Here is a 72,089-nt window from a genome sequence, read left to right as displayed (position 1 = left end):
TTAATTACCACATCATAATGATGATTTCAGAGAGTGACAACTATGTCCCTTTTCACATGCTCAGCTGTTCACCCCTTGCTGCACCTGCACGTGCACTGGGCGCCACAAACAAAGTGAGCAGCAAAGGCTGGAGCAAAGGAGTGAGAGACAGCAGATCTTTGACTGAGCATCCTCAAAGCTTCAGCCAATGCAGCTGAGGGGGAGCAGACAGTAAGCTGACCCAGAAGAATAGGTGGTGGCAACCTTGTTCCTGCCCCAGGAGCAAAAGGGACCAGGAACTGAATTGTGACTTTCATTGGCAATTTGATCTTTGCTATGCTCCCAAGGCAGTGAGCCCATGCCCTGCCCCTCACCTTAGTGTGGATTGCAAAGTCAGTGCTAAAGGAGATAACCAGCTGTAGGTCTTTCAGAGAGCCTGAATTTAATCCCCCCAGTGAGAGCATTCGGTTATGTATTTAGAAAGGAAAAAGGTTTCTACACGGTATAAATCCTTGCTTGATAATCCCCAAGCTAATGGGGAAGGCATTCAGTAGTAAACTACAGTCCTTGGACAAAGACATCTGTAACCAGACCGGAGCTCTATGATTAAACTCAAATTCACAGATTGGTTACATGCAGCTAATTTTATTCATTGAGAATACATGACCCCCCTAAGCGGATGTTTAAATTAAGTAAGAATATTGATGACAAATGTTCAAAATGTAAGACAGATGCCTGCAACTTTTGGCATGAAATTTGGAACTGCCAAGAGGTTTGGGAATACTACTCTGGGGTCATTAGGAATTTGGATATCCAAAATGCTCCCCAGCTGCTGATCTCTTTAGAGGCTGCTATACTTGGTCCTGGAAAATGAGAAAATCAGTACAGTAAGTGATGCCATATACATTGCTGGATTGGTAGAACGCATAAACAATTGGAGAAACTTTCCCCTTTTCCTAGGAAAAATGCATTGAAGAAAGGGCTGCTAATTTGAGTCTGGGTTTAAACAGACAATGTAAAAAAATATTCCCTGTTTCTTTAAAAAAATTGATGTTTGAATTGTCTGGATCTGGCTTTCACACTGTTTGTGAGCCCAGGCGTGACCACTGGAGTTCAGCTGCGTGTTGTGTTGTTGTTTCCCACGAGTACACACAGATCTGTGCTACAGACAAGGCACCACTGCACCCCTGCCCCCGGTGCTCTGCTGGTACCTATGGAAAAGGTTATTTCTCAGGTAAATAAACAGAATTAAATCATTCAGAAAAGAGGATGAAGGCTTGTTGTGTACCCCACAACAAACATGAGGTAAAAATCCCCAGAGTATCTATGGGGGTTGGATCTGACACCCAGGAAGTTGAGGGAAAGAATCTCATGTTATTTTAATTAGCTCCACACTATATTTCCATAATTGCAATGCTATAAACAGAGACACTTTGCATGGATCAGATGTCAGACCAAAATGGGGAATAGAATCTTTGTTTCCTGACTGCACTCTGAACCTCCAGACAATCCTTTTTTTCTGGTACTGAGTCTCATAGCTCCTTCACCTAAGGACTTGATGGGAGCTCCAGATTTTTCTTAACCATGCCAAGCTGCCATAGGTGGGGCCTTCAATCACAACCCAACATACACCACTGCTTGCCTAACTGACCTGGGAAAATCTTGCTTCAATTTACAGAGTTATGTGATCCGGCTACACTAGAACTAGGAATTCTAGAAGAACATTGAGGTGTTTGATGTCTCATTTTCCTGCCAACACCAAGAACAATTTATCCACTCATAGTTGTTTCATAGCTATGCTGATAACTGGGGAAAAAAAAGGTGTGTGTTACTAATACTGTGTTTTTCCTAAGGTTGTATAAATGTAGGCCAGAATTGCAAAAAAAAATATTTCAACTTAACTTTGAAAAAAAAAATTAAAAAGGGAAAAATGCCTCTTTTTTAAACTACTATGAAGTTTAGTTTTCCACAATGTCTACTGGCATCTTTCTCAGTAATTCATTTTAATAGTACACACTTTCTGGCAGTAAAAAGGGAGATAGCAACTAATATAATTAAGACTGCAAAACAACCTCTAAACTGAGATGTGTCTCTCAGCAGAACAAGCATAGAATTGTTCATTATAGTGCTCTCCAGGAATAACAAAAACAATTCCCAAAAATGCATTATTAATGGGCATTCCCAGAATTAATGATAAAACAAACCAGATGTTCTCTTACATTTCCCTCATAAATGCAAAGTCAATATGCCAAACCAAAAACCCATCTTTGGAAAGCTGTAGGCTATTTATGAAGGTACTTTAACTGTATTTCTCATTATTATAAGAGACAGAATTCCTTATCTATTGTCTAAAATGACCTAGCTGTGATTCTATATCTATTAATGAAGAAAGGAGTCATGCCCAAGAGAAAAGTAGGTGAAATGTACAATTTTACATAGCCTGCATTTACTATAGAGCTGTCCATTTCAAATTAGACACATTTTTTATAAAAGAGAAAACCACAATATTCTTACACAAAGAATACTCCACAATCAGAGTCACAACGTTCTCCTATTTTCAAATAGGCTTAAGACTATTTGAAATAGACAAATATTTTCAAAATATGGCTTAAGACTAAAAAATCCTTCACCAAAAAAGTTTTGTCTATATTTCTAGGTAGCAGTTCAATATTTATCCATCACAGAACATGTTTACTCACATGGAATATATTTCATCCCCCTGAATAAAGGTTGCAAAAGTCAACTGAAGCTGATAGAAAGAAAATACTACTGATAAGGAAAAGTACAAAGAAAATTATACATATGCTAATACCTTAATGTAATAATATCAAACATGGTGGGCCATCTGGTGTCAATCATCTGCTGAAGTCAATGGACCTGGAAAAATTTGCATCAGATTAAGTTCTTGGACTGGTGTACAATATTTCTGTGCACAATGTTTCTTAAGAGAATTTATATAGAAAAATATTATTTAAAAAATTGCTTTTGAAAAGTTACTAGGAGTAACTTTTACAACTTTTATATCAGGAGTAAAGAGTGAACAGTAATCAAGTGCAAGGGCTGATAGCAGAAATTTGGTATCTTTAGTCTGTAAATAAAATTAGAAGAACATATAAGATTTTCAAGCCAACATTAGGTTCCTATTTTACATAAATACTTGAGTGTAACCACTGTTATTTTAAATTATTGAACAGTGTGTAGGTTTTGGTTTTAGTAGCACTTTCAGTAGCCAAGCAACATACAGTAAGAAATGACAGCATTTTTGCTAAAGGATGCTAAAAGGACAGGCTCTCCTGCAATACTCTGTGCCAGGAGATATGGAGCTGAAGCCATTGAGGAAAAGACAGAGGTAATTTTTTACTTTGTGAACTTCATTAACATGCCCTGGGTTGTTGGGATTATTTTCAGCATTGTCAATCTAGTCTCTGTCATGATCACAAGATACAGCAGGGTCTCATCCAAAGACTTTTAAAATCCTTTGGATCTCTTGCAAAGCTGCCCTGCAGTGAAGTGTCACTGCCCTGCTGCTCCACCTGGCTGAGGAACAGTGTCCCCCCTGTGCTAATTCCCAGATCAGTCTCACTCACTCTGCACACTGACTCTCCTATTAACACTCCTCCACTTTCAGGGTCGTGGAATGAGGCACCAGCTAAAGCCTTTCATCACTCCTGGATTGCTCTATTGCATCTCAGCAGAGGAACAGTCTTCAGACCTGGCAGTACCATAAATGACCATCTTCATTATCTCTGCTTTGCAGGCCTTGGAGACCTAAACAGTTCTGTGCTACAGGGCAGCTCAAACAACATGGTTTTCACTGGGGGCTGCTCACCACACAGCCCACTTTGTGGGTCTCATTGCAACAGGGTCCAGATAGACCATATCTTCTTTCCAGGCCACAGTCTTCTGGCAGAGTTGGTGCAGGAGAGGCAGAGGTAGGTGCTTGGGTCTTACCCTGACAAGGGGCTGACCTGCTGCCAGATTCCGTGCCTGCACTGGGTCATGCAGCTTTCCCATGGTCTGTTGCTCCTCAGACACCCAGTCTCTTCACTGCAGGATGAGATTGGCTGCAGGGCACCTGGTGACTTCAGGAACAGCAGAACCTGCTGAGTGGCTCTCAGCTGGAGAGGCCAAGGTCAGCTGGTTGTGGATTGCTGCTGGAGAGGAGCAACGTGCTCTGCTTCTGCTCTGCTGCTATTGGCCACGAGGCCACACCAAGCACTGAGCCTGCCCAAGTATTGGCAAAGTGAGGCTGAGAAACATCTGGGAGTCCCTGAATCCTTTGCAACTCCACTTTTCAAGATAAAACCACTGCAACACTAATGTTTAGCTGTGCAGATGATGAGGTCCTCTTGAATGCTGTTTTTTTCTAAGCCTTCTTAAGCCATGGACCCTCCAACTCCCCTGTGAATCACAAGCAGCATCATTCTTAACAAACAGGTCATTTTCAGCCTTCCTCTCCTGAATGCTACAGAGTACTGTAGATACTCATAACAAATACACACATAGCCTTTATTCTTATGAGTGGGAACATGGATGGGAAGATATTAGTCCCTATGTCTCCAACAGGAGATCAGTGGTTGAAATGAGAAGCATGGGAAAAGCTGCTAAACAGCAGAGCAATTAAAAGTATGTCCTGCTGTCCTGCCTTGGTTTGTATACTTTGCATCAGTCAAGAAAAACAGGAAAAAAGGGTGGATGCGTTTCTCAGAAGTTATGTATAGAGACTTTAAATGAAAATACTGAATATTAAACAAAACCTCTTTATCTAAAAGAAATAAGTAATAAAATCCTGTTTCTCCATTTCACAGCTACTGATTACTGCTCAGCCCTAACAAAGTTTGGAAGGACCTATGACAGTCACATTGTCCAAACTCTTGCTCAGAGCAGGGCTTATACACTGGGGGACATGAGTTGAAGGTCAGTCTCTTCTCCAAGGTAATACTTGACAGGAAAAGAGGAAACGGCCTCAAGTTGCACCAGAGGAGGTTTACATTGGATATTAGGAAACATTTCTCCACTGGAAGAGTGGTCAATCTCTGAAACAGTCTGACCAAGGAAGTAGTGGAATCCATCTCTGGAAGTGTTCAAAGAGTGTGGAGATGTGGTGCTAGGGACATGGTTTAGTGGTGGACCTGTCTGTGTTAGGTTAACGTTGGACTCAATGATTTTGTAGGTGTTTCCCAACCTTAATGACTCTATGATTCTCTGTTGATGTATTTTGCATGCTGTAATGGCTTTATTCTCATTCTCCCAGCTGCATGATCAGTTCTGTCACAGGTGACATTATTCTGGTGCTTTACTTGAATCCTCCAGGCCTAGAGATAATTAATAACAAATTATTTGGCAGAAGCCAACCTTTGTGATTAAAAATTATAATGTCTCAATTTTTCTGTATTGAAAAATATGCAGTCAAAACACTTTTGAACAAAAATATGTATCATTCTCCTCAAAAATCTTTGTGAAGTATTTATGTTAATGTCCAGAGGCACATTGGAGCCTTCCACTAAATCTTCAATAAGGAAGAAGGTTTCCTCCTGAGACGGAACGGGGCAGCAAAAAAACTTCATAGGAGGAGAAAATCCACCATAGCTATTATGGTGGCCACCACAGAAACCTGGTCTGATCCACAATCTATCCAACTCCTCAACCTTGGTGAGAACGTGCAGCATCCAATCTAACGCGCAGGGGGACTGAGCTTCCACGCGCCACTGCTGCGCCCCACAGAGCCACCCAGCCTCTCTTCAGATGAAGACCAAGCAATGAATGCAATACTTGTTTTTTCTTGTCTTGCTGCTGTCTGTAATTTGCAGGCATAGGGAACTGCAGGTGTAGCGAGGTATTATTTGTGCTGCAGTGATTCCCAGCACTGGACAGACCTGCTCTGCCACCCACCCAGGATCCGCCACAATCCTGGCCTGCAGCTGGAGCTCCAGCCATAATTCCCAACACTGGACAGACCCGCTCTGCCACTTCCCCAAGATCCGTCACGATCCCAGCCTGCAGCTGGAGTCCCAGCCACGGCCTTGCCTTAGGAGACGGGGTAGAGCTGCCTGAGCACTGTGCACCTCCACTGTGCTTGCTGTTCTCCAGGACACAGCGAGCCCTTTGCAGAGCAGCTGGGATGGGAAGGGGCCTCAGCCAGGCCCTGAGCTGTCCCTGCTCCAGCACAGCCGCCTGCAGCTGGCTGCGAGCAATGCTAGCTGGGCATCCTGGCAGCACAGCCAAGTGAGGGTATAAGCCCTAGTGCAATGCTGTGTTTCCCTGTTTTGGAAACACAGGGAAGCAGAGCAGAGAAATCAAAGGTATTAGCTTGCACAAGGTTGGTTTTGAGGCACAGTTTCATGGTCAGACTTCACATTTTCTGATTGTGGCCTGCCGGCATATGCTTGATAAACATAGAAGTTGGGAACATGGTTCCAAGGTCAAGTGTCCCTGTTCTCTGTAGAGGGCAAATGGGGGAGAAATGGTTTTCAGGTGGAACTCTCCCTCTGGCCACAGGTAAATGGGAAACTCCTTTTCATTTTTCACTTAGAGACCACCAACATAGAATTTTTGTATTCTTGATACAGACTTCACTATTTTATCCCTGTTTCATGCATTTAAATGTAAGTCTCCAGCATAACATTTGCACTGTCCTGAATATATGATTTCTTCCCCTCTAAAGTGTCAGATAATTCCTCAGTCTCAGGAGTACAAACATATTACACAGCCCTGGACTTTTCAGCTTGATAGAAGTAATCTCCATTCTTATCCAAATATTTCAGAGCTTTGTCAGCAAACAAAGAATAAATCTTCACAGCTCACATCATCCAGACCCTAGGCATTAATGAAAGCTCCATCTGTACCTAAAATGGCAGAGCATTTACTGAGCTTTCCCTGGATTCTGTCCAGCCATTTGCAAACTTCCACTTGAAACACTGTCCCTGTGGCTGGGATTAAGGAGCAGGGATCAGCCTGGGAGACACCTGCACCCTACAGCCCCTTGGAGGAGGACATATTTCCTCCTGTCACGTCTGCCTCGAGGCCTGTGGCACACCACTCATGAAGGAGGGTTGGGCAGTGCAGCACAAAACCCTAAACTGTCAGGAAGTTGCACCACTGGCTCATCCAGTGGCTCCCAGGTGAGACCGAGCCGTGGCAGGAGGTGCCAGGCCAAGGGTACGTGAACAGTGGTACACAGGGTCTATCTCATGTTTGTGTTTCTGCTCCTCTCCTGCCTTACCCTCGTTGGTGTCTTGACAGGCACAGTTGGCAGCTAGCATCTCTCAGGCAGATGGCACACATTCACATTCCTGAAAAATTTCAAACACCATTCCCGAACAATTTCAAACACCATTCCCAAGCATCTGCAGGAGCTTCTGCACCCTTCCTGGCTGTTGCTGTATCATCCGAGGTGGGCTGCTGAGGGTCTTTCCTCAGGTGTTTGGAGACAAAACATATTCAAAGAACATCTACATCTCATTTTTACTGCTTGTGTCCTCTTTTTGTCTGATGCCAAAGAGTAAAGAATGCAAAGACTGAGCTATAGAAATTATGTTTATAAGATCAACACATGTTCATGCAGCCATTTGGTAAAGCCTGTTGCTGGTCAAAATTCAATAATGTGCATATTTGCAAAGCAGCATCGGACACAGAGAAGACATATGACTGATGTAGAAGGACACTAAGGGAATTATCAGTCAAAGAAACATAAGGGTTAAAATTACATTCCAGTTTAGTGGCTGGAGATGTTACTTACAATTCTAGAATAAATTTTTTTATCTATCATCTCAAACATCATAAAGCAAGCAGTTTATGATGCAGAACTCCAAAATTGTAAGTAATTACATGTAATGTGTTAATCTAGATGAGGAAATTTACAGTGCCCATAATTAAGGGGATGATAAGATGCTAAATACCAGATAAGTAAATTCTGGCAGGGAAGCTTGTTAGTGGAACCTGAGGAACCCAGTGGTGATCCATCTTCTACACATTTTGAAAACAATAGAAAGGCTTTAACTTTTCCAGATTCTTGTAATGAAATTCTTCCTGCAGCACACCCTGCACTTGCAAAAATCAGGTTTGTCAGTGCTTTGGAATGGGAGTTAGCACTACAGTGACCAGAAGGAAAGCATTTGGGTATGCAAAACCACTGTATTTGAATAAACCACCAAGAAAAAAGCAATCTTCAGAAATACCAAAGATTTACCTAAATATTATCTTTTAGAAGCAAAAAAAAGTGCTTTGGAAGGCTTCACAAAAAATGCCTCATGGCAAGCTGGCTTTGAATTTGTGATTCAAATCAGTACAGATTTGTTGTTAAGCTAAACTGAGCCACAATTTGATGAGACTGGTTTTGGGGTTCAGCAGGTTGTCTCTGCAGATACCCCAACTCCTTCTGCAATTGGAGGGTGAGTTAGAATAAATGAGCATGGGTTTTGGTCCCATAACTGGAAGAAGAACCCTAATTCTTGCTGTGGATGGTGAATGTGGTCCCTGAGGTGAGGTAAGTTGTGGCTAAGTCTCCAAGGTAGAAACATTGAATCTTTCAGATGCTTCTTCTGTCTGTGACTGTCTGTGAACACTGCATATGATGTAATAGCTAATAATGCAAATGTGCCTGGGTGTGCTCTCTGGCAATGAGGCAGTTCCACCTGCACCATCGAGTTCTGGGCTGTGCACTGGGTGTGATACCCAGCCTGTGACATCTCTTACATCAGCAGAAGGGGCCCTCCAAAATTTTCTGAGGCGGGGAAAGCCTTGGCTACAGCCTATTTCACTTGCATAGAGATACATGTAGACACAATATGCTGCTCCAAAAACACAGTGTGGTTCTACTTTGCAGGAGACAATGGTATGCACACAGGCACTCAGTGCTGGGCAGCCAAATCATCCTTGCTCACCAGTCAGTTCCTTCACAGACTTGCCTGGGATCAGGGCAAATGAAGGCAGGATTTAAGGCAGCATCACATCAGGACTAACACTGCAATCTGGGTGCCCTCACACTTTGTCTAAGGCAACAAGTGCAATATGATCAAAGGATGTAAAGTATCATTTCAGAATGTCAGAAGACATGGGGCCAGCCAAGAAGCAGCAGAGAGGAGATGCATCACCCCTTCTGCTCCCTCCTCAGTGCTAAGCCCTGTCTCTGTAGGACCCAAAGAAGGTGTCCCTGCTCTTTAGCTGTCAGGCTGCTCCCACTGCATGCAGGCAATGTTGGCTCACACTGGGGGGCCAAGGACCTGTCCCAGCAGGCAGAAGTGTGGAGCATGGAAAGAGTCTGCCTGGGCACAGCCTGGCCTGGTGCCCGCCCTTGGGCTTTGGTTTATCAATGTGTTGTGAGGATGGGAGTGCAGGGCACTGTTACAGCCCTGCAACCCTCCTGCCTCCTGCCCTGAGCCTCTTGCAAGTCCAGCCCAGAGAAGAGAAAATGCTCATCTCAGCATTTATAAGGAAGTCAAGCAAATGTCTTCAAATGCTTAATGCACTTCAGCTTGGCTTTGTCACTTGTGTAGTGCTGGCACAAGGCATGTTTTTACAAAGAAACATGGTTTTAAAAAATAAACTCTATCCAATTAGTCTTTTTTAATTTATTAAGACCTTTTTCTGAATAAATTGCACAGAACATTGGATTTTGGGTTAACTTTAAATTAACCAAATACCTTGGAAAACTCAGTGATGATTTTTTTTAATCTTTGGGAGCAAAAACAACTAAAACCTTTTTCTCCCCTGTTATAAGCCAAAGTTCAAATATTGAAGCAAGGTCACTTTTAAACAGACACATTCCACCCAATCATTGTTTAGGTGAAACAAAATGTGAAAGTCTTTGTAGATTTATGCAGTAGCCACCAATGAAATTCTACTCGATATAAATCAAAGAAATTGGATCTATACAGATTGATGGGGATAGGGGTCAGGGAAGCATGCCCGTTCCCCAGCAGTCAAAGTGACAGATTGTGTAGGTTTTCCACAAATCTGACGTGGTTTCTTAATTGGAAACATAAAGGAAGCGGATATACAAATCCCACTGGTATCCGGTGGAAATGAGAAGAGAATGGCAAATGATAAACCAATATTTATAGGGGATTGTTTCCAAGAATTTATTACATTGTTTTTCCATTTAATTACCTTGAACTGGTCCCATAGAAATACTATAAAAATATAAATGTGCTCTTCTTTTAAAAAATACAAAGTCCAGTTAAAAATGAGCTTATTAGTCTTACTTAATACATTAGAGGTCTGCTGTGAAATAACAAGGTTTAGTCTGCTCACAGCATAATCACCTTAGCTGACATCTCTCAATGGAAAAGTCTAAGCTTTACAGGGCACTGGGAAAGACGATCTCATATATTATTCCAACATTTACAAATCTCTAAGGCAACTGCTTCCATTTTCTAGCAAAAAAAATAATATATATTGTATAATTTGTGGTTCATTATTTGCATTGAAGAAATTAGTTGTAATTGCAAAAAAGGAAGCAAGCAGCAAGAAATCACCTTTTTTAAAAGTAACTTTTCCTAAAATAATATATTTTTTAATAGACTGGCTTTAGTTGTTTTTTTTTCTATTAGCATTCAGAATTAAACAAGAGAAAATATGTACCATTTCCTCTCAGTCATATCTTTGAACCAGATTCTGTTTTGATTTTAACTTTAAAAGAGACATCTTGGGAAATTGTTGGAATCAACACCTATTTTGAGATCAGAAATAGTAGTCAAGTGCTTCTATTCCAGACCAACAAAAGTATAACAGTACATACAAAACCATGCAAACACTGTGAGGCAGCAGAATATAGGGTATATTTCCTGCAGAATGAAGTAGGGACAGGTATTTTTCCAAGTAGTTTTATTTTTAAAAAATACTCTGTGATAAAATAACACCTTAGAGTTTATTCCTAGACCTCTCTGATTTAATATACCAACCCTCTTCTAGAAGAATTTAAACCCAAATTCAGAAAAAAAACCATTGAGCTTCATACATCCTATTAAAATGTATATTTCTGAAAAGCTTAAACATATTTGCAAACCTCACTTTTTCAACCAAATTTAAAGCCAAAGGAAATGGCTTGATATAGATTGGCAAGACAGTATAACCATGAGGTATGGATAGTCAGTGACACTTCACATTCCTCTAGTTTTCCACAGGCAGCAGGTAAAAGGAAGATGTGCATATGGCTGTAAGGAATGGGGCTGTGGATAGAGCCCTGCCCATGCTGCAGTACAGCAAAGGAAGAGAGCTTGGCAGTGTCTGGCTGAAAACCTCTCCCAGGGGTAATGGAAGGTGGAGTTGATCCTTTCTACTGAACAATGAGCAGGATGAGATTAAGTTTGGAAAGCTCCTTAAGAAAGGAGCTTATTTTTGAAATGATAAAGAGGGACCAGGGAAGGATTACAGAGAGAAGTGGCACAAAGCAACAAGGTTGAATGATGACCCATGTAGCAATATGCTGATGAAAGCAATGAGCAAGGCTGCATTCATCATACCTAGAAAAAGCATGCAGATATCAAGACATGAGCTACAGGGTGAGCTTTAGCCATGCAGCTAGAGAGGACCAGTCATGTCTTAGAGAGGCTAGGCATCGTCAACCCAGCTTTCTCTCTGAAAACTCAGTCCTCTTTCCAGGAGTGAAAACTCTGAAAGATGTGGGGAGGTGATGTGTCAGTTAGAAGGGTGAAAGCCATGAGGTGCTGCTGTCTGCAGAAGTGATGAGAGAGGGGAGACTCAGAGCCTGGCAGGCTGCTTCATGGTATAAAGGGGGCAAGATAGCTAAATACAGAGTTTCAATGAACAGAATCAGGTTACAACCAGAGGACATTTTTTCCCCCAAATTTACACATATCTGTTGCTTATTTTATTGCATACAACATGCCAGAGTATGTTCTGACTTTGCAGAGCACAGCTCATATCAACACAGCTGTACCCTGCCCCTCTCTCTTCAAGATGGTGCTCTCATCTTTTCTGGCTTTTGCAACAGTTCCTTGGCTGCCCTGCACCCCAGCCTGTTAGGGATGTCCTTTCTGTGGACATACTTCCATGGAGAAACAATGGTTGTCACAGCCCAGGTCAGGCTAGAAAGTGTGCTACCATTTACGCTATGACTGTACAGCAGTTCTGTGTCTTGTTTAGTTTAACTCTGTTGCTCAGACTAATTTAGTTTGCCAGACTAATCTAACTGTGCTAGAGCCAATCTGAAACCAACCCTACTGCTGGGGAGAGTGGAGAGGGTGGAAAGAAACATGTAGAGGGGGGAGTTCACAAAAGAAACCTGCTGAACAAATCCCAAGATTAAATAACTCACATAATCTCAAGAAAAGGTTCCCCCATGGCATATGTACTCCAGGTGGGAAAATTCTACAAGGGCCAAGTTTCTGCATTAAGCTTTCTGGGCCTGGCTTTCTACCCACTGCGGGCTGGGGGTTTGACCACATCCTTTTAACCTGTTCTACAACACATCATGCATATTAATAAATCAGCACTAGGGAGACACGTGCAAGCCCATCACCCATTTTACTGGACAAATTAGGGCTGGCTTGTTCTGCAAAGCTGTCTGCTCATTGCATGGGTCCCACCTTAAAGCTCTCCTGATGATTAGTATTTATTATCTGCAGCACAGTACAGCCTGTGCACCCTAAGCCTCAGCATATGAGGTGCTATGTACAAAACCAGCACGAAAAGATGTTCCCATGCTCCAATGAGCTTATTCCGATCTGGCTGCTTAGCAATATTGAAATGTTTTGTTGAATATTAAGATTGAATAAACAGACAAGGTATGTGGCATGTACTCAAATATTTTTTAATGAAAATTTCTGACCCAAATGACCTTTGAAAGGTAGAAGCTGTCATTCCAAGAAATACATAGGGACAGGCATCATCTTTTACGGTGCAGAATCTGACACGCTTTCAAAGCACTGGCACCAAAAGGGAGATTTGGGGACAATTTTTTGGCATAAATGTTAAGAAAAAGTGCCTAAACACTGGAAGAAACAGAAAAGCTCACACCTTTTTGAGAATTTAAACTAATCTATGGTGCTTCAGGGTATTTTTCTCTAGAATAAGTATTTTGTCTTCTATGGTGCTATTCAGTACATACAGCAGGGAATACCACTTTTGAGAAGCAAAATAAGCCTCATGACACAAATCCTGCTCGCTGCACTTAAGCAAACATTCTTCATATTGAATCCAATATGACAACTTATGAAAAGTAGAGGAGAGAATTTGGTCCATTATGTGGCTATCAGATTTAAATTACACCAATAACTGAGACGCATGGGGTATCAGTGACAGGAATACTGGACCCAGAGTGTATGATTACTCAATTACTTCAATGTCTTTTGGATGCTTAAAGGCTAAAACAATTTTGGGTTCCTTCCAGTCAGTGCATATCACTGTCAGCTCTTCAGACAGTTTACCTTTCCCAAGAAGCTTTTGCTTACCTTATCACCTTCCCAGATCTGCTGCCTGCATTCTCCAATTACTGCACTCAACTGCAAGCCACGTTACATATACTTTACACTTCATCTTTATCTGTTCCATTTCGGTGATGTGATATTAGGCAAACATCTTAAACTTACAGCACTGGGCTTTAAGTCACTGACATCTTAGATTTATTTTTCCCAAAGCATTCAGTTTTAGCAGGAGCTCAAATGGAGCACTGAGAAAGTGGAGCAGGGAGCTTGTAGCCACAAATGTGAAGGCAGTTTGGGAAATTATTGTATTCTTAAAGTGCAAGACAAAAAGAAGTAAAAATCTTCACTACTCTGTAATTCTGACTCAGATTGCAAAAATTAAAGTTGAAAAGAAAGTTAAAACATAACATAATATGAATCAAAAAGGAGAAACATGAGAAGCAAGGGGTCTAATTAATGTAGGTTATAAGAAATCTATAAGAGATAATATATTAGCTTTAATGTCATAAAGCTAATATATTATCTCTTATAGATTTCTTTCTCAGCCATAATAATAAATTTTCATTAAAAATAGAAATATTTCTTATAACTGTTGTTATTTCTATTTTAAAATCAGAAAGGAAAGAAGCTATTCCAAGAGTGAGATAGAAATATCTACTTCCTTCATTAACCACTTTTATCTGATTTAACTTTACCCTGCAGTACAACTACTTGAAATGTAATGGATCATTCAGGGAAATAACAGACAAGACATAGATTACCTTATAAAAGGAACATGTTTAATACTTAATATCAAAATCAAATGTGTTTGTTTATTCTAAATTGCCACATGGGTCTTGCTTATGTGTGCTGATAAAATTAATACATAACCAAGTGGCTGCTGATTCCATCAGTTACACATTTTGAGCATCAGTCATCACTTTTTACAAATTCTCACTAATATTTTTCTTGGTTTGTTGTTTCTCTGAACTCTTTCCTGATTCAAAACTAAAGGAACAGTTGTGTAAGACAAAAAAAAAAATCAGCAAAGACAAATGAGATAAATTTATCATAGTCAATATATGCAGAAAATTCACAGCAATAAAGGAAAATACTAAGAAAAATCAGCAATGACTAAAAAAGAACTAAACTATTAATATTTCTATTTTTTCATATTAAAATATAGTTGTAATATGAGATAATAATCAATAAATTGAAAATACTGTCTAAAGAAAGTGGGGCTCTCCACACAACTTCATATTTCTTATCCTTATGCTTCCAGGGCAAGGAAAGCACAAAAATCCCACAACAGAGGGCTAGAAACCTAAATAGCTCTTCAGAGTCAGGCTATAGTCAGAACCAGGGCTCTGTGAAAGAAACTTTACAGGCACTGAAGGCCCTGATTTAAAAACATCTTTGGGCTACTGATTTCTTCAGGGAAGCACTTCAGCATCCATTTGATTATAGGCTAATGCCTAAACAAGGCAGACTCAAAAAATTTGAAAAACTTTCTTTCTTGAGAGGATTTCATCAGCACTGCTGGTTGCTTAGCAGGTCTGTAAATCATGTTTTTTAAATATCAAGTCCTAATCATACACACATACGCCACCCATGTGTACATAAAACAAAATCATATAAATTCATGGACTACCTTTCTCAATAAGGCCATATAAACACACTCCATTATTTAAAATTTAAGGAAAAAAACCCTCTTTAGGTAATTATATTAATCATTGATTTGAACTTTGCATAATTCAGAGCTAGTAACCCAAAACCTGTCTCAAATTAGAAAAAAAATTTATATGGTAGTAGTTATTGTCAAGGTAGAATTCTTGTGATTGAACTATTTATCTAGTAGCATTTCAGATAATTAAACTGAGCTCTAAGCAATACAAAAGGTATGGTTATGGTCAGTTTTTATCTTCTAGCACTGCAGGGCTGTTGGGACTTGAAAATTATATGCAGGCAGGTTTGGAATGGGTCCAAGGTAGACCACACTGGACTAAGTAACATCTGGTGTATATGGCTTAGGTTTTTCAGAAGTGTGTCTGGACAGCTGTAAAATAGAAATTACATACGTCTCTGACTAGAGGCTACATGTTAAAGCTGGCAGAGTTAACCGTGTGTTACTTGGAAAGGCACTGCTCTCTTCTCAGGGCTGGGTACAACCATCCTGGAACATGTGCAAAGACATTCCAGTTATGCTGTAAAGAATTTATTTTACATCAAATGAATGAGAAATACTTGCAAAACCTTCCTCTTTGACTAACATTTCTCCTACCTCTCTTTCATGTTTAGCAAATTGAAAATAAAACAAAATCAAGACACTTGTAAGAGCCTGATCCATCCTCAGGATGTTACCAACATGGACAATGTGCAGATGACTGCACAAACTGTTGCTGTGGTATAAAGTGCTCCAGAAAGCACCTCAGCCATCCAGTGCCTTGGGCATTACTGCAATGTCACTGTGTAAGCAGGCAAGAGCATCTGACCATGCATAAACCTAAAAAGGTTTCTCCATTTAAAAAGAGGTAGAGGGAACCAAAGAAGATGCATCTAAGAAACTAAAGAACTAACATGTTTGAGTACAAGTCTGGATTTTTTTTGAGGAAAACTAAATAGCACAAAAACACACACACACACACAAAAATTTCTATCATTTGACATGCAAATTTTCGTTGGAAAAAAAATATTAGGGCAGAAAAAAATTGTAATTGATCTTTAGTGAGACAAGTAAAAGGCAGGAAAGCAATCGTATATCTGAAAGCATAGACTGTCTTTAAAATAAGTTAAATATTTAGGTCATTTTTACCACTCCCCAAAGAGAGCTGTTTGCTCCTGGGAGAGGCCACAAGACATATGAGGCTGTAAGGGATAGCCTAAACCTCAGTTTTCCAAGGCAACTTCCACCTCCCAATTCAATGTGCTGAAGCCTCAGACATCATGACCACATTGTTGGTCCCATTTGCTTTTTAGTAGAAGCAGCTGAAATGCCTATTGATCAAATTTGCCTTGTCGGTACCAGGATGGGGATGCTGGCTGCTTTGGAGTGACTGTAAGAGCCATGTTGGTCTCTGATGGACAAGCTCTCACTCCACCAAATTCCACTGTTTCAGCCACTTTGCTGCTGTGACAGGAGGTGTGAGCCCAGCATGGGATTGGGCTCTTAAGGAGGGAACAGTAGGGCAATGTGGTTCACACAGAAGGCTCTACTTCTTCAGTTGTAGGGAAAGGAAAACACAAGAATTTCCTCTAAGGATCACCACAAAAAATATGCTTTTTCTTTACAATTAAGCTCATAGTTAATCCAAATGCATGCCTTGGACAGTAAGAATAATATATTGCTATATATAAATAAATAATAAATATGTAAGATAGTGGTGCCCATGGGGAGCTCCTGCTAAGAGCAAACCTCTCACACTAGTTTGGGTGCCCAGCAAAGTTCCAGGTGTAGTAACTAAGTCCAGTCAATATCTCAATAAGATTGGGCCACATATGATCAACATGCCAAGCCATTATTAGTCCTTGAGCCTTTAAGATCTGAATCCTTTTTCTTCTTCTTTATATGCAATACAACACATTTTTTCCAAAGGGGTGTCTGAGTGCTGTCTCCTGCTGCAGCCACCCCCCGCATGGTGAAGCACTGGGCTGGGCAGGTTGGTCACACTCTGTCAGGGTGGCTGCAACACCAGCCACTTCAGCTGTCACTCCTGGCTGGCTGGAAGCCACTTCATGAAGGTTTGTGACCTGTTGCTTTCACAGAGAGTCATACTGTAAAACTCCAAGAGACACCCCTGGACAAAGCACCTGCAAAATTCACTTACTCCAGAAATATTTTTTCATTTAACAGCATCTGAAACCATTAAGTAAGAAAATAACAGTGTTCCTGAAAGTGAAAAAAAAGAAGCCAAACCATTTTCCTTCCAAAGTCTGAAACATAATTCCTAGGCTATGAGTATTGCCAACTCTTATCCCTCAATTACATTTTTGCTCATTTTAAATCTAAATCTAATGCAAACTGCAACTGAGATTTTACAGCATATCACCTCCATATTTAAAATTCTGTCACTAATTCCAATATGTCAGATTTCTTACAACAGGCAAAACGAACCTTTAAAAGCAATGGTTTATATTTAAAAGGGCTTAAAGGGTCAAGGAACTCTTTACAATAGGAATGCTCATTGCAAAGGTAAAGCAGAGAAGTTAGAGTGCAAGAGTTAGAAATAGCATGATTTTTTCTGCAGAGCAAAAGGTTGCCTATGCAAATATGCCACTGCCTAGCAAAACATTTCAAGTGCCCAAGGTAAAGGATGAGCAAAATTTTACTGTCAGAAATGAGACCTGGTTACCAGTCTTGTGGATGCGAAGCAGAGCCCCCTTAGAACTTCTATGTGTCTGAGAGATGGAAAAGTGCAGAGAGGTGAAGGACTGAAAACATGCAAGAAGGGGCACACAAAACTTTCTGCTCAACAGTGTCACTTCCAAGTTTTCTTCTCAAAACTCTGCCTTGCTTGAAGCTATGCTTCCACTTTATAAACTGTTTTGCAGCCATTTCAGTGTGGCAGATGTTAACATACAGACATGCAGCAGTGCATACTGACATGCTGAGCTGCAGTGATTTGCTGGCATTTTACTCAAGCTTCACTACACGGCACTGTATGCTTATGCTAGATATCCTAAATTCAGCTCATCTCAGAACCTTTAAGCAGAGATAGCAACACCCATCATGCTTAAGAACTGCCCACCTGCCTGTTTCTGCACTGCCAGTGCCATGAAATACTTCCCTTCAAGCTTCCTTGGCAATAGCTGCTAACCTGAGGGGGAAAATTAATCCCTGCTTTGTGCCTCCCAGATATACACCATCTCAAAGAAGTCATTCTTTAAAAAACTAACAGCTTTGTATTGCACTACTTTTTCACTTTTACATGGAAAACACTATTACTTGCAAAGTACTCTCAGCTTTTCTGCACCTGAAACGATTCTTTCTGACTTAAAGTACAGGGAGCACAGAAGAGGTCCAGCTGCAAACTGAAATTCAGACTTCTAATCTTCTAAGTAACACCATGGCCAGGGATGGCTGCACACTGACCTGTAATTCAATAACAGCTTGATAAATTTTCATAAGGCCCAAATACCTAGAAGGTCAAGAAAAAGGCAAACATACTTTTTATAATACATTTTGAAAGTTGACCTACACCTACATCCCGGGGTGACCTATAAACTGGAGTCACTCAGGAACTGTGTGATGCAGCTGTAGACTACTGGAGGGAAATCCAGCAGACCTCTGCAGCAGAGGTCCAAGGCTGTCTGAACCTACTCATTCACTTGAACTTGCCTCACATCCATGCTGGGTGCACACAAGCTAGGAAGTAACTTTTTTATTTTTGTGACTGAATGCCAGGAGCAAAACCCTGGGTAGCATGGGTCTAAGCACACACCAGCATGTACCCACTGCACATGGAAACATCAGGCAGGCACTTGTCCCATGCTTCCAGGATCCCTTCATTTGTATGGAAAAATCATACAGCAGGTGACACAATGAGAACCCAGCAACATCTCTTGACTGACTTTTGCAGAAATACTCTCCTTATAATTGAAGCTTGCTCTTCAATTCCTGTAAAGCAATATTCCCAATAAAAAAGCACAGGAAAGGAGGATGAAGGTAGCACAACACCAAAATTAATGCATTGTAGAAGCTTATGGTTGCACAAATAACTGTACAATACTCACAAAGAGGTGGGAAGCTTAGCCCAGTTTCAGCCTAAAAAGCATTAGGCCTGTGCTACACTCCTGTTGAACCCCTCCAGTTCCCAGTGGGTCCTCTGAGATACCACAAGCAGGCGCAGAGAAACATCCCTAGCCCAGCGTGCCTTTCTGGGCCACCACATGTTCCATGCACTCTGACCAGACCTCTGGGGCACGCTCCCCATTGGGTTTGAATGTAGCAGAAGGCTGGCAGTCAAAAGTATCCTGAGTCTCTGCACTTCACAAATGCATGTGGGATTTGTCCCCCAGACAAAAATCTTCTGTACAGCCTGGCTCTGGGGAGGGCTCTCTCACAATGAACAGGAACAGCAAGTTTGGATATACTTTACCTCATCAGGTAGATGGTTTATCAGGACTTAAGCCTGACTATACCTCATAAACATGTTTAAACTCTTTAAAGAGTCACTCATAAACTGGAAACAACACATCCTGCGAAGGAGAAAGTGCGGCTTACAGTTAACTTATTTATTCCTATCTAACATACTACAGACATCCTGATTTTTACAGCATTACATGTTTTGAACCTTTTCAGTGAAGTGGAGGTTTCTCATTTCAGCCTAACTGCTGTTAATCTGTTCCAAATGTTAACATTGCAAATAAGGTCTGGTTACCATCTCTGCCCCAAGTCGATAATAGGAACAGAGCTGATCAGCATCTGGTTTAGTTCAGAGTACAACTTGCTGCCTAATGCTGCAGAATTTGGGTTGGAAGATTGTTGCATTTCATGAATGCCACAAAAAATTAATTAACAACACTCACATACAGTCATGTGTCATTATTTATTGCTCTATAGTCTTGCTAAAGATGGAATATCACATTACCAATTTTGGCAAATTTCAGCACACATAAACAGGCCAAAACTTCTTAACATAAATTTTACCAGAGCTGCCTAATGACAATTAAAAAAAAAAATCAGTCACTTACTTTTCAGATTTGTGATGAAAAAATAGTTTAAAAATAAGAGAAAATTTTTGATGAGTTCCTTATTTTATCATGTACTTTAAACAATTGACTTGTCATGTGTCCCATTCATTACAAAGTATTTGGCAATGCAGCACCTTCAATATAGAGAAACCTATGATTATAAATGAAAATGGTCTAAAAATTATTTACAAAATATAAATTAGTATTTTAATGGAATATAATATTTGACCTAAAACTCACAACTTCAAGTTCACATTCAGATCAAACTAAAAACTCCTGCTTACTTAAATCAGAGCTGATCAAACTCTCAGTATACAGAATAATTAATTTCAGGATTAGCTGTGACCCCACTAACATTCAGAACCATCTTCTCTTTTTTTTTCTTCAAGACCTTTTCATACTTTATTCCACATCCCTTTACTGTGTGATCTATCATTTTGCACTCGATCATATAAAAATTCTGCATACAACATATTTCAAATATATTTCTCTTGTTAATCTAAATGGCAGACTATCTTTTATATAGTCAATGAAGACTACAGGATCAAAAGCTCTTGGCAACTATAGAAAATACACCATGGATAACAAATAAAACTTTTAGATTAGCAAGACATGCTAATTTATATCCCTCAACTACTCACATTAAAGGTCAGTTTGAGCAGAAAAACTAATAAGCACCTCAACTATTAAAAGACCATTTTTAAAAATGAATGCATAGAATGCTTAAAACATCTGGAACCAGTATAAAATGTACATGAATTCTGCCAAATTTACCCTACACTCTCCTGTCACTCAAAGCACTGACTGAAATGACCCACATGACATAAATTTCTTGTTACCTGTGAGAAATTATTTCTTTCCCCTGACAGATTTAGCTTGTTGACCAGCCAACTAGTAATACAACACTTATGAAGTTAAGCAGGATAAAACTGATAAGCACTGGATTAATTTTATAGCAACACCTATGGGCAGTGATTTTTTTGGGGGAGCAAAAAATTTCATTGATTATATTTTGCATTTGAGAAATCTGAAGGACAAAAACCCAAAATTACTGAATTGAACCATGTTGCAGAGCCCAGTCAGTAACAAAACTCGGAAAGTGGGAGGTTGCTTCAAGCTCTACAGTGGGAAGTTGCTTCAAGTTCTGGTTACAGAACTCTACTGTTACCCACAAGATTTTTTGTCATTAAAAAAGATTAACTCCCACTGCACAAGGGAAAAATAACTAATAAAAGATAATATCCAGCGATGTTACCTATTTTCTGCATACAGAATTCATCAGAGATATTTTAAACTACCTAGGGAGGGGAAAAATGAGTAAGCCCACAGACTAAATGACTTGAGAGAAAAGACACTACTAATGTAACAAAGAAAAGCATTTACAGGTGTCTTTTATAGAAGATCAGTATAATAAGGAAATTTATCTACATAACCCTGCTAAAATAATACAACAAATGAAAACCCACCATACTTAAGCAGGTAAGAAAAATGAAGTTATGTTTTAAGATGTTTTTGCAATAGCATGCACCTTCCTTGCCAGCACCAGTTACGTCACTTGACGTGTGAGCCAAGAAATGTGTTAAGTTAAACTTAAAGATTTGAAGATGCATCTGTATGTCTGAAAGATAATTCACTTTATTCAAGCTCTGTTAACCTTTCAGTAGTTTGCTGATACATGAAGTTCACCATGAAAGCAAGGCAAAGTTTCTCTTTTCAAGCTGCCAAGAGAAGCTGTCTCATACTGAGTTCTCCATTTTTTCCAACCCTCTCTGTGCCAGACTTGCCTCCACACATGATGGATAGGTCACTTGCTGGGAATACAAGAAACACAATCTCCAAGTCTCTTGTAATCAGGTAGACAATATAAACCCTCACCTCCTACCACACGAGGAAATGACTCAGTCATTAGGTTACTGGTAATCCAGTGTGGAGTAAACCTTGTGGGTACGGCCTTTTCAGTGGAGAAAGGGTTTCTTTTGGCTTTTTCTTTTTTTTTTTTGGTTATGGAACAAAAGCACCAGTCAAACCTCAATTTTTTTTGTAAAATTAAATTCTTGGATGCTAGCCATTCCTCAGTAGTATAATTTCCCATCTCTTTAGTCTTCTTTATTCGGGGTGTTTGTGCTCACCTTCCTCCTACTCCCATGGTGGCACTGAAAGCTGGTCCCACATATTTCTTCTGATCACTGGGGTTGCAACAGCAGACAGACATCCTTCTGACACTTTTGATTTCTCTGGCTCATACAGCTGCAATGACCAGAGGTAAGTGGAAACAGCCAACATACGGCAGTCTTCTGGCGTTTCCTGTTCACTGCCACAAGACACACTCTCAGGTCTCACCCACCACTGAAAAGGAAACAGGGCAAAATAACAGACAAACCACCCAGATGTCATCCCTCCATCCTCATATATGTCACAGTTGGCCACAGCACATGGACAGGAACCTGACCCAAAGAACCACCACAAAAGATGTAACTGGTGGGACTGTGGGAATGGTCATGGAGACATGAAGACAAAGGACTAGGGCTCTCCAGAACCCAGCAGTGCACAGACTTTGTTACACCTTCCATACTTCACTAACTCCTACTTTCCCGTATCTGTAGCCTTTTTTGCATCAATTTTGTTTAAAATATTGATCTTACTGCTTTAGTCAGCAATCACTTTCATTGCTTTCTTTCTCCACTTTAAGTGCAGATGGCTGTCTATGAAAAGTTACTCTTCACATGCTTACAAACACAGAGCCTGGGTGATTCAGGCAACTATCTGTTCTGCTTCCACTTAGGAGTCTGGCAAATGAAGAACACAAAATAAAATCTTTTTTTAAAAATGGTGCCTAAATTTAAGAATAAAATCCATGTCTAAGCACTTAAGCACTTAAATATGTGGTCTGATCTTAAAAAAAAAAATTTGGAATCAAGAAAGCGCCAGCAAGGCCAACTGGGAGGTGACTTGGAGAATTCCATCCCTAATTTTGTTGTCTAAATAGGAATCCAGGAATAGGGCCCAGGATCTCATTTTGAACGAAATATTTGTATGTATGCTGCCTAGAGCTGGAAGGAATAAATTGGATCACTGATCGCCTCTGAACTGGGAAATCACTGGAATTTTTTTTAAAAGCACTGCTCATGTTATACCAGCATTCAGAAGATTGAATACAATGGTTGGGCACTGAAAGACACAAGAAAGTTTGTTCTCATCCTCAACACAGATGTTAGAGCAGGGTACCAGGCCCTACTGCCTTGGCATAGAAGGCTCAGGTGTTATTAACCTGGAACCAGTGTAAGATACTGCTCCTTGCACTGATCCCAGCCACCCACCAGCCTGTCAGGCTCATACCACCAAAATTCACTGCTATGTAGTTAGATGAAGCACCAAACTTCTTTCTTCTTCAGCAAACTTCACACTAAAAAAAAACCATCTAGAGAAAATCAGATGTAAGTCTCTTTCTAGGCTTCTCCATCCAATTCCACTGATGGTATCATGTATCGATTTGCTCTCAAAGATGCTCTCAAATGACCACATCTACATCTCCGCTGAGAAGATGGTTTGTATGTGGAAAAGCCTTGATTTTCTTTGAAACTACTCTAATAGTTGTAGCTGTTTCTTTCATATGGCTATCAGGCTCAGAATTACCTGAATATGGGAGCTTCCCAAGAGGAGCAAATTATCTGTATTAGCAGAGGCTCCTTTCTAAGTCTGGGTGGTGCCTACACTTAACTAAATCAAATTTTACTTAAAAGCTTATTAGAGCTTTTGGCTCCATTTAGACATCACATTTCTGGGAAGTTTTGATCAAAAAGCTTGGCATGACTACAATTACAATATTGTTACAAGGCACTAAATGGTATTGATATGTTTAAAACAGAAATTCTGTGTTCATCTTATATACAATTTATCTCAATTGCATAAATACCAGGGTATTTTTGGATTTATGAGAGTTTTCATCCTCTCCTTGAATCTTTAAAACATCCAAGTTTACAACAAAGCCTAATAATGGCCAAGCAGCCCATAGAATAACCATTTAATTAAAAAAAGAACTAACAACACTGATTTCAGAATTGAAGAGACAGCAGCTATTGACTTTTAATAGATTTATAGTAATTGTTTATGGTTTTCATTCTTGATTCTAACTTAAACAGAATAAAATACAACAGCTGTCCAGGGAAAGAGATACAGTTCTACTGGGTAGTTTTTTTATACTGCTGCCCACCTCATGATCTATCCATATTTACATGGTTTTCAATGTTTAAACTGAAACAAACATTCTCAGATGGGCAGTGACAGCTATGAGTGTCGTATCCGTATTTAATGGAATAAAAACCACAAACCAACTTGTCAGACACACCATGGTGTCAAGCTCAATTACCTAAATAAACAGAGGCAATGGTTAATTTTACTTGCTGCTCACTTTTTTGAAACTGCTTCAGTGTTGATTTTTGCAGTCTCTTCCTGGGAGGATTACATCTGCCTGGTTTAAAGTTTCACTTCCAAACACCATGTCCAAAACCTAATAGCTTGCTACAGAAAAAAAGTATAAATTTGGGAAAAGAGCCTTCCTTCTCTGGGGAAAATTAGCCTGGATGCTAAGAGAAATGTTATTTAAGCAAGCCCCATCTATGAGACAAGAAGTGCAAATAGGTTGTGGCCTGCCATGATGGAAGCCCACCAGAAACTTCCCATGTGAGCAGCCACTGCAAATGTGTCTTTCTCCCCTGCCCTGAGGTAGATGCCTACACGCCACCCAAACATCGTGAGGAATCGTAACATCAAATTCACATTGAAAGCAGTTAAAATACACAGGGATGATGAGAGAAACATGTTTGCACCACAATTTTTTAAAATTTTAAACACAACCTAGCACCTATCATTTTGGCAATGCAAAAGTGCAGTAGATGTCACCTACAGGGCAGAGAGCTAGTGGACTTCTGCTCACTCACTCAAGTGGAAAAGGTGGCTCGTCCTCCTTCCAGCCATCCTTTTTACTTGGATAGAGAGAGCCTCCCAGCTAGAACTGTTTTACTGCAGTGATTGACCCCATGCTGTTTCATACACATGCACCAAAAGGCCCAGTGACTGTGAGACCCAAACTGCAGTCACCATGTCACCATAACAGATCTTTCCACTTCCAGGTCATTCAGCACAGATCACATCCAACCTCAGGCACTCTTTGTCAAGCACCCACAAAGGATTTGAGTGGACTCAGTCCAAGGCAAAGGCTTACACAGTGACCTTTAGGCGTGCACTGGTCACTCAGTGCACTGAAGCCAATAGTGTGCAAAGCCTTCACAGAGCCAGGATCACTCCAGCAACTGATCCATCTGTACCCTCATCTCCACACCAGTCCCAAAGCAAAAACAGATCTTTTGCAAGATTCTCCAGCTGTGGAGATGATAATGGGAGAAAAATAAAGCAGAGGACAGAACAGTCCTTAGTAGAAGCAAGATTCTGTGGGGAGACTCAGGGACTCATGGCAAAGTGCAGCCCCAGTGGCAGGTAGGCAGAGCTCAGGTGCTGTGCTGGGTCTGCGAGCACATGGCCCCGAGCACCAACTCTGCAGGCTCTGGGCTGTGCCAGGCCAGGCTCATTTAGTGCTTTTCACCATGACTGCTCAGCTCTGGGATTCTGAGTGCAGATGAACGGCATGTTCTTTGCAACATGCCAGTGGAAACCCCACTATGGCATTGGGTTGAACAGGCCTGTGTGGGTGCTTCTCCAGCCTTCCTTCCTGATTAGCACTGAAGGGATTGCACTGCTTTGTACAGCAGACTTTCTCACAAGGCAAAATAAATTCACCTATGAAATGCACTGATAAAGGTTTTTCATTTCACATCCAGCAGCTGAAAAACAACTTTACCAGGTGATGGTGGGGTTGATTTCTTTTTGTCTTTGCAGTTTTTTTCTGGTTTGGTTTTTTTGTGTGTGTGTCTTTTTGGGTTTTTTTGTTTGGTTGGTTTAGTGGGTTTTTTTTGTTTGTTTGTTTGTTTGGTTGGTTGGTCTTTTTTTCTTTTCTGTTTGGCTGTTTGGGTTTTTGTTGTTTTGGTGGGTGGTTTGGGGTTTTTTCTGGGTGTTTTTTGTGGGGAGGAGTTGGGTTTTGTTGTTTGGGAGATTTTTTTTTCAGTTTACTTTTAAGAGGCAGACCCATTCATTCCTGGTAACTACTCTCTGGGTAGACTCAAGTAGTCTGATCTACTACTGCAGACAGTAGTACAGTAGACTACTTGCCGTAGTTAAGCAATAGTCCTGACATTCTATTCATACACTGAACAAATACTAAGCAGTATTTTGAAAAATACTAAGCCACACTAATTTTATAGACAAAACCACAGTCAAAAACCGTACTAATGCTCCTCTACTCTGACACCAACTTGAAGGAGGGTGGGTGTAGTCCTTTCCTGCATAGAGGTATGTGCACATCACATAGCACTGTTTCACTGGAATCTCTATGGTTTAGATTATAACAGAGTTTCGTGTTTAGAGCTGAAAATATAGAAGCTCTTAAATTACAAGAATTATTATTGCAAACCTGACTGCAGCTACAGTTGGTGTTCTTGGAAGATGAGAGTGCAAGTAACAAGAAGCTAACAAATTCATGCCAGTAAGTCAAGTTTAATTTGCTTTCCTTTTCCCCTCCCTTCTAAAGCTGGCTGAAATACAAGTTCCACTGTAAATGCAGTGACTAGCAAACATGGATGCCATTACAAATACAGCACTGCCAAGAGGAAGTCCTCCGTTGACTAATAACAGAGTTTCCAATAGCAACTGCAAGACATTCTGGGCACTGAACTGAAGAGATTTAGGGATACATTCTAAACAAGATGTGCTTTTTGCAGCTACATAAAATGAACTGTATAACATTTGGACCAAAGGTTTTGAAGAAGTTATCAATAACTTGTATCACAAACGCAGAACTGGAGGTTTTGGTGGCTCTTCAATGACTTTTACCTCATCAGGTAACACTGAGCTCTTCCTGTCAAGCCTATTACCAAAGTATGGTTGAGAAAATAAAGACACGGTCATTGCTACACAGCCTGGCATTGCGAAGGCCCCAAGCTTTTGCTGTCAACTGAAACAATATGAAAACATGGCCTTTTATTTTGGAAAGAGGAGACTGAATGCTTGATAATATTTTTGTGTAGCATTTGTCACTGTCAGAGCACAATACAGAACTTAATGAAGTTCATTTGTTAATTAAGTAACCCATTCTCTGAAAACCTATTCTTTAATGCAACACAGCATCCGTAACATTACAAAATCATTTACTAGAACTGGAAAATTACTTTTACAAAGATCATATTATATGACAGCTTCTCTTCTCAGCAAGCCCTTTCTTGCTGAGAGTGCAGGGCATTTCAAGCAGTTACTTCCCCTGCAGAGGATTTTAAAAATTGGTTTTTATATTTCAATATGAAAAATACTCTCAATTTCCATTGCTGCAATTCAATAGTTGTGTCAGAGACTGCCCATGCATTTTCATGGGAGTAATTTATTTAACCTTTGAAGTAAACACAAATTTGTCAGAAATATTTGCAAGGTTGACTTGTAAGGTCTACCATGTGGTAGGTTGCCAAAATACAAGCACAAATCAGGGTGCTAAATAGTAATTTCAAAGAGATGCTAAACAGTAATGAAAATGAGAAAGTGCTAAGCAGCCAAATGACATGAAAATTGTCACCAAATAACTGAAAACAAGAAACAGAACAAATTTCCTTACAGAGAAACTGATATACTAAATACCCAGGTCTGACATTGCTATATTAAAAGCTGCCTCTAAACAAAGCTTTATATACAGCATATTTCAGCAGGAGGTGCCTGCCACACAAAAATTCTGCACTGCTGGTTTTCAATAACTTGGAGGTAAAATGTTACGCGCTAAGTAATTTTAACCTTCAGTACAATTTCCCACCATTTTTAATTTTAAAATGCAACCAAGTTACACGAGATGTAGGCACAACAGAAAAAAATACTAATGAGGGTTTAAAACTCTAGATGGCACACTCATACAATCAAAGACTACCACAGAAACACACAGGACCAAGTATGATATGTTTCAACTATGATGTTTTCCACCCAAAGCATATATAATCTAGCCACACATGCTGTTCTGAGGCCAGTTTGTGAATTATTATTATAAATTGATGTGCACTATTCCCCCAAGTTAGAATTGGATGATTTAATATAACACTACGCAGTATCTGTAGTTTCGTAGTTCAACAGCAGTGAAATAAGCTACTTTATGATTCCACATACAATTAATTCTCATGGCATGGCATCTATTCTGTCACACTCCAACCTATTTCATGGATAAGAGTCAGATCCTACATGTTTCTTGAAGGCCCAGTCTCATGCAAAAAACAGCTCAGTTATACAAATTTACAAGCTTTGAAGGAAGTTTTTGTTGCTGGTTTGTTTTTAAGAAGGAACTCAGCAGTGTTTTATTACAAGTCTAGGATCATAGGGTTTAATACACAACCTTTAACCTATCTATATAGATTAGGCAGTACAAAATCTGAAAGTCTAATCATCTTGGATGGCTGTAGCAGCCATGAAAACAACTTTGCAATACTGGTATTAGAATTTGCCAAGGGTCTGTTGATAACTGTTATGCAATCTTACTGAAGCTGTAGTAAATGAAATGAGAGCTGTGCAACTGAATTGCCACAGTGCACATCTGAACAACATCCAGAACGATCAGAGGTGCAAAATGTTTGGATGAGGGTGTTTGACTAATTATCTGAGTAAATAAACAAGTGCTTGAAGACAAAAACCCATCAGTTTTACAGTGTGCTAGATGCTTCATGCTGATGGTGTAACAAGCAGTAAGTGCAAGGCAGCTGAACAAGCTCTCATGTCACCCCTCCAGGGCAGCAACCCCCGCTCCACGTGGAGAAGCCAAACACCACAGCAGGGGTGCCAATACCAGGGACACAGAACAGCAGAGACCAGCACAGAGCTCCAGCTGAAATTCACCATGTGGAACACATGTACAAGAAAGGACACATAGAAGGAAGAAAAAAATGGGAATCTGCATACACCAATCAGAGAACTACAAGGACATAGAAGCAATTGCCCACAAAGCCACAGAGAAGAATGTCTTTGCCCTTAAGCCAGTACAACAGTACCTCTGAAGCAAAGTCCATGAGTAAGTTTTCTCCATTTCTACAGTACTAGATATGAACTCATTAAGAAAACCCTTAACAAACTTTCTTCTCTAATAAAGTGTACTCATAATCACTCCTTGATGTATTTTCCAGAAAGTGCACCTCTGTAGCATGTTTTTACTCTTAAATGTGCAAATAAGAAAAATATTTAGCATATGTTATTAATCTACATATATAAATTTAAGTCACTGTATTTTCTTAATCATTTAACAAGTTTATTTCTACAAATTATGGCTTAGAAGCAGGTACTGTACATACAAAAATCTGAGGATACTGATGTGCAGCACGCAATTTCTTCGTGTTGTTTATGTGGATAAGTTATTCATTTCAGTGGGTATTCATCACATTTCTTATAGCAGCAATAAATAGGCATTTTACTTTTCATAAAATGTTATTTTATATAGCACGTAATCAATACAAAATTAACTTTTAACAGCACTAGAGTAACATAACCCACAGGTCATTACAGGTTGAGTGTGGTATTGGAAAATTTCATATTAGATCTCTGTGCCAAGCTAAGACTGAGTGATTTGCAGGGTCTCCAACATGTCTTCCACTGCCTTCAAAGAGTATTTAGTTTCTTTCTTACTGCGACCTGCAAACTAAAGAGGAAAGAAAGGATTGTTATTTGTCATATACCTGAAATTCTATGTCTAAATCCTGTGAAAATAACAGTTCTACACACCAAATAACAATAATTAACTCTGTATTAAAAACTTAAAAGCACAAAACTAAACCTCAGAATTTCTACCAGAATACAAGCTATATCATCTTCTTCTATGAAGTAATGAAGAAATTCTTTCTGTTAAAGTAAGACAGAAAAAATTCTAATTATCAAAATTTACTATAAAACAATCCAGAAGATATAATTATATTTTATGGTTCGAAGTAACCATGTGGGATGATATTGTACTTGACTGTAGCCTACTATTAAAACACCATTTCAGAGAACATAAAGTCAGTCTTGATAAGAAAGAAAGAAAGATACAGCTTAACAAATACTAGTAGTGGCTTTAAAAAGGAAGGGGTAGAAGGACAGGAAATGTTGACCACCCCATGTTGAACTCAAAAGGGTTCTTCTAATGATACTGAAAATTGCCATTATTCATAAGCCATATCTAACAGAGGGGATTAATTGACCAGGTTGGTCTTTAGTCAAATGAAATTCCTAATCATCTTTAATACACCTGCACTAAAAAGTTTTGCATTTCAGCTTGGGAGAGGCGGTAAAGAAATTACAGAAACAGTAACTAAAACTTGCTTTTAGTAAAAAAACCCTATCCTCTACTTGAATGTTAACATCTAAACACTCAATAAATTTTCAATTTGAAGTTTTTTATTTCAAATACCACTGGTGTCTTGCATAGTTAGTCCTTGATTTATAATGTGTCCCTTCTCTCTTATAATTAACTTAATTTAGCAAACTCTTCATGACCTGTTAAGAAAGATTAAGTCATCAAACTCAGGTAATATCACACCAGCAACAAGCTGCAGGACCTGTTAACCTGCTTTTGACCCCTAGGCTACAATCTAGCATTGCAACTCCCAATCAGCATTGAGGTTTCTTTTTAAAAAATAGTTTTGGCACAGTAAATAATAAGCTATCTCAAATCAAAGTTAGGAGAAATTTTCTTACTGTAACAACATTTTACAGCTTAGAGATGTACTGAAAACACTGTATTTTCATGTTTTATATTTCCAGGTCATTAATTGGTGTACCAGTAGTATATAGTAATTGGTGTACTAGTAGTATATATAAACCCATTCTTCAGGGTGTGCAGTTTCCAAAGGGACATGCAATAGACAACTTCAGAGGAAAATCCAAGCTTTCTTAAGATTCTCCAAGGTGAAAGCAGCAACTTATGCTTTTATCTGATTGAATAAAATATTCTCTCTTTGTACACATGAAACAGACACTTGGAAATTCCAAATCCTTTCACAACAATAAGGAAGTTTAAAAAACACAAGTCAAAAGTTTAAAGTGAAAATTGTTTCAAACTGAAGGCATTCAGAAATTTCAATAAAAAGCACAGAAGCTTAAATATACTGTGGCCAAAAAGCACTTGGCAAGACATGCAGAAAGCACGCAGAGAAAAGCTTCAAAATAAAGAAATATTTTACTTATTCTCGACATGGACACTAGAAGCAAAATTGACATATGACATTAGTTTAAAAAAATGCTACTTGCTAATTTCAAGAGCAGTTGCCTTCATGATACTGACATGTAGTTTAAACTGAACAAATAAAACCAAACTCTACGTCATAACAACCAGAAGCACACTTGGAAATGCAATCACTTCAAATTTGCCCTGATGAACAATTATTTTGTCTATTCAGCCATTACACAGCAATTTGACTGATTGAGCTGGAATCCATTTCTTAAATCATGACTTAATTTTCTGTTTCCCAAATGGCTGGTAACAAAATCACCTCTCTCCAGCCATAAATAACATGTAGATTGCTAACACAGAAGAGTTTAGCAATGTACCCAAGAAGCATGTATCTGGAAAATTACTGTGAGTAGGATCACATTAAAGATTTTTGTGAGCATTAATCAAACTTGCCTGCCTCTGCTGAAATGCTTCTACCAGAGGACATGCTAAACCAATTACCTAATTGAAGAGCACCAGGTAGACTTATTTTGTTTTGGTGTTAAAATAACTGTGACTCATGTCCTCAGTTAGAGCAGACAGAAGTTTTTCTCAGAGTCTGCACATATGGAATGATCCAGTTTCCCAATCATAAGGCAAAAGTAAGCTTATAATAACAATAAACTTAAAACTAATTCTTTGAATAAGAAGTACTTCACTAGCTTCTGAAATAAAAGACTAAAATTAAATTTTATTTAGGTCTTTTTTCCACCCAGTCAAATAAATTTAAGAAGCCTGGAGCATAATGACTTTTTTTTCAGAGGATGTGTTAGCAGCCAGGAATTCCAGCTCCATACAACAGCCCTAGTTACAAAACCTTTCTGTCTTCCTAAAGAAGTTTACATTTCTCCTAGATAAGACACAGATGAGAAGTACTAATCAGCATGGATTGTTATATATTTAACATCAAAATAAATATATTAACTAGCTGAAGTGTCAAATATCTGTAGATTTCAGATTTTTTTTAAACTGTTCTTTATCACCATGTTTTCCTGTAAAGACAGTGCTGCACAGTCTAACCAACATTGGTGAAGTGATGTTTTCTTTCTTTACTCAAACACTGCTTTCTTTAAATGATAATAAACTAAGTTCCTCTGATTTCATAGAGAAATGCACAGGAAAAGCAAAAATCAAGTGCCAAAGCACACTGCTTAAATGACAGAATAAATTGAAAGAAGGAGACCAGTATAAATATTTCAAGTAAATTGCATAAAAAATAAATTTTTAAATAATTAAACAATTAAAAAGCAACTACAGCCAGTAATTTGAAAAAATAAAGGCAGTTTTCCAAAATTACTGAGCAAACTGCTGGTAATTCAAGTTCAAATCTAAACTGGAAATAGGGAAAGATCTCACAGCACGACAATTGCTCAAAACGAACTTTTTGCTTTAATGATTTGGAATTTCAAGTCACAAATTCATAAAATTTGTATAGACATCCAAATCAGGATTCTAAATTCATCTTGCTCTCTAGAACATGAACATGACCACCAGAAAAATGTCATTTAGCAGTACGAGAATGTCCAACCAATAAAACAAGTCAATGTCAAACCCAACTAGCTGTTAAGGCTCTTACTGCACTTTACAGGTGGATAATGCATGGAAAGTGGGGAGGATTTATAGAGATCATATAAATATCCAGTTTAAAACCTGTCTAGACATACCCTCCCACTAATGCAGGAACACTGTAAGGGCTTCCCATGGCACAAGTGACCAAGGTTTCATCCTCAGGTCCAAATGGTGACAATTTCTAACAGCTCAGCTCATTGAGGGAGCAGCAAATCAACACTGACTCACAGGGTGACTGCCACCTACTGCATCACCTAACACCTCTGGCTGTAGCTGCTGGATGTTCTGAGTCTCTGACACAGAGACTGGAGTGGCCAAACGCTTCTGCAGTGCTGTAACAACCCAGGGGGCTGGGCTGGGGATGTCCTGCCAAGCTGTGCTCACTGCAGCTTCTTGTAGTTCTTCTGGGAAGAGGAATGGAGGTAGTCACCCCATTTATTTGCCAGATCCTGGCTTGAGCTTCAGCACTTTCATTTTCCAAGAGCTGAATTTTCCCTAAGATTCTCATCACACACAGTGTTCTTCACTTTATATCCCAAACAGCTAACAAGACCAGAAGAGGAGGCTATATGTGTGTGTGTATATACATATATATATATATGCAGAAGAGGAGGCTATATAAGTATGTGTGTGTGTATATACATATATATATATATATATGTATGTATGTATGTATGTAAGTATGTACCTTACCTGTGTTAACATGGCCTGTTCTGGTAAGCATCAAACAAAAATGCTTAAAGTAGGATCCAGAAAAACAGTAATAGAAATTCCAAAAAGAAAAAAAAAAACCACAAACAAACAAACAATGCCCTCCAAAACCCCCTGCACTTAAAAATGCCTCCAGCACCACACCACTCCCAATAAAATTTGTGTTTTACTAGAGACATTATGATGTTAACAGAAAGCCACGAGGAGAGAAAAGAAAGAAAAGGAAAAAAAACCCAAAAAGGTGCACTTATCTGGATAGGAAAGACTTAACTAGAAACTGTCACAATTAAACATCCATCATATTTAGAACCAGAAGATGCCTATTTCCAGGTCTTCTAGGCCATTCCATGGCCCACACCGTAAATGGCTCTAAATTTCCACCCTGATGAACCCTGAAAGGCACTGCTTCCCAGAAATGCTAACAAGTTTCTACCAGTCCTTTGAACTCCAGTCACAATATTTACTTAAAACATATGCAAATCCACTCTAATCTAAGCAGTTGATTTTACTAAGATGTGAAACATGGAATACTGGTTTTCACTAAAAATTCACACATCTTTTAAAACCTGTTTTGTTCTGTCACTTACGAATCTGTGGTGTATTCAATTCTTTAATAGTTTTTAGTAAGTGGTTGGTTGTTTTGGTTGGATTTGTGTTAAGGTTTTTTTAAATTTCTTTGGGTTGTTTTGTTGTTGTTTTTGTGGGGTTTTTGTTGTTGTTGTTGTTTTTGGGTTTTGTTTGGTTTTAATCATGCAATACTTGAGTTTTCCATCTGCACTGTGCTTACAGGAATGTCAGGCATACTTGGAGTCAAAAGAAGCTCTGGTTATTTATGAAACATCAGACAAAGTAGCTAATTCATACACACCTTACCATCATGAACAGGTAAGTGGTTTATTACTGAAAAGCAGAGTGATTTAAAGAGCAGAAGAGAAATAAACTTTAGGCACATGTTAAAAAATTCTTCATTATGTCCCCAGGGATACAATGCTCTTCACTGTACAGTCAGAAGCTACAGAGCCAGTTAGGAGAAATGGAAAATACCTCTAAATTGGAATATATCAAAAACACATCAGCCACAAGAAACTGCACACTTGGCCAGAAACTGAAATGCAGTTAAGTATTAAGAAAACTGCACTGTCTGTAAAAGGAAAATCTAATTTAATTCCCTTACAGATGCTGTTTGTAAAAAGGCCATTTGGTAGTATTAACTGTGAAACAGTAGCAAGAAGAAGAAAATTAAATAATGGGTTCCAATACTGATATGTTGCAGGGAGAAAGAAGAGCTACATGTACAAAGAGCTACAAAGTCTTTGCATTTAGTATCAATACATTTGCTCAACAAAAAAGTTGGGGGGAGAACTGGACAGTATGATGTTGATGTCCAGGATTACTTATATATAAACTTTGATTGGCAGATTGTTAAGAATAGCTGTAAGGGAGTCAAACAGACATAATATATTTGGGATACACAGACAGCAGAGCCTATGAGCTAAACATGTTTTCATTCATAGTTATAGAAAGAAACAGAGCCTTATAATACAACAGGACATATAAAAGTTTACACATAACTTTTCAAACAGTTGGAAAGACTCCAAATTACTTCAGCAAGCTTTGATTATGGCCTACAAAGTCTATGTTTTCACAACTCAATGAGCCTTTCTCTACAAAACTACACAAAACCAACTTCAGTCACAAATATTAAGTCAATTAAATATGATTTTGAAAGGTTAGAGTAAATTCAAGGAAAACAAAACTCCTAGAATTTTCATTTGTTTTCTAGTAAAATAGAAGTGGATAACAAAGTCACTCTAAGAATTAAAACATACCAAGTTTTACCAAAATAGCTGCAGAATCAAGTCTTGAAGGTCAATATTACAGTAATGTACATTCAGTTAATGTTAGTAGGAAAAATATGTTTAAAGCTATTAAGTAAATGATAGCAATTAGTAACTGTAAAAATTATTAATTAAGGCTTCCAGGAAACCTTAACCTTTTATTAATTAAGGTTTCCAGGAAATCAAACAGAAGCAGAATGTAAAAAAATCCAAGCAGATTATGGTGATTTACATGTCATACTAAACCCCTTGAACAGCAGCTGATAAAAGTGCAGAAAAGAACTATGGAGCATGTTCAGAGTATCATAAAGTAATGAACTACTAACCTGGTATGCTCTGTTTATTTGGTTTGCTGCCCAGCTGGCATATTTCATATTATCTTTCTTCATTTTTGCACTTGCTTTTGGATTGGAAGCAATATGACTGGCAGACTAGGAATACAATAAAATAAAAACAAAACTCAGTGTAATTCTAAAATTTATATGCATGAAATAAGCTGAGAACATTGAGCATCCTTACAGTCCAAGCCCCATGGACAGTGATAGTGGAAAAAGACAAAAAAAATTTAAAAGCTACCAGCAAACAGCATCCAGATAAGAATCAGCTAGACTTTTTAAACTATTGTTTGTTCTATTTAAAGCTACATTAGACTTCAGTTCTGTACTGAGTTAAGAACCAAACTTGGACATGATCAGCTAATCCAATTTGCATCTCCTAAAGTGAGAGTTATGAATTAGTTTTCCACGTTCAATTTTTTACCAGAGACAATATAAAATGCATCACTTCTATGTCCAAGCAGCCATTAAAGACATGGCATTTTCCCCTGTTGCATCAGAAAACACTTTTTAAAAGCAGATAAGACTATACATAAAATATGTCCACCCTCACCTGAAAGAATAAAAAAATATTACTTAAGAACCAAAGAAAGTTACTTATATAAATAAATTCACTCTGCAAGGAATACTGCTGCTGTGCTGGTGTTTTTCAGCAATTCATCATCTTCTAGAGAGGATGCATGACTTTAAATCCTTTTTGAAGAAGTTACCTTCCTGTGCCAATAATGACAATTCTTTTCAAAATGCAGGCAAGACTTAAAGGTTAAGAGCACTTCAGTAAGGAGTAGTTACTAGCACAAAATGATCCCTACTCCAAATGTATGTAAAATACTCTGTATTTTAAACCAGTGAGCTATTAAGCTAAAAATCAGGGGAAAACCAGCAAATGGCAAAGGATAACATACATGCATAAACATACTCAGAATGGTAACATGGAAAATACATAATCATGCTTACCATGTAAAGTCCAAATAGAGCTCTCATATTTCTGTTGTTAAGCTTCAGTGCTTGTGCAAAATACTTCCTTGACAGCTCAAGGTTTTCAAGCCCCCCCTGAGTGTATTTAACCTGTAAAAATGGTAAACTCCTGAAACTTGCATGTCATTCATACCTCAGGCTTTCATTACAAAAATTCACTCCCAGTTTGTTTCACATGACATTTCAAATCAGGTGAGTCCTATCAAAGGCCAAAAACTGGCCTGGGAGAAATCCAAGCTCTTCGCAATATATACATTTAAAAATATTTAACTATAGGAGGAAAAAACCCCAGCATTAATTTCATTAATGCATTGCTACAGGATTAAAAAGTGATTATTTTTCACCTATAAATACTTGAAACCTTGGGATTGTCTCTTATGAAAAGCTGCACAAACTTTAAATCCAAATTCTGTCTACTAGAAATCCATACTGACACTATGTTCCCACAGCATGCAGGAAAACAGTTCACATAACAACACAATGTCTTTCATTATGTATTCAAAATAGCACACAAAGTTTAGAGGATTACTCCACTGTTTTTCGATTCATTTTTCTATATATTAGATCAACAAAAAGAGGGATAAATACTAGAAGATATGCTTCAAAGTCTTTCTAAGAGAAAGCTACTCAACCTTCCAAGTTTGAATGTCATCCCAAATTTACCCATGTTAACTAAACAAATTAAACCTGTTCTAAGCAGTTAACAGTATAACTTAGGAAAAAAAAATATCTGGAAAAAAAAGACAAATTCAGGTGGCTAAAACCTTGAGCTAAAACTCCTAACTTTACCTCTAGCTTTTACCTTTCTTCCACCAGAGTTCCTTCAGGCAGAATTTAGTATGTGGATTCCAAGATCTGAGTCCACAGTAACAGGCAATACATCATAACCTCCTAGGCAGCATTGTTGTAGAAAAGTTTAGCTTCTCATGCACTTAATTTGAAAAGTGCATAAAAACTTCAACAAGAAGAGTTCATTTAAAATTAGCTTTTATCTTGAATAATTCCTCCCCTAACTCTTATATTTAGCTTAGTCACACTGTGACTGAGTCACTGAGTATGAAAACACAGTTTTCAGAACATATTCAGTTCTCTGAGATGTTAACATTCTCTGTGAACTCTTAAAATCTCCTAGGGAAAAATTAAAGAAACCATTTTCACCACTTCAGTAACATAAAAACAAAAAATGTAATCAAACATAATTGATTTTTTTCTGAAATACCTACTTCAGCATATTGTTGACAATATAAGTGGTTGTGTGGATTAGTCATCATAAGCTCCTCTAAGCAGAAGGCTGCCTTTGCATAGCTGAGGAATACAAAAACAGTGACAAAATGAAACACGAGTACACAGCACTTTGCTTCAGTTTTTTTACAGCACAATACAAGCCTTACTTCTCCCCCCATAAAATCACATGATTCACAATTAATTTAAATGGTTCATTTTAAAAGAAAGTTTAGAACCAAGTTACTTTTTTTATATCATAGGCAGGGGAAAAATATCCAAAATCTAATGGTCTAGGTATAACTGGAACAGCTCATGAAAAGCATTTAATATACTAATCTCTTATTAGTAAGTGCCATTTTTCATCAGCAGGAGTGATGAGTAAAAACAGGTATTACTTACTGCAAGACACTGAAGTGAAACTACAAAATAATTCATTTTTTTCCTAAGAAAATTCAACTATCTGAGGATTCATAAATGCAGCTACTGATCACAGCATTTACACTGTCAATTAACTGTACTTGCCAACAGTCAAAGACAGAATTGAGACAAAAAAACCAACATACTAAGAACAGCTCTAAAATTCAAACAGTCCAAATCTATGTATGAAAATAGCATCAGACCTCTCCAAATGGGCAAATCCTTATCATTTGAGGAGGCTAGTCCTTGAGTTTCTTAGTGGAAACTTTCAGAAACAATCAAGAAGTCAAGCTCAAAACGCAGGTTTATTGAGAAGAATCTTAGCTTTGCAATCTTTCAAATAATAGAACTGTCTGCAGAATTTGCATCATTTAGTGATATGTGATAGCACTATTGCACAGTTTATGTCATAGGATTCCAAAATTCAGAGATACAAGGTTTATAATGACAGTGTGGGTAGATATTTAATATTGTAGTAAAAGCAATTTAGGGATTATGAGACCATATTAAGCCATATTATCTGTAAAATCTTGTATCCTAAAATAAATATGTTGTGGTTTACTTCGGTGCATGTTATGATTGTCATATATCTGTATAATTTATTAATCTGGAGATAAAAGGGCAGCCACCTCACTCTCGAAAAGCAGAAACCAGAGTCCTCATTGCAGAACAGGGTAGAACTGAGGACTGTGCAAACCTTGCACTTCTACATCTGTTTATGAACAAAAATGAGAGCATGGTGATCTCACAAGCCCTGTGACTTGTAACCCTGATAAAACATATAAACTGATGAATTGTCTTCTTTTTTGAAACTTAACTTCTAGTTGCTTTTAGCCAAGGGCCCAATTTTTCCCTGTTATGAAAATAATAATAATGATGCTTATGGAAGTACAGTGAGGAGAATGAATTCTTTCCATGAACTGAAAGACTGCATATTGCTTTTTATTGGAATTACAGACCAAAACAAATACAACCAATTTCTTTCTTGGGTTTTATTGCACAATTTCATAATAAAGATTATAGCAAAAAACCCCCAACCCAATAATGGAATACGTATGTTTGAACCACTCTATCACTCACTTTTGTACTGACAGATTTGACAAGCTTAAATATCTTCCCAGCCAATTTTTTTTTTTTTAGTAGCTATTTTCTTGGAAAAGTGGCTGGTAGATTTCCCTAAACAAATGGAAGCCTGGGTATCAAAATTCTAGTTTATTCCTGAAGTCATCATTTATAAGAGTTTAATAACTATTTTCTTTGAGAATGGGGTGCAAGGAGAGGTGTTTGGGGAACAATTCTTTCCTCACAGTGAGAATGACTCTTTCTTCCTTGACAATTTGATTCTTTTACCACCCTCTCAAAAGGAAAGAAGGAAACAATGTGATATAATTCAGGCTGGCCTGAAGAACCAAAGAAAGAGGGGGAAAAAAGGATACGCCTTTTGGTGGAGGTTTGAATTAATGCTGTGATATTAGAAAACTTGCACTAAGGCTTTGGAGCTAATCCTCTCACACTGGGATTTCCTCCTGTCACTACAGCAATAAAAAAAGCTAACAAAAACATTAAATATCCAATAAGCAAGTTACTACAACATTCAGCATTCTTGATCGCATTGGGTTTTGTACCCAGGCGACCAGATGCCTCCAACTCTGGATCCATGTTTTGCTTTGTGGGGTTTTTTTAAAAGGTTACTAAAAGTTCTGGGAGAGATAGGCTAAAAGAAAATTAGAATATAGCTTGCTGTGATCAACTGATTTTAGAAGTAGAGAATTTAACATCTCTAACAAGTAAAATACATAACTTGAACAAAAAATGATGGGAAGTGTTCTCTGCTGCGCTCAAACCACTTCTTTTAAACGTCAGATTTAAAAAAAAACTACTAAAACATACAGGTAATTAAATAAACTCTTTTTGTTTGAAAAACAAATTCCTTCTTAAAGTATTTGGTAGCCAAATAAGCTTGGTAATTATTTCCATTTGAGGCCCAGTATATTGGAAATGAGACAGCATACTTTGTAACACTAGTCCTTAAAAAAAATTACTGTGGTTTTTGACTTACACAGAGTGGGTTTCAAATTAACATTTTTTATGCAGACTTAGCAAACAACTTACTCATGTTCATTGATGTAAAGTTCTGCAAGTTCATGCCAAGCTTCTTGGTCACCAACAAATCTGTATAGAGAATACAAGAGAGGGAAAAAGGAAAAAAAGAAAGAATGTGCTAGGGATTCTGTAAATGACTAGCACTGAAGCAAAAGCGTAAATTAAATGCAAATTCCACTTTAATTAAAAAGATTTATCAGAATAGCAAAACACAATCCGTATTCTTGTAAGACACTCACTGTTCCAGATACTCATTCAGCTCTCGGATGGCCTCGAGATTTTTCCCCTGGGCTTTTCGAATGGCAATCTTACGCTTTCTTGCTGCCTACGGGTTGACATTAATAAAGGATTAGGCCTCATAATTCCCTGGGTTTTTGTAAGGAAAGCAATTTGACTGTGCAAATTAGTATCTCAATACCAGTGGAATTCCACTGCAGAGACACTGCTAGGTTGAAGTTTATAAACATACCCTATCACATCCCACTGAGAGACTGAAAACCTCTTCTTACAATCACATTATGTATGCTTTTCTTTGGAGGCACAAACTGTATGCATTATTTCATTCAAATAAATGACTGTCCAGATTCTGATAATTACAAAACAGCAGGGGATGCTAATCTTCAGCCATTCCAACTACCCCCACCTTCTCATTCACAAGATCTAAGACTGTAGAGGAGAAATGGTGACTGAGTCCTAGAGAGTCCCACAGCTGCATCTTGGTTATCTCTGTAAGAATGGCTTTCAGCCTTTATAAAATATTCTTGTTGAAGTGCTGAATGGCACCTTTAACTAATGCTAAATACACACCAATTCCCTAAAATAGTCTCTCATCATTCTTGGAGGAAAAAGTAGGCTCTGCAATGTAAAGGAAACAGTGATACAAAATCACTATTTCAATGCCAAAAATTGAGCAGTACTTTGATGTGTGGGTAGAAAATGTACTTCAACTTAAAGATACAATTGAGTTATAAGAATTACAATGGATTTAAATTTTGAAGTCCAGAAAAGTTGTCAGAGACCAAAAGAAGGAAAGATATAGAGGATTGTAATAGCTGATTCCTCTGTACTTTAATCCAATATTCCAGCTTCTGAATGATGCTGGTTACAGTTTTCAGGATCCACAAGGATCTTATTGAGTCAGCTCTTAAAAGAATGGTCCTTACACAGATCAAACCTGTGACCTTGATGTTACCAGCACTGTGCTCAAACCAACTGAATATCAACATACACCTGAGGTGTGATTCAAAACAAAGGAATCTTCCCAGCTGGGAGCAAACAATACACCTCAGCCAGCCTGAAAGTCATCAGATCAGAAATCTGACCGAATGGAAGGGAAACACAATTCCAGCAGAACATAACTCAACAAAGGAATGCCATCAGCCTCCTTCCTTGCCTCTCATCCCTGTGCTCTTGGGTGACCACAACCACTGAGACCAGACATGAGACAACACACAGTCTGGTGTCCATGACATCAACATGCACACACACCTCTTGTCTGCAATTCCTCCATGAGATAACATTAATGACAAAAAATATAAAGCACATTTCTCTGGTAATTAAGTCCCACTGTTTATCCCCTTATAGCTCTCATTCTATTTCATATCTTCTAAAGAGTTTATATAGTTGGATATCATCTTTTAGAAGCCTTGACAGGACAACTCTTCTACAAAATATTGAACAATTTAAATATTTGAATTTCAGATAGCTCTGAAATCACTTTCTTCATGATGTACCCTAAGTTCACAGTCACATATACCCTACAAGAGTTCTTGTATATTTACAGGACATTTTAAACATAACTACTCTCCTAAATACTTTTTTATCCTTTGATCCATTTGAACAAATCAACTGCTTTCAAAACAAGAGAGTGGTAAATTAGTTCAAGCACCAAAACAGAAAAGCTAAAAATTATTTTGACGTTTAATTAATTTCCTTTTAATTCATCCCCTTTATCTCCCTCAAAAACACATATTCAATAGAAATTCAGTGAAAACAACTCAAGTAAGGAAAAAAAAAATATTTCACCCTTCTGACTACATGTAGAGTAGAAGAAGACAGAGAGAAGACTAATCAGAGGCCAAATCAGAACACAAGCGTGGTTTCCACTGCTTCTTTGTCAAACTGCAACCTGTGAAGTTACATACATCATTCTACTTTTACTGGGAGACATCTGGCTAAAAGCCATAACAGGAAATTTTAACTGCTGACACATTTATTACTGTAACAATCACACACTCTCTATTTTATTTTTGCTTTTCTAAAAATAAAGATAACAGCATAATTAAACTTATTTTCTTTAAATTCAAAAAGAATAATCCCACATGCTTATCATGCTGCTATAACAAACAAAACAAAATAACACCCCAAAATAACAACCAAAAAAACCTCAACCAAACCATTGTTTGCTGTCACATTTTATGGAGTTCTCAAAGCTTTTGTAAAGCAGGTCACACCCTTCTATGGTGGGAACACCAGGGCAGTGTTAACCCAGTACCCAAAGCTGACATTATACACAGCCCAGTGACCTGCCCACCGAGCCTGAAACATGAAAAGAGGAAAAGTGGGGATAACAACATGCACAGCCAAAGGAATGCATCAAGCAATCACAGCCTAGGAAGACAGAAGGGTTTTTGCAGGTAACAGACTATTGACTTTATAAGTGCAGCTTTTAAAATGCAGCTTTTGGATTAACGACTTGGTTATTTTCAAAATCTAAAGAAAGAGCCTGATTAAAGTAAACCCCTGAGAACTAAAATAATCTATTAAATATATAAAATCAATCAATGTATATGAAAACTTAATTTGCAATGGCAAACAGGAACAGTCTACATAAGTCACTCTTTTCTCTGTTTCTAATGCAACTCCTTCAACTGTATCCAAGTCAGTCCTCCAAGAGAGTTTGGAAATAGATTTTTTTCCATAGCTGCTTTATTTCTTAACCACAGCACTCACAAGTAACATAAATCACAGGAGCCTCAAGACATTAATTTATGAAAAGCTACAACTACTTCTAGCCACAAACATAAACTGATGTTTACCTATAGCAAGCATGTAATCTAATGCAATCAAATAACAAGAACAAAAGCATTAGACACAACTAACATATTCTGGCAGAAGTACTTAGGAATTAAATGAGTTACGTTTACATCTGACAGAATCTCCCTGCTGCACCAAATCCCGAGAAATTTCTTCAAAATTACACTTTTACAACTTTTAAAACTTTTGTTTTTTGGTCTACCTTCCTCACCATCAAAAATATAGCAGCATCTAGGCTTGGAATCTGCACTCTCTTCACCCTCAAAATGCTGGGAGACAAGTTTATTTACAGAGAACTCCAAGTTTACAAAAGAGAGGCTCAGCCACTCAAAACAGTGCTAACATCTTGAGGAAGAACAAAACGTTGTCTAGTAGCACAGAATTTTTGAGAGACCTTTTAAAAGCATTGGAAAGAATTCAGTGAGGATGCAGAGTGTTTTTAAATGCAGATTCTAACTTTTTCCATTACATTAATAAAGTCATAAAGCCAAGAGATATGCACAGAGGTTTTCAGTAGATCTGGGATTCAGAGGATTGATATAAGGTGAAAAAATGAATACATAAAACAAACTACTATTGCTTGCAATGGTATTCACAAACTACTCTCCTTTCTGACTTCCTATTCCTAGATTTTCCTTCAATCATGAAGTCTATCAGTTTTTAAATAAAAATAAAATTCAGTAATTCCAGTAGTCAGTACATTAAGAAAAATATATACAAAAAGGCCTGCATTACAAACAAAACATGGACCACAGTTTGTGTGCCGTGAAGTTCTAATTCTTGTTCTCATTTATATTGCTCCTGAGCTCACTGTGTGAGTCAGCTTAAGTGCTGCTCTGTGAGCTGCAGCTCATACAATTTCCTGAGCATCCTGAGGACAGCAATATAACTAACAGCAACTTACATTCATAGCATCAATTTTTCTTTATTCCCATATAAATTAAACAAAATGCTTTACTGCACAGAACCACTGTCAACACTAATAACCACTTCAGCATACAAAAATAGTTATTTGTTAAGTAAAGCCAGGCTTACACAGTTCTTCAAAAGCTTTACCTGGCATTTATACCATATTTCCTATTTTTTACCTGCCTTACAACCAATCAATAAAAGAAAACCAGACAATTTCATGTTCCATTATGCTAAAGGTCCTCTTTACCAAAAAACTCACATCTCAAAACACAAACTCATTTTTAGCAGACCTATTGCAAGATACTAAAAAACTGCAAAATGCAGAGCACAAATTTGTTCAATTATTAATTGCAAGTCCACCAAGAATATTCTTAATAAATTAGTTTTTAAATGCAGGAACTTGAAATTAGTTTGAAGTCTAAGTCTACTAAAATAGTCACAAACAATTACATTGATAAAGATTTAAAAAACGGCGTTCAAGGTGTACATTTCAGTCCTTCACATCACAACAGTGAGACTTTCTAGAACAAGCCTCCACAAAAATTAACTCAATCTTCTTTCTCCTTCCACCTTAAGTAAAGAAGAAAAGGCAAAACCTCCAGTGCTGTAACAAGATCTGCAGCATTTGACCACACAGATACTATGACACAGATTTCCCCCTCAACTTTCCAGAGTTTAAAGCAGAAAACTCGAATGGTTATTGGCTAATTCTGTAAATCCATAATTCTTTATGGAAAGATATTTGCATCTTAAAGAAATACTTAAAGAAGCAGTATCATATGGATAAGCTACTTCAGTATGTACAAATTTATTAAGGAGTGAACCTTTCTAAGGTATTTCTTTTAAAGACTAGCTATCCCCAATCTGGCATAAGAACTAGTCCTCAATTTACAATGATTCTTTTTAATTAGCATCAAGTAGACTCAAAATGAAGTGAGGACTTGAACATTTATCAACTTCTGCATTTCATTAGTAAAACATACCAAGAGAGAGTCTAACATTGCTCTAAATTTCATGGCCGTAAAGAAAGTATTAGCAGGAGAATTTTCAGCGACTGAGACCTCTATGAAAGAAAGAATTTCTTATCTGTATAACCACTACAGCATTTAACACATTATATTTTTCATCTTAAAAATAATTTTTTCTTTCCTTTTAACATTTTAGAAAATGTGTATTTAGTCTAAGAATTTGATCCATTGAAACATTTTCCTTCAAATTGTAATATGCAAATCAAAACAGAAGTGCAAACAGCTACAACTGACATACAGGGAAAAAATTACACGGATGTCAAAAAAGCACATAATCAAAACCAGCACATAATCAAAAACAACCACAATAACAAATTTATTCCTACCAGAATTCAGACTTTTTTCACAGTTAGCCGTGCAATACAGTTAAATCTTGCAAACTCATGCAGGCACAGAACTACTGGGTGGAAGCTGCCCTTTTAGGGATAACCTCAAAGCAAAACACAACTTTTTGTATCCAATAAACAACCTATAAAGTCTAACACCAGCACAGAGAAAATTGGTAGGAGCTTCACAGGCTGAAAAACTACAGCCTGGAATTGGAAAACATGAAAAATGTTATATATCAACAAAAAAGTAAGAACAGTTTACACAGAGGAAAGTAAGGCTTCCCTTATCTGGTGGAGTTCTTCAAGGAGTCGTTAAGTGTAGGTGAATAAAGATCCATGTAAAAGTCATCTTTGACTTAAAATATAATTTCAACAAGATGTCTCACCTCGAAGCTGAAAGCTCTGAAGGAAACTAGAGTTACCACAGCCTAAAAAGGGAAGGTATTCACATGGATAAATAAGTAAGCCAAAAGATATAAAATGGAGAAAAAGAGTTCTCTGCACTGAGAATCCCAGAATCACCTGTATTAAAAACCACTGCTCAGCACTCTTGAGAAGAGATCTAACAAGGGAATTAATAGTGACGTAAAGTTAAATGTTAATAAGGACTTATTTAAGTAAAAAGAACAAAAGACAAATCCAAATATTAGCATTCACAATAATGAATCATAATGAATACTTTTACCAGCACAATAAAATGACCCGTGAAACTTAATCTACACAAATGGCTGCATATAGGGACAAACAATACTAATTTAATGTACACAAAAAACCTGTCTGAATTGGTCTGGTTAGGAGGGAGATACTGGACTTGCAATAAACAGTTCTATAAAACATCAATTCAGTGTTCAGAAACCATCTTAAAAAATTCAAAAACCCTGCCCCAAAAACCCAAACTGAAAATACTGTGATATGGGAGTTATCAGAAAAGCATACAGAAGAGACACATCTATGGCATTACTTTGTGATTTTTAAGTCTATAATGCTCCTGCATTTTTAATACTGACTGCTGTTTCATCTTCTCATTTCTCACCCAAATATCAGAAAAAGCACAGAAATTACACGGAGAACAGCAGCAGAGTTTTAAGGCACAGAATGGTAACAAGAACAACTGCACATTAGGACTTTTTAGCTTAGAGGGAAGAAAAGTGCAAAAGATCCCTATAGTCATAAGTATTAATAAAGAGAAAACAACTGCTGACAGTAACAGACAAATTCAGAGGCATTAAATAAAATTGTTAGATTGAAGGTGTGGGAACAGAAATAAAACCACAAATGGGAGATCTGCACAATCCATTAAAAAATTACAACATTTAATTTCTCAATTATGTTGTAGATGTAGGCATGGCAAACTTAAGCAAGTTTAAAAATAAGTCTATGCAGGAATTTCATGAAGAGCTATTAAAAACAGAGTTAACACTTCTGGCTCAGGAAAACTGCAACATGAAGATGAATAGAAACTGGCAGAACAGACCACAGCATACTGTCATTGCCCTGCTCTTACACATTTCTGGTATCTGCAGTAAGTGAAAGCCAGACCCAGGACAAGTAAAACGGACTTCTGCCACAACTGCAGTACAGCTGCTCTTCTGTTCTCAAATACTTAATTTCAAGAGACAAAATCTCCATCAACATTTAAAAGTGCTATGCACACAAAACACGGGACAAATGGTGGAATGCACTCTGCTCTCTCACTTCACCAATCATGACTGAAAAAGAAGCACAAAAACCCTACAATGGTAAATGATGCTCTGCCAAAAGCAAAAAACCCATTTTTTTAGGACCACATAGTGCATTCCCAGCTTCCCCAGCTTCTCACTGGGTACTAACTGAAGTAGCAGCAGCCACTCTTCACAACTCTCACCAACTCCACCCTGTGTCAGTCAGTGCCAAGCTATCTTTTTCAACTCCCTTTAAAACTATCACTGTACACACCTATGTTTAGGTCTAGTTCTGTCTTTCCTGGCAGTGTGGCCAATATATTTAAGCAAACACACATGCCACCTCAGAAAATTCTGCCCATTAGTAGATGCTTCATTTGGTGAGCAGTTTTCCCTTTTGCAACTCAGAGCATCCTGTAGATAAATGTACAAAGCTGCAAGATCTTCACAGGAGGTCCCTGTTAAAAATTAATTTACAGCTACTGCAGCAGTTTTAAGGAATTATCACAGTTCAGATGATAAACAGAAATCCAGTGCTCAAATTCAGTGCTCATTATTCTCATCTTATTTAGTGAATACAAGGAGGTAGGGAAAGAAAGGTTACCTATACAGTCTAGATGGAATTAATGCAGAAAGAGATGAACTCAGATATTCATGGTATATAACTGCTACCTATTTACATGATACTAAGTACTAAGATATTGCTCTGAATCCTTCTAGTATTCTGGATTCCCAGAGGTCTTCAACCACCTCCTTTGCCTCTTCTGAAATATGTCCAGCTCATCTACAAAAAGAATCTCAAAGTAGTAAGAGAAAGGGTAACTTCATGTGACCACATGCATACCCTTTTTTTCTGCCCACTCCTATAAACATTACAGTTGATGAGAACACTATCTTACTACAAAAATTTTAAATTCTTCATTCACACAATGATATTACTAAACCCACGATGGTATTGATACTATCCACATGTTCTAAGCTAAGGAAGCAGACAGTGTCTTGCATTAAAAGCTTAGTCGAAAAAATGGCAAGAAACAGCTGAAGAATTATCCTAATAAAGGCTCCAGATTCTATGGATTAGAATTATGACAGAACTTTGTGCCTTATCTCGCTTTCCCCTGACGTAATGACCAAATGCTCTGCAATCTTCTTGATGGATGAGCTGAATAACCAAGAGAGACTGCAAGTGCACTAGGATGACAGTGGAGCGGGTTAGAGACCAATCTAAGCCTTGAATACATGAACTCAATTTCCTTTCTCAACAACAAGCTTCTCTGCTCTGCTGAACAGACCACCTCAAGAAGAGCCTGACTGATGGAAAATATTTAGCTGTCTAACTAAAAAGTTTTCCTCCAAAGCACAGCAGGATAAGGATTTCTCAATGAAATACATAAAGAGCAAAAACAAACAAACAAAACCTTTCTACCAACACTACTAAAAAACCCAATAACTCTCTTTTATTTTGTTCTGAGAAACAGAATAAACATTTTATCTGAAGATCTACAAACAAATCAGTTACTGTTCAGCATCACTATAGACATTTTGAATTGGACACTACAAGAAATTTTAACTAACAAAAGAGCCCTATAATAGAAAATAATATGCAGCCTTAATAAGAAGAATCTGAAAGCTTGACCTGCAACATGCCATTATTTCAACCAAAACAGACAGGAATGGAAAAGATTCTAATTCTTACCCTATTGAAATGTATGCAAGCTATGCATTTCACAAGAGTCACATTTCATTCATTAAAGTCTTCAGAACTAAAGAGACTACGACTCAACATCTACATGCTTTGAAAAATGAAACAAAATCTGAGGTGACATTACCACTATTTCATTGTCAAATGAATCATCTTTTTCAGAGATGAGATAAAACTCAGAGATTATCCTATTTTAAAAAATAAAGACTACTTGGAATTCTATCCTAAGAAATTAAGTAATTACTGTTAATGTAATTTCAGCAACAAAACTTCACATGAAAGTGTAAATGTCCATTACATAATTTGAGCTCAAACTTTACTTTTTATAATGGAAAATTCTGCTATGTGTCTAAAAGAAGTATTTTTTGGAAAAATCTTTTTCCATGCTATTTTTTGATTAGTCCATGAAACCTATGATTTTTACATGATTTGTGTGAACAAATGTCTATGTTTCACTTAAAGCACTTGCCAAAACATGTAATGCATATAAGCAACTCCATGTGTCAGGAGACCAGAAGAAATTTCTACAAAGTTAGGTGAATGCCAAGACAAACTCTTCAACAGTTGCTTTTTTAAAATCTTGAAATATTTATTTTCCTCCAGCAGCCACACGTGTGCATGGAAATAAGTAACAGGTAAGTGACAAAGAAATCTACACATGACAACTTACCAAAACTTTGTACTTAACTTTCACTCTTGACATGCAAGCCTTACCCAATCAATTCTAGTTATATAGCAAGGAACTTTCCTTTGCATTCAACAATTTCCAATTCTATTATTAGAATTAAGAACTTCAACTACACAACTGTTCTAATATTTACAACGTATACTTCTAAATATTACAAGTTTATGGAGAAAATTCAAATAAAGTAGCAATCATACATTTTACTTATTTAAATATATAATTTTGTTTTATAATGCCATCCAACAAAGCACTCAGGTGACGTCAGCTATGTTGAGATGAGCAAAAAGTAAAACTGCCAAAAATATATATTTCAAAGATCTGTGGTCCATGAAAGTCACTGTAATAGGGTGCTCCATTTTCCACTGGTGTCAGCAAAAGGTCTTAAAACATGTACCAAGGTGACCCATTCTGTGATTTCACTGCAAATGGGTTCCATATTGGTCCAACTTGACTCTGAAGATTTAGTGTCAAACTCTTTGGGCCATGCAGTGATAAAATCCATCATTTACTATGGACACCTATGCATCTTGTGCTCAAAACTTCTTGAACTCAAGCTTCTACTATTTCAGGGAGAGTGAAAAAGAAGAGTGAAGAACTGAAATAGTTCCTTTTACCCTTGCACAAAATCTGTGAGTTTAACCTTCCACTCTTGTCCAGGTACTTAGCTTGGTATTGTTTCCACATGTGTTGCCTCAAAAATAACTTTCTGGTGTTTGGGGTGTTTTTTACTGTTGCTGCTTGCTTTTTAATTTGTTTTGTGGGGTTTTTTAATCGTTTACTAAGTTCAAGGGATGGCACACGATCTATATCCAGCTCTGGCATACCCTAGTTAATCCCAGTTATCTGTGTTTCTGTGGGTCTTCCCTTCCTGAATAGCAGACCACATCAAATAAGCTGACCAAGGAAAGGTGTAAGTTCAACACACACCTAGGAAGATTTACGTGAGATTGCCAAAATATCTGAAATAGCCCAAGTATTACATTTACACAAAAGTTCACCCAATAGACAGCTCCTCAAAACCAAGTAACACACAATGATTAATAATTTTTTTGATTTTCCAATAAATAACTATGTTATACAAAATCTGAAACTCCAGCATTTGTTCATATATCAAGTTTTATCCTTGCAGAAAAAAATATCAATGAAAATATATTGCTACAAGCTTCTCTAGACTTCTATTTTGGCAGCTAATAGCTCACAGTGGCTTTTACAAACAGTATTCAAAAATGCTTAGAAGAACAGTACAGTCTGTCTCACATTTTGTTTTGTACAATTGGCATGCTTTATGCATTTTGATTCAAGAACTAGTAAAATGGCTCAGACATGAATCAAAATAACTGCTATTCAAGCACTACCTGAGTGTATTAGCAGTTAATCCTTAAGTAAGATTACACATTAGGAGCATAGAAGACATGTGACAGACTATATTAGTCTTTTAAATACTCTGTATTCTGGGAAATGAAAGAGTTGAAAGGCCCAGCTCTAAACACTACTAAGACTTCTGGAAAGATCAGTAGCTATAATCTGTCTCTTAAAATCAGTGTTTAAGAAGGTATTACATTACATCTTCCCATCATGAAATGGTAATTATAACAGAAAACTATAGGAAACATATACAGCAATACAGACACACATTTTTCCACACTGAAACAGAAAATACAGTCACAATTTCAAACACATCAGTGCAGTTTAAAATTATCTTTTAAACTTACTGTATTAGTTGAATCTTCTTGTAAAATTCTGTCATATAACTGGATAGCATCATCATACCTGTACAAAGAAATTACTCACATTTATTTCTGCTAAGACAGAACTTCTGAATTTTTGACTCTCCTTGCAATAGCTAATAACCCTCCTGCATTTTTTAATACTGAAATATTATATATAATATAATATAACATACATATAGTAAGCAAACTATATTTATACAAAATTCCTCTGAGAGTGGTAATTATAAACAGCAGTATTTTTTTGTCACCAATTAAGAAAAACACATGGAAATTGCTTCATGAAATACCATTTCAGCAGCAACTTGTATATTTTACAGCCAGCATCTCATTCTCCTGCCTGTTCTCTTTGTCTACCCAATAGGTTCAGCCATCACATCCCTACTCCCCCTTTTCACATCTCCCAAGGTACAGAAACTCCAAGACTTGAAAAGCCATCCAAAATAATGACATTCCACTTCACTGTTGTAACTTAATGTAAAGTTCCTTCTGTTGTGACTTAAAAAAGTATAAGTAGCTGCATACCAGAAACTGGAAATATTCCTATAGGAGTCTAACACAGATTATAACATAAATCTTCACAGAAAATGTTTTCCACCATTTCCAACTTTTTTTGTTTATCAATTAATTCTGTTATCTGAAGTGTGCTTGAAACAGGTTACTTCAGGTGCTATGAGCACTCCAAACCTTCAAACCTTCTGGGAAACAGCTCTGTGTGTTCAATCAGTTGTGTATATGGCCCCAGCAAATGAAATAATTCAATTCAAACCACATTTCACTACATAGCTGTTGTGCTATTGCCACAGAACTAGGGCATACATTGTGTCTTCATGTGTAGTTTGACAAGCAGTTTGTCAGGGATACTACTGATTGACTTCTGATGCTCCACATTCCTTAGACATCACCTTAGACACTCATTTACATACTTCCACTGCTCCCTAAGCACTGCTGACACCAGCATAGCTCAGCTGTCCACCCCAGCTTCCCTAAGGTGTAGAAACTACTTGTAGAAACAAGGCAGAAAGGAAGCACAAAAGCAGAAATGAGCAGAAGGCAACAGCTACAGACCTGAGCAGACATGCTGTAAAATGCTGTATTTGTGTTCTCTGTTAGTTGCTGCTTTGTCAAATGCATTTTAGAAGGCTGAATCTGATGGCCATTATCCCAGCTTCACATGGTGAAGTTCCAGAAAGTTATTCTTTTTTTTAGCAGGTGTCTACAGGAATGTCTCAGTCTATGGGGATGTTCTTCACTGTTTCCTCTTCCTGTCCAGGAAAGCAGGATCCTCCCTAGATCCTACAAGTCACTTGGAATTTCATAAGTAGTGCACTTCAGCTGCAGTGAAACATGATGCCTGCAGCCTAAATCTTCCTGGATTTCTCTTTTAGTTGGGGGAGACAGACACGCTCCTCTGGGGCAAGGCTTAGAGAACCTGCAGACGGGATCCTGTTCAAAACAAGCCCAAGTTGAAACCTATTTCTGCTCTGACTTCTAGAGAAAACCTATGGACATGAAACTTTTGGTTTTGTTACTTTCTCTGCTCCTTGATACTCTCATGTTTGTGCAGCAATTGTCTCCCACAAAGATCAGGTCCCATGCAGTAACATCTTTAATGCAGACACATAAACCTAAAGGGAATTATGACCCATTGTACTTCTGAATAGGTTTTGGGAAGGGGGAAAATCTGCTGTAATTCTCTGTCTTCCTACCCTATATAAAATAACGACAAGAGAGCTTAGTTTAATGGAAATTCTTTAAAAATACACACCTTATATACAGTGAGTGTGAAGCAGAGCATCTGGCTGCCCTGAGACAGCTCCTGAGAATGGAGTCTATTTATTCATTCTCGTTGATCCAAGCAATGGACACTTATCAGTGCTTCATATCAAATACCATTTTCAAAGCTAATTTTGCAAGAATGTAATGGATGAAGAACCTATGCTAAACAAGCATCTTTTAAAAAAGCATTTAGGCTGTACTTCCAATTCCTTTTTATCAAGATGGCCCAAAGGCTCCAAACTCACCAACTCAGTGCAAAATGTGGCATGGAACAGATTTCCTATCATTCAAATGCACTGGAAGTCATTCTTAACACCCAAGACAATTCCTATAGAACAGAATGTTGACAACAAAGATGTATCCAAGGAGAAATGTGTACAATAAAGTTAGTCCTGAGGTCCTGAGGTTATTCATTTGGAAAGTTGCAAAGTTTTGATCTGTTCATTATTTTAGTAATTTCTGCTGAACTTAGTATGTTATAATCCTTTGACATTTTGATGTTTCAAAAAGGTCAGTCTGATGTTTATGTTCAGGCATTCTGTTCCGTTTGTTTTTTTATTTGTTTCTATAACAAACTCTATAGATTTAATCCTTTTTAAGTTCATTTACCTACACTCAGGAAACAAGGGTAAAGAGCTGCACCCTGCAGTAATAAGGAGTACAGAAGAACAATTAAAGCAAAAAAACAGCTGGCACTAGTTTTCGTATGTTGCCATAGCTCTCTGAGATGAAACCTAGGCCTCACAGAATTTGCCAAAAAACTCTGTGTTGTTCTACTTTATAATGGCTTATGCTGTGAAGTAAGAGATCCTTCTGATGTATGATATCTGATTGGAAGACTGCAAAAATGAAATACTGCACAGTACCTGCAAAAATGCAATACAGATGTCTAAAAATCTTAATATGATCATGGACAATGTTATTTCCTATAAAGAAATTGCCCGGCATTATTTTACCACTTGCAATGGCTGAATGCTTTTTAAAGAAAGAGCAAAGATTTTTTTCAGACAGAAAGTACATTTCTGTTTTAATTCAGGCTTTACCTTTCCATGGCTTCAAATCTCATCCCAGTTAATCGTTTAACTCTGTGGCTCCCAGGAAACTGCCGTCTCAACTCCTGAAGACAAAACTATACAAAGAACCAAAAATACTATTGTGAATATAATTATCTTCACAGAAGCTAGAAGAAAAAAAAAAAAAACAGAAAAAAAAGGCCTTCACTCATAATTCAACTACCTGACATACCAGTTCTGAGTAAAAGTAAATACCAATTTTTGAAACAAGCAATAAAAGGCATTGACAAAGAGAAGGCTGGAAACTGAAATTCTGTCTGTTAGATGACTGATTTTAAGAAGTATCTTCCATACAGGGCATTAGATTGTCAGGCCCCCTTGGAAATAGTTATTTGCCCAGAAAATTACACTCACCAATTAAACAGCACTGACACTCTTAAAACTTGAATTCTATTTAGTTGTCCCACAGTCACACAAGGCAGTAAAAAAAAACAAAGACAGTGAGAGCTTAAGTGATACTTCTTTAATAAATGGATATTTCACAATGGAACAAACTATGCTAATACAATGCTCTGTGTTTATTTTTAAAATAAAACCTTGCAATCCAAAGAAAATGTTTGCCACTGGCTTGGGTACAGCCTGCTGGCAGAAGAGGCATAATTTTTAACTCCTCAAATCAATGAGACACCTGGGCTGGATAAAAAGAATTCATCATAGACAGATTTTTCTGGATTAGCAGAGGACATTTGGAAGAGGGAGTGAGTCACAACTTCCCCACAGCAAGCTAACTCACAACCATATCATGGATGTGGCTAAGTAGCATTGTGAAGTTCCTAGCTGACTCATGACAGTGGGAGGCAGGACAGTCCATAGGCTCTCAAAACAGACCAGTGGTGTGCATCACATTAAAAGCTTCAGACTGAATTCTCTTCCAGGCACTTATTTGTGCAACTCAACTTAGAAACTTGTTCTTCAGATATAAGGTTCTAGCAGAGGCCTATCTACATAATCTGTTCCATCTCATCAAATCCACTGGTCAAAGGACAAAGTACAGATCGGTAACAATTAGTAGGATCCCTCTGTGTTTCTGTAGATAAACAAGTTGCTAAAGCACATCCAAGAGGAATATTCATATCTCTCCCAGATGCTAAGAAATAGAAGAGAGAAAAGCAATAGTGACCAAAGTTGTGATGCTTAGCCTCAAGCAAGAACAGACTGTTTTCATCACAATCAACTTAATTTGCGATGAACCAAGATCCTTACAATGCGATTTCACATAGAAAGGCTCAGGTTTAGCACAGAAATTCCTTACTGGCACTTTGAGTGATGCCTAGGAGAACTGCTGTTGCTCTAGTCATAAAAAACTACATGCACTTATCAGCATGTTACATGGTGACTGAACTAATCTCTGACCATTCTAAAGAGACAGGAAAATTTACATAAAACTCCAGAAAAGTAGACTCATTCCAGCTTTTAGAACCCAGACAACCTTGTAGACTTTGAAAAGAACTGTTGCATACAATAAATACTGTGGTCTAGTGATCAGAGAACCCTGAAGGACTGTGATTTTTAGAAACACATGTACTATTTTTCTCAAAAATAACAGTACAAATTAAAAAGAAAATGTAGTATTTACAACACTAAAGTCCACCATTTGTAGATGGACTTAAAAAAATTCTCATTGACAATATCAAAGTAGTGCTCAAGTGCAGGATTAATGCAAGAAGAGAACTGTTCACATTAGATCTCACTACACAACCATTACTGAACTGAACACCACAGTCCAGGGGCCAAAATAAACTCCTGTAGATTAAGCTATCAGACACAGTAAAGTGACAGGAAAAGTTGTAGGAAAGTCATGAACAACTCACTGTAACACTGATAAAACCAAAGGCATATTAATAAACTATACCAGCTAGATCTTCAAAATGTTCTGGACTCAGCAGCACTGAATGTCCTCTTTTTAAAATGGGACTTGTAATTCCCATAATAATTTATTTTATTGAGGACTGGTTTTGCACCATGTCAGTAATGTACTTGTGACATTCTCTCAGAATTTTCTCAGTTACAATGGCAAACACAATTTGCATGTGAAACTTCAACTCACACTTAATTTGCTTTCTAGCTTTTTAAACATCAGTCAAAGGCAGAGAAATGTAAACCTGGACTTCAGCAGGTAAAACACTGGTAATGCAAGTGCTGCCAACAATAGGTGATTGCACTAAACCATCTGTGTGAACCAACTGGCTGGCTGCAGCAGGGGCTGCATTACACATGGGTTTTTGGTGCCGGATAAAAAGGACAAAGTAATAATTAAGGAAAGCAAAAGAAAATATGAAAGTCAGAGAAATTACTCTAAAACAACCTCAGCTTTTCATTTGGAGTAGATTGTACCTATCCCCCCCACAAGCAAAATGCATCCCAGCTGTCAAAATCTCACTGCTAAAAAAGCAGAAGAGCCAAAGCTGTTTGTCTACTTTGTAGCTACAGGTCTAGTAAAATGCCACAGATGACGTTAACTTGTTCAAATTAACAATTTATTTATTATAAATCAATCAAATTTTTAAAAAATTAAATCCCTCTAAGTTTCCACCTGTGCTTTTAATCTTATTTCCAAGCTGTATACAAAGTGCTGCATTCTCTCATCTCAAGCAATATTCCTTAAAGTGCACAGACACTGAAATTTAAACTCCCTGCTAGGGTTAGTAAAAATAAAGAACGTTTCACAACTGATCTTTCAATACTGGCTCTGCCAACAATTTTGTGAAAGTCTTCTTTAAAAGACCCTGAAAATAAAGACCAAATCTGTTTTACATATAAATCAGGACACAGAAATGTATTTATTTAAACAGTAAGCCTATTTGTTTTTGTTTAAACAAACAGCTATACTACAACAGTACTTTCTTCTGAGGGACAAAGAGAGGGAAGTTCAGTGGGTTCACAAGTTCAAAGTCTTGTACTATATTTTCCAGTATATTCCATTTCAACATATGTGTATATACATATATGGCCAGATAACTCTGTCTAGTTCTGCCTACCTTCACACCCCTTGCATTAAGTTTTACCCAAATGACATCACACAAACCTCAAAGATTTTATGAGGTACTTTGTCATCTGACAGAGAACAAGGCACTGGAGGAACAGTTGCAGTGAAAGACCTGGAGCCCTGAAAAGGGCTTTTTCCTTAGAATAAGCTCAAGTTTGATGGCTTTCAGGGCACAAGGTAAGCCTCTGTTTTCTTCTGATTTTGGCTTCAAAGGGTCAGCTAAGCTGACTCAGTTGTTTTGTTTGTTTGTTTCAGTGGCTGTTTTTGTTTTTAATTTAACAAACAGGTTACAGTTCAAAATAAGCTAATTCTATCTCAATTTTTGTTTATATAATTCAAATAAATTTGCATACAAATTGACTCAAATATCCATTAACAATATTTTTATCAACAACCACCAAATAACTTGGATTGCAGTGGACTTCTGGAGGTCACCTACTCCAAATTCCCACTCAAAACAGTGCCAGTGTGTGCAGAGCCATACCCCAACCTATTTTTAAGCATTTCCAAAGGAGATTCCACAGCTTCAATGTGCCATTTTTATAAAGTATTCACTAATTTTTTCATAATACATAAGTGGAATTGCCTTTGTTACAGCTTATGTCCCACATTTGTCTTTTGTTTCACACCTATGAAAATATGCACCTACCTTCTTTATACCTTCCTTCCCATCAGTATTCAAAAATCCCTTCTTGGCTCTCCTAAGATTTAACACGGATCTCCCAGCCTTTCCTTACACATCATGCAGTCCAGCTCCTTATTAATCTTGAAGACCTGCTCCAACATGTCAGTGACTTTCTTTCAGGGTAGCCAACATGACATATAATATATGTAAGATGGGTCATTTTACCTCAAAACATTCAGAAAACCAATATAATTTGAGAGGTTTTCAATAAACAAACACTCTCTGTACAATATGGCAACTTCAATATTATTCTTGACCTTCAGCCCATACCAGAGTAGCTGTAAATATTTTCATGGCTATTGGAAGAGATGTGATCTGTCTAAACAAAAGTTATGCCTTAGAGGAGGTAGGTGGTGGCAGTTTCTTCATAGCTGTGCATTTCTTGACAGATATTCTTTCTACCAGTCCCAGCTATGGAGTTCAAAATATGCTTCCAAAATAACTTCCAAAAAACTATCTGGAAGAGACATCCAGGATGAATACACAACAGTGTGAAAGGAAAGTCAGCTTGAAAACTTACCAGCGCCAAATCATCTCGACTGCAGTCCAGGGCAGCAATCATCACCTGTTCATAAATTATCCAAACTGGACACAAAGAGACAATAAATGCAGATAATTGGTTTGGGGCTTGTTTAAGATAATAGGAAGCACCTATCACGTAAACAGGATTAATTAATTCTGTCTGTATATTTTTCCCCTTCTACTCCCACAAATCATGGCTGAAACATGAACAAATTAAGAAACTGCCGGAATTAATCAACAACTTATTTAAGCAATTTAGCACTTTCAGTGCCAAAGTACTTTCTGACATCTTGAAAGGCAAAAAAGCTCTAATTCTCTATTTTTCCCAACATCATAACTGCCATGTTCTAGACAGATCCCTGTGAGGACTTGCTTCAATTTCTGTCATGTGCTGAAGAACAGAAATAATGCAAATAATATCTCTGTAACAGTTTCAAATGAAGTTTTCACACTGCAGTCTAAATACTAATATAGCAAGCTAACAGTTCTATCATGTAATTTTTAAGGCTGTTTTCACTGCAGCCCACATTTGGGAAAGAAATAAGCTCTTGGAATTCTGGAAACCTATTAGACTAAGAAAGCAATATATACTTCATCAACATCAGCACATACTGGAATACAATATAAAGGCTGTTAAGTAAAATACAGACTGAAAAAACAAAACCAAAACAGACAAGGGAACTTTTAAAATAATGATTGGTTACTTACTGTCATCTCCAAGTTTAGATGCATATTCATTAATTAACTCTTCCCCAACATCCACTATCTGTTCACTGTTTCGGTAGTTTTCTTCCCTCCATTTCCTCATTTTATCACGCATATCTGTGGGCAAAGGGGAGAAAAAAAATTGAGATTTTCAGATAGTAATGGCATTTGAATGTGCATATAATAGGTAAGACACACATCTGAAGAATGGGATTAAAGAGCAACAGAGCTAAGAAAGTGACTTCTACTGAAATTAAGTACTTCTACTAAATTAGCGAACAGATCTCTGAAACCTTATTACCCAAACTGTGCTCATGCTCTAACATTATCAATTCAACTTCTAAGTTAGCAGTCTCTCAGGACAATAATACATGAAGTAAAAAAATTGTATACCTATTTATACAATAAATAATAAAATTTATCCATTGTTAGGTAAAATAGGCTACAAGAGATTTCTCGTGAGTAGTTTCACCCATTTACAAAAAACACTAAAATTGCATTTCTGCTACAGGTGAATAAATTTTCACTTGAAATTTTAGGAAAAACATTAGAACTTCCATTCCGAAAGGAATCTACACATTCCTAGAGAAAGGAGCTCCAATAAAGGTACACATGGATGTGAAAGCTTTCTACATGGGGGAAGTGTCCAAAGGTATAAAAGAACATCACTGTTTACCCAGGCAAGACAGAAATGACAGTTTATTTTATAATTAGGATTTTTGTTTCAAGAGCACATTTAAGATCTCCAAGAGAGCAGGCATACTCACCAAGTCAGCTAGAGAATGCTACCTTGCCTGAGCTTTATTTATCCTCTAAACCAGGAAATTGTTAAGAATGTGATTTTATACACATATATACATTTATCTAAGTATAGCTGTTCTATACACAAGAACGAATTTTAAGAAAACTTAAGGCAAACAGTTTTCATTACTAGATAGTGGCTTTACTAATAAGAAAGTACAAGGATAACTCTTTCTAGTATTTCTTAAAACTTTACAACATCTGGAAAAACAAATACAGCGATAGAACTAAACACTGTCAGTTTTTCTTGCACTTCAAAACATAGAGTTAATGTAAATGACAGTTAAAAATTAAGCACTAAAAGTTGTTCCATCTACCTGAAGTGATCTCGGATCGCTTATAAGACTCTTATTGTGCTACATTTTGTGTTTTGAAATTCAACCAAAACCACCACAGGGTTACATTTCATATGCATGGGCAAAGTTAAATGGTTCTAGACATATGATGGTCCCTGGAAATTCAACGTTAGACGGCAAGAATGTGAGTGAACACAAACATTCACAAAAGCTGACAAGCTAAACGCCTAAAAATAAATAAGCTGTCTGATTTCCACCCACTCATTTACTTGGAAATTATCAATGCCTTCATTCCAGTGTGATTCCAAATGGAATAGTGTCTGAATTATGTATTAACAGAAGATACATCTACCATTCATCACACAAGTCCAACATTTACAGCAATGGAAGAAAACTTCTAGCATAAAGAATAGAACACCAGCTGATGAATGAAACATTTATTGATTTTAGAAATACTGAATTTTATGTAAAAGGTAGAAGAAAGAAAACACTAAGAACTGCAGTAAAATTATACAAGTCTTTTTACAATGTTGTCAAACAATGAATTTTTTACTAAAAAGTCTATCAAAATAGTCAGACAATAATAGTTTGAGTCTCCGAGACATAATACAAGGCTGGGGAGACACAATTACAGATTTTAGAAGAAAAAAGCAAGTAAGGTAAGGAAATGTCAAAAGTTTAATTAGAACTTTTACTGTCACCTACAGACTAGTGCTGAGCAATTGATACATTTGTTTTAGATTTGGGTTTTTCTAAATTGGCACCCATAGCATGTGTAAATCAAAATGTTAGAAAGGAGACACTTGGGACAATGTTTACTTTTGCCCAAAACCACGGAAGCTAAGAGACACAACCTGTGTTTAATTTTTGTGCCCAGTAAGGTCTCAGTTCATTTGGCCTGAACAACCAGATATGAAGAAATACTCCTATAATTACCAACACTTTCACTGATTGATTGCATCACAGTTTTCAAGTCCCTGACATCTAAAAGCACGTGATGAAATGAAGGAAATTTTCTCTTTGGGGCAGACACAAAATGCCAGAATGTCACCTTGGCATATTGCAGCTACCACAGCAGTCACTCAGGGACCTCACAGCCATTACATTTCCAGAGCTCATTTGTATATTGATATCTCTGTTACAGACACCAAATCTTCACCCACAGCCCACCTCTGTGCACTCTCATCTGGCAGGTGCAGGCAGAGGCAGAGATGTCATGCTGGGGGCTGCAGATGCTGCCTCTAACCCTGGCAACTCTGCAGTCAAAAGGGCTCCAATTAAAAAAAAAAAACAACCAAAAAACAGCAGATCACCTTTGCCTGCTGTAATCACATAAATCTATATATAAAATCCAGAGTAAACTGATCTGGCCCTTTGATTACAACTGAAAATTAGGAATAGCTAAAAGAGAGCAAAGACAGGACAGAAAAAACTGTATCAGAAACAGCTAACTGCACGTAGATTATTACAGAGATGAAATGCTAGATGTTTCCTATTTCCTAGAGACTTGCCATACATACTGAATATGAATTTATTTTCTAAGTCGTAGAAGGGGAGTTTGTCACCTAACATTAAAGACAGAAGTGCTTGATTTTTAAATTAATTTGGAATTTTCTTTTTGTATATAATGTGTTCCGAGATACACACATTTGCAAGAAATACACATGCTGGTAAACTTCATCTTATAAAGCATTTTATGATATTTTCAAAAATGACAAAGAGTTCCTTGAAAAAATCTCACAAGAACACGATAATGAAAACTTTTAAAGTGCCACTATTGGAGGAGTGTAATTTTTAATACAAAAAATAGCAGTACTAATTTAATGTTACAGAGAACTTAAGCAAGAGGCATTCAGAGCCAATAAAAATCTAAAAAAAATACTTCATTTTTTCAATTTATATAAAAAGAAAGCTGGTTTAAAGAATACGCCATTCCTTTCTCTTTTTCATTTTGATGACCACTTAAGAGAATCACTGACTGAAAGAAGAGTTGCCGTGACAGCACTCAAAGATCCCCAAAAAGCTCAGCAGTGACAGCTGAAAGGCAGTGCTTCCCTTTAGCAGGGTGTGACGTGTTTAACACTATTATGTTGCTGTGCAAGGTTAAGAAAAGAAAACCTGGCTCATTCTGTCCAATTATGACAATTTGTCAGATGCATTTTCTGTGAAAGTAAATTGTTATTTTAATAGTTCTTGAACTGCTGCCTCTTTGCAGATTGTGCTATATTTTACACTTGTGTACTCCAAAACCTGCTCTTCAAATGAAGTTACACAAGTATTTGCTTTTTTAAATATTTCCACTCATGGGACAAATTAATCTTTAATGTATCACTGAAAATATGATAAATATTTATTCTAAGAAGTTCTACATAGCTTAAGAAAGTTCTAGTAAAAGGCTACACATCACCAGGTACCAAGTGATGTGCAAACCTACTACATCATGCCCCTTGGGTACACCCACAATTTTTGGTTTCCTGTCACTCCACAGAGTTTCTAATTCTTTTATTCATGAAGGAACCAGGAAATATGCCATTTTCCCTAGAGTAATGAGAAAAAGTATTAAAAAAAAAAAGAAAAAAAGCAACACATCAGCTTTGTCTCAAGTAAATAAGCTTTACTGTAAAATATATGTTACATAACAACATACAAGCTTTTATAATTAGAACAAGTATTAAAAAAAAAAGGCAACATATCACCTTTATCTCAAGTAACTAAGCTTTAAATATATGTTACATAACAACATACAAGCTTTTCTTTCAATACCACAGTACTCTGTGGTATTGGATCATGTAAGCCCATTGATCAAGACCATAAAGTTAAACAAGATGTTTTCCTGCTACACATATTTCCAAATACACTTTAAAGCTTGAGATACACATGTCTTGTTTAGAAAGGCCTGGGTATATATAGGACATATGAATCATACACCTAGTTTCACATAAATTAGGCATTTTAGAGAGATTCAAAATGAGCTACATGAAATTCCTAGAACTGTGTTCAAGTTCTTTGCTGGGAACTAGGTCACAACACTGCTGGGATCACCTCATCCATGAAAAACTACATTGCACTAGGATCTGTTAAAGCTCACACGGAGAAGAGAGAAAAGCTATCTTTTTTAAGAAGAGTCCTTGCATGGTCTCTTGCAGGACTCCTTTTTCATTTTACTTTACTCTTGCAATAGAGAAAAAAAATACAAAATTTTTCAAATGTGTGCTTCCAAAGTGGAGACAGTCCCTTGTACCAACACACACCAGCCTTTCATTTGGATGAACACTTGAAGAGATTGAGACGTTGATATGATAAAACTCATAAGCTGGTCCTCTGGAATTTCTCATTCAGCCCCACCCATATGCAAGACTCTACACCTAGCACCATGCCACAACTGCCAATGAGAATTCTTGGAAACAAAATGTGGAGGTTATTTCAAAGAGCAGGAAGCTCACCTCAGTATGAATTAGCCAAGTCCAGAAGCTGTAAGCTTGAATATCCTACACTTGGCCTCTACATTAGAGTATAAACATACACTCTGCCATACCCTGGGCCAAAACAATCTAGGGCTGAATGTACAGAGACATGTCCACATGTGTGTTACCCACCCTGTGAAAAAGCTCATTGCTCTTTTCCATCATTGACACCCAAGAACAACCAGCGGAAAAAAAGAAAAAAACAAACAAACAAAAAAAACCCCACAAAAACCCCCCAAACAAACAAAACAACAACAACAAAAAAAAAACCCAAAAACCAAAAAACCACCCAAAAAAAACAACCAAAAAAAACCAAACCAAAGAACAACCCCCCCCCCCCCCAAAAAAAACAACCAAAAAAAACCAAACCAAAGAACAACCCCCCCCCCCCCCCCAAAAAAAAACCCCAAAACAACCAAAAAAACCCAAAAAACCCCATCTGCTCAAGAATAATAAAAACTGGACATTTTTTCAACACAAGGTGGTTTGGGGTAAATTCTGTGAAAATCCAACAGTAACACAAGTAATGATCTATGTGATCTCCACCCAAGCTGAGCTTCTCAAGTACTATATGTTCATTCAAGAAATAAATGAATGGTCAATCAAGGTTTTCCCAATGTTCCTCCTGTTAGCTACAAAATCAAACCAAGCATTAATTCATGACTGGACAATTATTCTACTACTCAATTATTTCTTTACAGATTGGCAGTATGTAAATGAGAACCCAAGATCACACAACTTCTCTCTGCATTGCAATTATTCTACCGCTCAAGTAGAGAGATTGGCAGATTGCAAATGAGATTGGCAGTATGTAAAAGAGAACCCAAGATCACACAACTTCTCTCTGCATTATATTCTGTACACTATAATGTTTGCAGTGCATGGTACATAGCTAAAGACCCCCCCTTTATGGCCAAAACTGTTACTATAAACCACTCATTTATTGTTGATAGGAGACTGGAAAGGGCTTGAGTGCTGTCTTGAGCTCACATGGTAATACTGCTTATGGAAAAATAACCACTGAGAATGTCAAGTAAAGCTCAGACAGTATTGCTATAGCAAAAATAAATCACCATTAGGATCAAACAGATGTGAAAGCCGTAAAGACCTGGAGAGTGAGATTTGCAAAAACTTTGGTCACTTCAGACCTTCTTGAAGTTTGCATATAAATGCTTATGATCGAGCTTTACAAGAGTATCAACAAATTTTCAGTTCACCAAAAGACGAACCATGACGCAAACTGCCGACCCTGCCCAGAGACCATTTTTGCTGTAAGCGCTGTACCCAGGGGGCGAAGGCCGGCAAGCGGCCGTGCCCGGGAGGCGCGGGGGGTCCCGCCGAGCTGAGGCGAGGGGAGGCGGGCCCGCCGCGCACCGGGGCAGCGCGGGACGCTCCGGCCCAGCGGCGCTCACCGTCCGGGGACCTGCGGGCACCGAGCAGCCGAGCGCAGATCGCCGCTTTGCCCACAGCCCGAGCAGCCGCGCGGCCGCCAGAACCGCCGCCCCTCGCTGCTGCTCCCCAGGCCTGGGTACGGCCGCCCGGCGCCGGCCCGAGCCCGCCGCGCTCCGGGAGCGCCGCCCCCTCCCCGCGACCAGGGGCCGGTCGGGCCGGGCACAGCCCCTGCCCCGGGCGGGGACCGCCGGCTGCGCGGCGTTACCTTCCCAAGTCACGTCGTACATCTCCGACACCTTCGCCATCTTGGCGGCCGCGCCGTGACGCAGCGCGGTGACGGCCACGGCCGTCATTGGCGGGAGGGCGGGAGCGGGGCCGGCGCGGCGGAGCGGAGCCCGCAATGGTGCGCGGCCGCCTGACGCCCGCGGCCCGGTCCGCGCGGGGCTCCTTCCATCCCCTCTGTCACCGTCGCGGCGGCCAGAGAGAGCCTCGCCCCGCTGGAGGGGAGCCCCCGAAGGGCCGAAGCTTCAGGCAGCCGCCGCCTGTCCCGCCGGGCCTTTGGGCTCTGTTAGTCGGTGCTCGAGTCGGGAGCGCGGTGACGGGGCCATGCGTGACCCCCAGTCCGCGGCGCTCCGTTCCTGTCTCGCCCGTGGACACCGGGGTTAAAACGTCAGAGCCCAAACTGCAGGTGGCACTCAGGGCTGTAGGTTAATTCCCTGTGTTACAGTCCTTATAAACTGTCCAGGGCCAGTTCGCATGGCATGAGGTTTTACACCTTGATCACACGGCGGGCGCGGAGGTGCCCGGTGCGGTTTGGGTCCAGCATGAGAACTGCCAGTGGTTTTCCTGCCCCTGGCATCCTGGCGAGGGGCATGAACCATCAAGGGTGAACCATCGATTGCTCTGTGCGTGGCTTGACACTGGCCCATGGCCAGGCACCCACCAGAGTCGCTCGCTCACCCTCCCCTGCCACCGCTGGGTAGCAGAGAGGGGGGAAAAAATTAACACAAGGTTCATGAGTGAGATAGGGACAGAGAGAAACACTTCAAGGGGGAAACAGGCTCAATTTAAGGTTGTAAAGTGAAGTTTATTACTAACAGAATCAGAAGAGGATAATGAGACGTAAAACAAGCCCTTAAAACAACCTTTTCCCCTGAGCCCCTCCCTCGTTCCCACCGGCAGTGCAGGGAGACAGGGTTTGCTCAATTCATCACCGAGATTTTCTTCCGCTGCCCCGGGAGAGGAGTCCTTCCCCCGTGAGGCCATGGGATCCCTCCCATGGGAGACAGTTCTCCGTGAACTTCTCCGGCCTGGGTCCACTCCCACACCACAGCTGCTGCAAACGTGATTCTCTCCCACAGGCAGACATTCCCAAAATTACTGCAGCGTGGGTCACTCTTCCACAGCGTGCAGTCCTCCAAGGCTGCTCCAGCCTGGGAGCAAGGGCTCTCTCCCTCCACCGGGTCTCCCACGGGATCACAGCCACCTGCAGGCATCCACCTGCTCCGGCATGGGCACGGGTGGATCTCTGCATCCCCCGTGGATCCCCACGGGCTGCAGGGGCACAGCTGCTTCACCATGGCTGCACCACAGCCTGCAGAGGAGTCTCAGCTCCAGTGCCTGGAGCACCTCCTGTCCCTCCTTCTCCACTGACCTTGGTGTCGCCATGTTGTTTTCCTTCACATGTTCTCACCTCCTCTTTTTCTCTGACTAGGAGAAAAACCTGACTTTGATGTGATTTCCGTCTTAAATATGTCATTATGAAATAAATGGGCAGGAGAAAAATTCAGGGCGCAATGCATTTCTCATCTGCATACTGGTTCTGATGCCACTCCTATCCTCCTGGTACTTGGGAGGGTGCCGGTGCCCCTCCCTGGCAAGCGGCAAGCATCAGGGGGGACCATGGTTAATCACCAACCATTAACAGGTAATTGAAGAAGAACTCTTTAACAATGAAACTAACTTGCAGCAACTGGTCTGACTTGTTTTTAACTCTGCAACCTGAAAAAAAATAGATAATTTTTTATTCATAACAATCACAGAGCTGTTACTGTAGTAAACAAGGCCAGGAGTCCAGCTCCTTTAACATCCAATATTCAACAACAGACCAACACTTCAAATTAAGATCGCATCAACTTCATCAACATTAACTAGCAATTGCCACTCTGAAAAAGACCTCCCATCTCCAGTGTTTCATTTCTCACATTACCAGCTTCTCTCATTGGCCCAGTTTTGGCCAGCGAGCCTCCAGCAACTTCCCACAGGAGCCCCCTCTGTGGCCCCCCTGCTACCAAAAACCAGGCTGTACAAAAACAATACGCTCTTCGTGTGCCCCAGACACCCCATGGGCAGTGAACCACCACAGTGCTGATTTCTGACCATGGGCCAGAGAAGCTCTGAGGGTATCTACAGGCAGGAGTGGGGCCAGCTGTGCCCACCTCCGTGTCCTCTCCATTATTTACCTTCTGGCATCACAGCTTCTGCTGGGAAGTGTTTCTTAGTAAATGAGGCTCCCGATTTCAATACTGTATAGTTGGTAAGAAACAGATGTAGCTCTGCTGAAGACATTGAGGGAAAAAAAAAAAGATGGATTTTTAAATTAATGTATACTAAAGAAACTGGGTTTTAGAAAATATCAGCAGAAACTTAATTATCTGGCATTTAATTCTAACAAGAACTTTCATGGGAAATCTCTCAGAAAAAATCAATCCTCTAGCTCCATCAACAAATGAACCTTAGTATCAAGAATGCTTTCTATATTTATGTTCCTTCTCTGACTAAAATAAACAGTTCTTAATACTGTATACAGTGTAATTACATATAAATACGTGGACAGCTAAAAGGTCTCATCTAGAATTCAAATGCTGGTCTAGAAAGAGGGGGGAGTTACTGATTTTTCTTCTCTCTAAAGTGGTTTTTGATCTTCTAAGTGACTACACTATTTAGATCTAAAATTAGATGGAAGTATAGCATAGCTGTACTTCCATCTAATTTTAAAATGTCAGTGTCTATATTATCTGAACACTTTACAGAAATATTTCTATATTTGTTCTTGTAGTATATGAGTAGGGAATTTATATTCTTGTTCTATGTGTAACGGAGTGAATACAGAATGATTATGATCCAGATGCAGAAAGAATTTAGCACACACCTGCTCTGCACATTATGGGTAACACTGAAATAGCTGAGGTAAAAAGAAAAATTAACTTGGAGAGTTCAGTGCTGCTGGAATGCCTAATGTGGGACAGACAGAACTTTTAGGCATATAAATCCAATATTTTGATTCCTTTAAAAGCTCTGTCAGCTATCATCCAGCACTGAATGAGCTGAAATTTCAGAAATGTGTGTTTGAAGCATTTGGGAGGGATTTGGACTTTTGGTTCCGTGTTTGTGCTCCATGCTTGTGCACTTGCCCACAACTTTGTCTTGGCAAGAGGCAGGCAATGGTACACCACAGGCACTCAGTCCAGTTACTGTTCTCAGTGATCTCTCTCCTAGCTAGATTTAGACAATTCCCCAGTTATGCAGTCCTTCACCTGAACTGTAAGAGACCAGGCCCTGAAGTTATGCACTGTAAGTGTTGCCTGCTGCCTTTCTTGGACGTGGTCTCAAACGACTTGCCTAAAATCACATATGCTGTGTTCTGCCAAGCTCAAACTGACCCTTCCACTGCATACCTCTGCTCTTGTTGTGGAGCAGAAAGCCATCCACACTCACCAAGAGATGGGAATTACTGTTACAATATCACATTATGCCAAATAATGTTATAGTTGGAAACAGAAATGGTTTTGGTATTAAGTCTTTTCTTCTTGGAAACTAAAACATTGGTTTTCAAAGCTGTTTTCTGATGCCAAGCAGCTTCATCACTTAATTCAAAGTTTAAAGTGTTTTGTTAATAAAGCTTAAAATATTCTTTAAAAGTGTGTGAAACTTCCTTTCTGGATCTGTAATTTTCTGCTCTTCTGTAATTTTCTACCACTTTTACAGGAGCCAAGTAGGACGGCAGGGATCCCAACTTCACATAATGAGTTGTAAATGCACAGGTTGTTTGAGGGCATTACTTTAAAGCACAGAAAACTCACCACCTACATTTGGTAGGTACCACAGCTAGTTCTTCATTTAACCAACTGAAAATGAAAAAATGTAATTTTTTGGTTGGTTTTTCTATCTCAAGTGTGCTATTAAAAAACCTTTCTCTTTATTGTGAAATCAGTCTGTCTCTTCAATAATAATCCAGTCAGAATTGCTGTTCAGACAAGTGACACTTGCTAAGGAAGAAAAACAGAATAGTTTAATTTGCAGCTTACCAATGGAAGCAAAGTAAGTCTGCGTCCTGTGCATGAGATATGGGGCCTATAGAGACATTTGGGCTCACCACCTAACAAATAGCATCTAGGACCCATTTTAGTTCTGTGATGTTGGGGGATTCGTTTAGTAATGGAACAATGGTGGCATCCTTCAAGAAAGTAGGACATAGGAGAAAATAACTCCAGGACAGCCATGAAGGAACTCCATGACATAAGGAGGAATGTACATATGTAGGATCCATGTGTGTTGTGAATGAATAAAGTGAGAATTTATCCTCTTTGTGAATCAATGATTCATTTGCTTGTTAAGATGCAAGATAGGAACAGTCTTCATTTTATGTGAGGAGCTTTTAAAGATATTACTGTCTTGTTTAGTGATGGTAAAGATCAGTCAAAAAAATTAAATAAGTGGATGAAAAGTATAGGGAATTTAAAAAAAAATGAATAATGCAATTGAAGGACTTCATGCTTTAATGTAGATAACTGTGAGTCTGATCCTAGTCATTCATTTATTAATGTTAGAGCTTCAGATATTTTCTTACATCAAATTTAAAACTTAACACATTGCAAAAAAATATGTAAAAAATAAATTAATACGTTTGCTTTAAAAGCATTACTACGGTGGTTAATATATGCAGAACATTTTAACATTCTTTTAGGTTTTATCACAGCATCACCACAGTAAAAAGTGGCAAGTAAAATTTTTTCAATCATCCTGAAAAAACTGAGGCTTTTTCATATCATTTTGACCAACACAAAATATTATATATTGAAACATACATAGCAAAGTGGTATAATTTCAAATTTTTAATCCAGCATTAGCATTTACAATCAATTTAAAGCTAATTCCCCGTTTTGGATTCCTAAGCTAAAGAACAAGACAGCATAGCCAGAGGAATTTTTTTAACCTTAGGCTATAAATCTTCCTGGGTATTGACAATCACAAATGGAGAACATGTCAGAATCACATCATTCAGAGTGCCATGAGAAAAGGCAAAGAGGACACAATTTTGGAAAGCTGGGGAAAAGAAATATAAATCAACTTGATGAATTGACAATGTTAGTGATCCTTAAGCAAGTCAAACAACACTTCCTCTATGGCTTGATACCCTAAACCGTACCCTGAGAGCCTTCTGAGCCTGATTCTAAAAGGGCAGTGAGGTGAACAAACACTGCAGATCCAAGTTTCTGATTCCAAAGAGTAAGGTAGTGTAAGTTCACGTTTACTAGCCGAGTGTACAAAAGCTTGGAATTGCTGCACACTCAATTAAGAATTTTTTGCAGAGTCTTAACTGCGCCTGTGGGCATTAAAGAAGTGTAAGAATTCTTGAATGGTAATATGTTGCAGAGGCTTAAATTTGGTGCTAGAAGCTGTTTTTCCTTATATCTAAAGTGAGCCTGTTTGTAGTTAGGAGACGCCTTTGCCGGAGTCAGGCGGAAGCTGAGGAGGGGACATCAGTCCAGGGCAGCCCCCTTTTCCAGCTGGTGGACGCCAGGAATGGTGCCAGCCCCGCCGGGACGTGACCGGAGCGGGGCCTGGCACGGAGCGGGGCCTGGCATGGAGCGGGGCCTGGCACGGAGCGGGCCTGGCACGCAGCGCTCCTGGCACGCAGCGCTCTCCGCAGGCCTGCCTGGTGCGGGACGGAGCGGTCCGGGCACGCTGCAGGCCCTGGCACGGGGCCCGGTCCTGGCACGGAGCGGGGCCTGGGCACGGAGCGGGGCCTGGCATGGAGCGGGCCTGGCACGGAGCGGGGCCTGGCACGGAGCGGGGCCTGGGCACAGAGCGGGGCCTGGCATGGAGCGGGCCTGGCACGGAGCGGGGCCTGGCACGGAGCGGGCCTGGCACGCAGCGCTCTCCGCAGGCCTGCTGGGTGCGGGACGGAGCGGTCCGGGCACGCTGCAGGCCCTGGCACGGGGCCCGGTCCTGGCACGGAGCGTGGCCCTGGCACGGAGCGGGGCCTGGGCACAGAGCTCTCCCCGCAGCCGTGCCGGGACGGAGCAGTCCGGGCACGGAGCGGGGCCTGGCGCGGAGCTCTCCCCGCAGCCGTGCCGGGTGCGGGACGGAGCGGTCCGGGCACGCTGCGGGCCCTGCTGCCGCCGCCCTCCGCCGAGTTCTCTGCCACCGCCAGGGCCGGGCCCCGCGCTCCTCAGAAGGGCTGGCAGTCCGTGCTTGGAAGCGGCAATGTCTCTCTCAGAGAGGGCAGAGCATGTCATGCCTCTGGCGTGGGGACGAGGGCTTGTGCAGGAGAGCTGCACAAGAAAAGAGGACGAGCAGCGGTGAGACCTGAGTATGCCTCGCTCCCGGGTCAGCAGACGTGCCAGCTCCCGAGCCGCCAGCTGGGAAGGGACAGAGGAGGGGATCAGATCTGGGGGTCTGCAGCTCAGCGCGTCCCGTGGATTTCCTTCAGGGATGGAGGGACACAGCAGGCTGCTGTCAAGGAGGGTCAGATACTCCATCCTGCATTCACCTCTGCAGCTCCCAG

At 38.8% G+C, this 72,089-nt stretch overlaps 1 protein-coding gene across 1 annotated transcript; it reads right to left on the bottom strand.

Annotated features, from left to right (window-relative positions):
• Positions 1 to 27,272: 27,272 nt before the first annotated feature.
• Positions 27,273 to 65,656, bottom strand: EMC2 (ER membrane protein complex subunit 2). The gene is made up of 11 exons (XM_039706213.1): positions 65,565 to 65,656; positions 59,350 to 59,463; positions 58,640 to 58,704; positions 54,419 to 54,504; positions 51,582 to 51,639; positions 40,756 to 40,841; positions 40,526 to 40,585; positions 37,996 to 38,077; positions 36,752 to 36,862; positions 35,786 to 35,890; positions 27,273 to 29,793 (listed from the first exon to the last, which is right to left on the bottom strand). The coding sequence occupies exons 1-11, from the start codon at positions 65,650 to 65,652 to the stop codon at positions 29,707 to 29,709; spliced, it is 942 nt and encodes a 313-aa protein (XP_039562147.1). The 5' UTR covers positions 65,653 to 65,656; the 3' UTR covers positions 27,273 to 29,706.
• Positions 65,657 to 72,089: the final 6,433 nt, after the last annotated feature.

The sequence above is a fragment of the Passer montanus genome, unplaced genomic scaffold (assembly GCF_014805655.1).
Source record: "Passer montanus isolate IOZ18808 unplaced genomic scaffold, ASM1480565v1 scaffold19, whole genome shotgun sequence".
NCBI lineage: Eukaryota > Metazoa > Chordata > Aves > Passeriformes > Passeridae > Passer > Passer montanus.
Note: the sequence above shows the minus strand (reverse complement) of the source record. Positions and strands in the feature narration are given on the sequence as shown.

Coding starts and splice junctions, on each gene's coding strand:
- EMC2 (XM_039706213.1), bottom strand. CDS start 65,652: ATGACGGCCGTGGCCGTCACCGCGCTGCGTCACGGCGCGGCCGCCAAG. Junction 54,505..58,639: donor GTCGAGATGATTTGGCGCTG/GTAAGTTTTCAA, acceptor TTCTTTGTATAG/TTTTGTCTTCAGGAGTTGAG. Junction 40,842..51,581: donor AAGAAGATTCAACTAATACA/GTAAGTTTAAAA, acceptor GTCAACCCGTAG/GCAGCAAGAAAGCGTAAGAT.